Raw genomic sequence first — 72,089 nt, 5'->3', positions numbered from 1 at the left:
TTGAGAAATAACCTGCGCACCCTTCTGCTTTGTTGTATTGCTCTTTATAAGATGATACATAGTACACGTTATAATCAAACTCTTCAATGAAATAACAATAAGACTCCTGCTCTCTATCTAATTGCAGTCAGATATACGCCTATCCAAACCAAACTGTAATACATTAACACGCCCCCTCAAGCTGAACATGGATTAATAGAAATGTGAAGCTTGTCACGAAGAACTGAAAGGCGGTGAGAAGATAAACTTTTAGTGAGAATATCTACAAGCTGCATGTCAGTAGAGATGTAGCGAACCAAAATAGAACCAGTAGCAACACGTTCTCGAATAAAATAAAAATCAATCTCCAAATGCTTAGCACGAGATGGGATTGGTGCATAGTTATAAAGCACTAACATTGTCACATAGAACCAAAGGAGGATCAGAGAGCGGTATACCCAAGTCACGAAGCAGATGCTGGAGCCATGATAATTCAGTTACCGTGTGAACTAAGGTTAGATATTCAACTTCAATTCTAGAGCAAGAAATAATAGGTTGCTTCTTACAACTCCAAGAAAATAGATTTGGTCCAAGGAAAATAGCAAAGCCTGTAGTATATCTACGATTATCAGGACATCCAGCCCAACCAACATCTGAGTATGTCGTGAGAGAGAAGTTTGAGGATGACTTTAGGTGAAGGCCAAGAGATATTGTGCCAGTCAAACGAAGGATTCATTTAAGGGCAATAAGGTGAATGGTACGAGGAGTACTCATGAATTGAGAGACAATATTTACAACAAAAGAAATATAAGGCCTAGTTATAGTTAAATACTGCAAAGCACCCACAAGACTACGATATTCCGAAGGATCAGAAAGTAAATCACCCTCAGAGGCAGATGGTCGAGAACCAGATGTAGGGGAGCCGACAAGTTTGCAACCAAGCAAGGATGCTCGGGCAAGGAGGTCACGAGCATATTTGCTTTGAGATAAATGAAGTTCATTTGATGTTTTTGTAACATAGATACCCAATAAGTAATAAGCCCCAGATCATTCATAGAAAATTGAGACTTTAAGATATGAATAAAGCGGTTAAGAAGAGTTAGATTAGTGCCTGTAACAATAATATCATCTACATAAAGAAGAAGAATAATATAGTGAGAGTCACGATGAAATACAAATAAGGAAGTATCTGCACGACTATTATGAAAATTATAAGATAGAAGAAAGGAGCTAAATCAAGAAAACCATGTAAGTGGAGCTTGTTTAAGTATATAAAGAGCTTTTTGAACTTTACAAATATGATTAGGAAAATTAGGATCCGCAAAACCTTGAGGTTGAGACATATAAACCTCTTCATTGAGAAAATCATGTAAAACGACATTTTTAACATCTAACCGCCTAAGATCCCAACCGCGAGATATTGCTAAAGAAATCACTAAATGGATAGTAGAGGGACGAACAACTAGACTAAAAGTTTCACTAAAGTCAATGTTCAAGATACCCATCAGCCTTTTGTTTGACTCGATAAACCCATTTATTTCCAATTACATTCATACGTGGATGGTAGGTACAAGAATCGAGGTTTGATTTTTAACAAGGGCATTGAATTTTTTTACCATTGCATCACGCCATTTTGGATCTTTAATTGCAGAGGAAAAACAAGTGGGCTCAATGGGAAAAAAACTCTATGTAAGAGGTGTCACGACCCAAAATCCAACTAGCCGTGATGACAGCTAACTCAACCCTCTAGGTAAGCCAGTTAACAATAAACCAGTTCAAATGATATTTATTAAGAGAAGAAATGATAATACAACTGAACTGTTATACAAGAATTCTCAAGGACTGGTAGTACAAATCATGAGCTTCTAAGATTTAGAGTTTACAAAGTTAGTATGAAATAAATACATCATCTATCCGAATGTACATAAACAGATTTTCATAAGTCTAGGGCTACCATGAACAAGAGGCAACTGTAACTGGAATGCATGTACATCTTTAATGCTAGCTTTTGTCATACACAGCAATATTAACGTTCAAAATCTGCACGCAAGGTGCAGAAGTGTAGCATGAGTACAACCGATCCCATATACTCAATAAGTAACAAACCTAACCTTAGGTTGAAAGTAGTGACGAGCTGGACAAAGGTCAGAGTCCGACACCAATAACCAGTAACAGTTCATAACAATATAATGAAAGTAACAAAAGTAATAACTCCACGATAAAAATGCTCAGCTCGTTCACAGTTTCGGAAAAAATAGTCATTTGCTTTTCAAGTATTACAATAAAACTCAAATGTTTTGCCGAAATCATCAAAAATATGAGTAAGTCTGAAAACTGTGATTTTTCTTCCCAAAACTTTTTCACATGTAAATGTTTCATTATCAAATGGCACGAGTAAATTACATCTTTATGCCTACATGTCAATGTGTATGAGAAGTCATGAATGACGTGATACCGTACAACATGAGAAAAATGCATCTCTATGCCTATATGAAAAATGCGCATGTCGAATGCGATACAACATAGTGAACAACCATATGCATACTCTCAAAGTATCAATCCACTCATTCCTCCCAGTCACTCAGTTCTTCCAATTACTCAGCCCTCACAGTCACTCAACACTCTCTCTCGGCACTCACACTCGTATTCAGTAGGTACCTGCGCTCACTGTGGGTGTGCAGACTCCGGAGGGGCTCCATCAGTCCAAGTGCTATAATAAGCCAATCATGGCATAAATCAACAGTAACTGCTATGACGTGCAACCCGATCCCATCAATATCCTCACAATCAGGCCCTCGACCTCACTCAGTCATCAATCTCTCCAGTCTTTCGGGCTCACAATATTATGAAAGATCAGTCCAAAAATAATGATGTGATGTATAGATAAATGGTGACAGAGACTTAGGATATGATATGTAGATGAATGCGTATGATTGAGTATGTAATCTCAATATAAACAGATAACTCAGACCCCAGTGGGTCCCAACAGGATAAGCATATAGCCTAGATATGGTTTCTAACATGGATCACAACTCCATCACTCTAGCACGTAGAGATTTCATGGATACAAATAGGATTAGGTGACTACACAGTACCACAAAAATAACCGAGTCACAATTCATACGGTGCACGCCCACACGCCCACACACCCATCACCTAGCATGTGCGTCACCTCAACACCAAACACATATCACGTATATTCGGGGTTCATACCCTCACCACCAAGTTTAGAAGCGTTACTTACCTCGAACAAGCCAAATCCAATACCGAGCAAGCCAAACGATGCTCCAAAAATACCGTCCAGTGCGTACCGACACTGAAGGAATATCTTTCGAGACACAACCCAATTGAAAGACATGCTCTACAAATCTAACACTACGACTAATATAAACTCTTTTTGTAGTTAAATACATGCACCTGTAACCTTTGTGGTTAGGACTATAACTAAGAAAAATACACGCAACAGATGGATAAGCTAATTTATGACAACGATAAGCATGAAGATTAGGATAACATAAACAACCAAAAGGACCAAAAAAGAGTAGTTAGGAGGGGTATGAAAAACCAACTCATATGGTGACTTATTATGTAACGTAGGAGATGGTAATCGATTAATGAAAAACACAGCAGTAGAAAAAGCTTCAACCCAAAGACTATGAGGAGCTTTAGCATGAAAAAGCATCGTGCGTCCCATTTCACTAATATGTTTGTGTTTTCGTTCAGACACTCCAATTTGTTGGGGTGTATGAGGGCACGATGTCTGAAAATGAATACCATGAATAGAAAGAAGGTTAAAAAAATTGGTGTTAGTGTACTCACCGCCCATCAGAGCGAAAAGTTTTGATGGTAGTAGAAAATTATTTTTCAACTAAAGATTTGAATTTTTGAAAACAATCAAAAACTTAATGTTTAAAGCGCAATGGATAAAACCATACAAAACGTGAAAAATCATCCACAAAAATTACATAATAATGATAGCCATTAATAAAAACAAGGAGAGCTCCATACATCGTAATGAGTTAGATCTAAATAATAGTTTGATTTCTAGTGACTAATGGGAAATGACAAAGTATCATGTTTTGAAACTAGGCAAAAAGGACAATAAAATTGCCTTTAATTATTTCTACTAAAGGAAATAAATTTACTAGAAAGCAAGAAATTTAGAACAACAACTCCAGGATGACCAAGTCGGGCACGCCAAGTATCAATTGATTCACGATATGTGAAGAGGACGGATGAGGATGCGATACTGGAAATGGACGGACTGAACTTTGATGAAGAAGCCACCAAGGGATAAATAGGACTATCACTAGGGCATGTGAGAAGTAGTCTCCCGGTCTTCAAATCCTTAACAAAGAAACCCAAGAGTGAAGCTCAATAAAATAATAATTATCTTTAGTAAATTTTTTAACAGATAGATGGAACACGTAAAATAAAGTTTAAACGAAATGTCTGATTAAGAGAAACAATTGTTGAATAACCAGTAGAAGAGACAGGAACAGTACTACCATCACCAAGAAAAATAGAGTGAGAATTAGAAGGTATAGAGGGTGATTTTATCTTACCCTGATCATAAGTCATGTGGGAGCTAGCACCACTGTCCATATACCAAGCCCGGTCTGATGGATCTTGAAGGGAAAGGCCTGCAAATTGTCATGGAAAATCTGAAGATGTATATGAATAATTGTGACGATGAGGACTCCAACGCCACATGACCAAAATTTTGACAGATTTGACAATGTTTCTGGCTTATGTGGAATTAGGATGAACAAAGGAAGGGATAACTGAGGTTTGAGAGGGTGGAGGTCTAAGTAATCCACGACCTGGATAAGGCATGGAAGACTGAGAACTTATAGAATTACTAATCGGTGCACCATATCCTTGACCAAAATTAGAGAACCTACTATTAGAGCTGTCAAAACAGGCCGGCCCAGCCCAAGCCTTGCGGGCTTTTAAATTTAGTGGGCTAGAAAGGGCCGGTCCGCCATCTCAATTTTTTTAGAAAAATATTTCTTCATTTTTTACATATTTCTTCATGACATAGTCGCTTAATCATGTGAATAACTTCGGTTTGCTTAGAGCGTAGAAGAAGCTTGATATTTGACAAGGAAGATCATAATTGAAATGCAAATTCTCTATATCTCTGTCACGACCCAATTTCTCCTCCGTTTGGGTATCGTGATGACACTTAGTCTTAGGGACTAGGTAAGCCTAACATTAATTGAAACAACAACATTATTTAAATAACATCTGCCAATTTGAAATAGAATTCTCTTAAAATTTATAATTCCCAAAATCGGTAGTACAAGTCATAAGCTCTATAGAGTGTTTGCTAGAAAACTTCTAAATACAATTGTCTAGAAATAAGAATAAACAGTGCAAAACGAAAACTTGAAGGTGACTCCGAAGCCTGCGAACGCAGCAACAAGTTTACCTTGAGTCTCCACAGCAACGACCCGCACAACTGCTAACGAATAAATACCTGAATCTGCACAAAAATGTATAGAAGTGTACCCAGTAAGTATCAAGACTAACCTCGGTGGAGTAGTGACGAGGAACAGTCAAGATACCCACTAGTCTAATAAACCGAACAAGTATAAGTATATGAACAACAGAAATATGACATCTACATAAAGACTATACAATATGGCTCACCATACAGTAATGGCAATAAGAAAGGAAAAAATAAGTATCAACGGAATACCATAAAAATGACACAGAAAAGTGAATGAAATACAACCTAAATCCGAAATTACAAATACAACAGGGACAAGTAATAACTCAGCAACTACAACCGCTTTTACATCAGGTTTTAGTCAACAAACTCCACGAGGTACCGAACCTCGGACAAATCACAACCCACGGGTCTCAATACCTGAACCCTAACACTTGGCATCATGTGCCCTCATAACACCTCATAACCGTATTGATGACTCACGTGCCAATAGAGCCATTCTCATATAGAAGGCAAGTAAACAAGGGTGAGCATCTATGCTCAACAATATCAAGAATACCTCTTATCCGATAAGAGTGCTTAACTACATGTATGCTTGTGCAAGTGTCCTAACATAGTCCATACCAGCAAATAATCATAAGAAAAAAGAACGGACAACACGTAGAATATTTTCTCACAACTTTCACAAGATAAAGCTCACACATGTAAGTGTACCACTACACAATATCAACAACAAGAATGCCCCCAGGCCATCACGAATAATCACAAATCAATCCCTGATACAGCCCACCTTGTCTCGCCACGCGTGCAATAATAAAGTAAGTGCCAGCCTTGTCTCGCCACACGTGCATAACAATGTTCCCACCTTGTCTCGCCACATGCGCAACCCATATATATCTACCGTTTTGTCACGCCGCATGTGAAAATATCAATAGTAACAATGGCACGGCAAAAATCTCGTGCAACCCCATAACAACAACCGCACGACAGAAACCTCGTGCATCACAATAACCACAACTGCACGGCAAAAACCTCGTGCATCACAATAACAACAACCGCACGGCAGAAATCTCGTGCATCACCACAATAAGTACAACAATAACAATAACAATAATACAAGGATACGACAAATACGTCAACTCAAAAATTCCAGAACTCAAGGAAACGGAGGAACTAATTCACAAGGAGTAGCCACAATAGAGAACACTAGTCATAATAAGAACAACTCAACAAGAAAGGAAATATCATGTAACAACGGTCCACAATGTACTGTTCGGCAACGAGGGAGCTAACACAAGACGAATAATTCCAAATAAAGACAAGTCAACTAAAATATAGGATATCTAACTTCTTTTAAGGTTCGGCAATTAGGAGAGAGATATAACAACTCCAATTAAGGATAAGCAGTATAAGGATAATCATTTGCCTCAATTAAGGATGAACAATTACATAAGAGATAATTATAATTTCAGATAAAGATAAGCAGTTAAGGAAAAGACAACACGATAATAGAAGAGTTAACAATATCATTTAAGGCACATATGAAGCAAATGAACAACAAGAGTGGATTATGAAGCAATAAATTCCAATTAAAGCAGGTAGAAGTAAAGCTGGAAATTTAGAAACGTAATCATAACGAGAACAATTGCATATTCAGTGAATACAAGGACCTAAGAATCCCTAAAAGGCCAATTTTCTATAAAAAAGTACGGGTACGTACTCGTTACCTCACGTACACGGACTACAAATAGCATAGAAGACTCAAGTCCTAAGGGGTAGTTCCCCCACATGAAGTTAGGCAAGATACTTATCTCAAAGAAGACAGACCGAATACTCAAAAATGAACTTCTCGGGTGAAATGACCGCCGGACGGCTCAAATCTAATCAAAATAACTTCAAAGCACAAATAAAACTCATAAGAGACTATTCCGGATCATAAAGCCTCAATCTTTATAAAAATCTAAAATTTAGTCCAAAAGTCGACCCCCATATCCCCCGGGCCCACACCTCGGAACCCGACAAATTTTACAAAACCCAAACACCCATTCCGATACGAGTTCAACCATACTAAAATTATCAAATTCCGATACCAATTCGTCCCTCAAATCATGATTTTTCATTTTGAAACTTTTCTTCAAAAACCTCCATTTTCCTAAACTCAAAACACAAATTAAATGATAAAAATATAGATAAAATCATGGAATAAAATAAAATCTAGGTGAAGAACACTTACCCAATCGATTTCCTTGAAAAACCCACAAGGAATCGCTCAAAACCGAGCTCTACAAGTCAAGATATGATAAAAATGGCCTAACCCTCTATTTGAAGATCTTATATTCTGCCGAGGTGTTAAAGCATCGCGAAAGCGGAGAAAGGATCGCGTTCACGAAGAAGAAAAATGTAGGCTGCCAGGATAACCCTACGCGAACGCGAGCTAAGGGGCGCGAACGCGAAGGGTAAGAAACAGAACTTACGCGAACGTGGGAAGAATGACGCGAACGCGGAGAAGAAATAGCCAACAACCCCCAGCTCCCAATTTCTACTATGCGAACGCAAGGGAACAGATGCGAATGCGAAGAAGGAGAAAGCAGACTTTTGCGATCACGAACGTGATCATGCGAACGCGAAGAACAATGAATTCCTCCTCCAAAATTACTCTTCGCGAACGCGAAGGAAGGGACGCGAACGCGAACGCGATTAAGGAAACCAGATGACAGAAAATAGCAGTTCAAAAATAGAAGGAAATGACCCGTAGCCCATTCGAAACACACCCGAGGCCCCCGGGACCCCGACTAAACATACCAACAGGTTCCATAACCTAACACGAACTCGCTTGAGGTCTCAAATATACCTATTAATCGGGTCGGGCTGACCCGTTTACAATCCGGTTCAGCCCGGGTCTGCCCGGTACTGTAGCTTGGGGGGCGGGCTGGGACGAGTTGGGCGGGGAGCGGGTTTCAAACGAACAGTTTTTTTATACCGGTGCACCGGAACCCGCTAAGCCCGTTAACCCGTTAACGGGCTACAACCCGGTTCAGCCCGATTTTTAACGTTTTTTTTTTAATTTTTTTTTTTTGACCGTTGCCATCGGTCAAATTCAAATATGACCGTTGGCCAACGGCCTTTTTTGCAGAAATGGCCATTTCGGCCTACCCTCTTAAGAAAATAGTCCCCACACCCCTAGTATTTGATAAATTATAATTTTAACCTTTTAAAAACTATAAATAGCCCCCCCTTCTTCTTCATTTTTCCTCACAATTCACTCTCTTACTACTCTAATTCTCTCGTGATATTATTGATTATTGTTCTTAAATTCTCAATTACTTATTATTTCAAATTTCATCAAATATTTAGTTTAGCCATTACAAAATTATTATTATCAAATATCAAGTATTCAAGTGAAGTGTGGTATCAACTATCAAGTATCGATCTATCAATTGAAGTTTGGTTTTTGATATAAAATTTAGTGCGGCATCCGGAATCCCGGTACACTCGTTCTATATCTTTCTCTTCTTTGGTGTACATTTATTTTATTATTTATAATTATTAATTTAATTTACATAATTGATATATTTAGAGCAGCCAAAAAAGTGTGCACTAGTAGAGGTGGTAGTAAGAAAACTTCCAAAAGATCAAGAGGTGGTGCTTGTTCTTTTAGTAGCTTTACACATATTTCTGAAAGTTCACGTAAAAATTTAAATGTAGATTATGAGGGACTTCAAGAAAACTATGGTATAGATGATGATTTAGATGATATTTCATTTCCATCACCTGATAATCTTGAAACACCACCAGCTACACCTGGTAATGCTAGTCAAACTCAAAATATTAGGGGTGGAAGTCGTAGTAATACAAGTAGGCCTCCCCTCCCTATTAAGAAGAATCAAAGATTAAGAAGTAAGTGTTGGAATTTTTTTGACAGACTAGAAGAAGATAAAAATTATGTAAGATGTAGAATTTACAAGGATATTTATAAACATGAGACCGGTAAGGGGGAGGGGAACGGGTCAACTTCGTAGGCACATGGTAGACAACCACCCTCTTGATTGGGGAGTAGATGAGGAAGATGGGCAACAAAAACTTAACCCGGGTACTGGAGGGTTAATGGGTAAATACGATATTAAGAAAGATCGGGAAGAATTAGCTAAAATAATTATTTTAGGTTGTTTACTTTTTAGTTTTGCTGCTTCACCATATCTTGTTACTTATATTCAAAGAATTTATAACCCTTTGTTTAAAGGTATTCCTAGAAGTACTTGTAGAGCTGATATCTTTAGGCTTTTTGATACAATATCAGACATATATACGTTATTTGTTCGCGAGTCTTTCTTGTAGAATTTCTCTTACTTCTGATATTGGTCGTGCTGTAAATGGTAATGATTATTTGACTGTTACATGCCATTGGATAGATGGTAATTTTTGTATACAAAAACGTATTATTGCTTTTAAATATGATGAAGATCAAAGTCATACTGGTGCATTTATAAGTAATACTATCCATGAAGTTGCTATATTTTATAATATTGCAGAAAAAGTTTTGTGTGTGTCATTTGATAATGCTTCTAACAACAATGCTGCTATTACAATATTAAAATTGCATCTATACCCACCACTTCCTGAAATATTTCATGTTAGATGTGCATGTCATATTTATAATTTGATTGTAAAGAGTGGCCTTGAATTATTTAGAGATGATATCACTTTAGTTAGAAGAGATGTTGGTGTAATTCAAGGAAATAATAAAAGTGCTAGATTAAATACATTTAAAGAAAAATGTCTACACTATGGACTAAAACCAAGACTCATGCCTGAAGAAATAGTTACTAGGTGGAATTATATTTATTTATTCTTAAAATATTATTATAAAAATAGAATACCTATAACTGAAGTTGCTAATTCTCATTGTACCGATCCTAGCCGTTTGTTAACATCTAGAACTTGGGATGTCATTGAAGATGTTGTAAAGTTTTTACAAAAAATTTATGTGGCTACACTTAAGTTTTATGGAGCTTATTATCCTACTATTGCAAATGGTTTAGTTCATATTGCTGAAATTTTTCTTTTACTACATAATTTGAAGAAGAAAGAAGGATATACTTCTGTTGTTGAATCTATGCTAGATAAGTTTAAAAAATATTTTTACCCAATTCCCCCTATTTACCTAATTGGTGCTATTTTAAACCCTTCTATCAAAATGGCCACTTGTCGCCAATTAATCACTGCTTTATATTCTTATATGGATATTGGACCAACTGAAACTCCTGATATTGACACTTGTATTTCTGATCTACACAAATATTTAGAAACATTATATAATTATTATGCTAACATTGTTGATGCTTCTTCTGTTGTAGATGCAAATATTCCTTCAAGTTCAGTTTCAACATCTGGGACCAGTGCTTTGGATGATAATGATGGTGTTGAAGATTATTTGATTTGGTCTACAATAGGGGAGCATCAACAAACCAGTAGCAGGAATATTGATGAACTTCAATTCTACTTGCAAAAGTCAGCAGAGCCCCGCACAAAGGAATTTCTACCACTGGGTTGGTGGAGGAGCAACTCAAATCAATTTCCTGTTCTTTTGGCCATGGCTCGAGACGTGCTAAATGTGTCGATTTCAACAGTCGCATAAGAGAGCGCATTTAGCCAAGCAAGGCAGCAACTAGGAGATACCCGTCATTCATTGGGTAGCAACACTTTTAAAATTCTAGTGTGCTTCAGAGATTGGATAAGATCAAAACGACAAAATCAAGGGCGTGACGAGGTAAATGAAGCGGAGGACCAAGAAATTGGAGATATAATGGTTCTGATTCAACCAATGTCGGAAACCAAGAATCTCATGTTGACATGGATGAACTTACAAAAATGATGCAAAGCATGTAATGTACTATTTGTTTTTTATAATTGTTGTAAACTTTTAATTTGCAAGTTCAAAAATAACAAAATCAAAAAAGAACTTGCAACTTAATTTGAAGTATTATATATTATTCAATAAAAATATCAAATGAAAGTCTTCGGAGCTTGATCCTTACATATAGGTCTTATTAAATAATTTTTTATAGCCACTTACTTTCAAATTTTAATTTTAACATTATAAAATTCAAATTTCAAATTTTAAATTTTAAACTTCAAAGTTTAATTATAAGCCTTAAAAGTTTGCAAACACTTAAGTATCAATAACATTGAATAAGAAAAACAAAATTTACTTTAAAAAAAAAATCCGAAAAGTACAGCCCGCTAACAGCCCGCAACGTTAAACGGACGGGCTGATTGTTTTTGTGTCCAGCCCGTCCCAGCCCGCCCGTTAAACACCCGTAGTCTCAAATCACATCAAACAACGTCGAAACTACGAATTAGACCAAGAATCGAACTTAAGAACTTTCAAATCTTCCAACTTCTAAAACTCATGCCGAAACCTATCAAACCAATCTGGAATGACGTCAAATTTTGCAGGCAAGTCCCAAATGACATAATGGAGTTGTTCCAACTCTCGGAATCGCATTCCGACCTCGATATCAAAAAGTCCACTTCCGGTCCAAATCTCCAAGAATTCGACTTTTGCCATTTCAAGTCTAAATCAGCTACATACCTCAGATTCACAGTCCGGACACGCTCCTAAGTCCAAAGTTACCCAACGGAGCTAACGAACTGACAGAACTCCATTACGAAGTCGTCTTCACACAGTTCCGACTACGATCAAAATCCTAAGACTTAAGCTTCCGTTTTAGGGACCAAGTGTCCCAAATCACTCCGAATCATCCGGTAACTGAATCCAACTATGCACACAAGTTAATACACATAATACGAAGCTGCTCAGGGCCTTATACCGCCGAACGAGACTTAAATTCTTAAAACGACCGACCGAGTCGTTACAATCTCGAGCTTTTCTTTTTTAACGTTACATGAATATTTTTTAATACTTTTCTTTCAACTTTCTCAGGTACAAGGATTGCTTCAATAAGTTTATATGCTGAGATTTTTAATTTAGGTTTAACATTATTTGCTAATTTCGTTATTATAGTCCATAATATTTTTAAAATTCATGAAATTTGCTAGTGTTATCAATTTTTTTGGTATTAAAAATTGGTCTTTTTTATACTGAAGAGCAGTTTAATTATTAATAATATATTAAAGTAAATCAAACTGATCATTGGCCACTTAAAGTAAATTTTTTTTTGAAGAAAGTTTATTATTGGCCACTTAAAACGTTTCTAGTTCGTTATTAATTAAGCAAAAGAAAAACTAATCTTGTCATACTACATGCATATCAAAAATCTAAATTCTAGTTGATATAGAAGGGTAAATGAGTAATCTAGGGTTGAGAAATTGGGATTATAGTTAATAACTTTTTTAGTTTTTAGTTTTTTTTAAATATTAAATATTTAAATTTAAATCTAATTAATTTTGGCCCATGGGCCAATCCAGGCCCAGCCTCGATCAAGATTCAAGGGCCAGTGGGCTGACTTGGACCGGGCTTATAACCTCCGTTTTAAATAGGCTCAAAAAATCCGAACCCAACCTTACCCAAGTAGCAGGCTAGGTTGGGTTGACCTCATAAGCCAAGCCCATTTTGACAGCTCTACCTACCACCTCGACCTCGACCACGATTCTGCCAACGACCATCATTACATTCTCCGCGACTTGATCGTCCATTACCACAAGAAAAGGATGTAATGACTGGAGAAACATCAGCTTTGGGTATATTGGTTGCAATAAGAGTCGTTGATGATGAGGAAGCTGGGACACCATGAAGCTGTTCAAGACGTGTTTCTTTTGTTAGAAGTTGACTCCAAAGTTCTGTGAATGATGGAGGGGGTATTTGATTAGAAGCCATTGTCACGACCCAAACCTGGGGAGGCGAGACTGGCATCTGGTGCATCACTTGACCAAGCATACCAACCTGAGACTGAGAGACTCTGAACATACAATGTAATACTTTAGCCGTAGGGCCACATTGCAAGATAATTTATAAAATAAAATATAAAACTAAACGGAGACTAGCTCCAATTTAACATCACTATAAAGCTGGGCCAGCAAGGTCGTCATAACTATTACAGCCGACGAACCAAAAAAATATACATACACGGCCTACAAGGCCAACATACTGCACTGACTAACAGGATATGTCTACAAGCCTCTACTGATGGTTGTGTTGTGATCGGAACAGGGCCTCGACCTACCCATGTAATATATATATATATATATATATATATATATATATATATATATATATATACCACAATATATACTCAAAACCCTAGACCCGACAACTCCGAATGATGTGGAGCTTACTGATCAAGTTGAATTCAGACAACACCTACTGAGAAGGTCTATCCGTCTGTCTATCTGAACCTGCATTCATGAAATGTAGCCTCCCCGATAAAAGGTACGTTAGTACGAAATAATGTACTGAGTATGTAAGGCAACAGAATAAGTGAAAGCTGAAACTGAACTGATAATATAATAACTGAAAATAACTAGGAGTCAAAGATGATTTGAAGATATGCTTATCTGCTGATACTGACTTAACTCTCTCAATATAGTAAGTAAATAGTTGTCCGGCCCTATAAGACTCGGTACATGTAATTGCTCTGCCATAGTAGGCTCGCTCATAGGCGCTCGACCATACTAGGCTCGGTATCTCGACCATTCTGGACTCGCTCATAGAAGCTCGACCATGGTAGGCTCAGTATATAACTTACCATCTGATCAGAGGTTGTCCAATGGGGACCTGCCCACCGATTATAACTCGATGGTGGTGAAAATACAATACTATATATAGAGACCCTTTGCTCTCTTGACTGAGAAAAGACATTACTTAATAGAATATAAAGTCTAGATAAGGGAGAATACCATAACTTATGAGACTAGGATAATGTACATCTGATTTAAGTGGGTTTAAGTTGTCTTCCAATCTGCGACTCAATGTATTACTTATTACAACCTTTCATGGATGCTATGGAACATCCATGTTATAATCTTCTAATAATTCAAGCCTTTGTCTATGATGTTGACTCAATTATTTCTTTTAACTTATATTGGAGTCTCATATAACTGTAAGAATGCCAACATATATGATGCATGGATAATACTCTGAAATCATAAGTGCGGTCATAATATAACTAACTCTGGTTCATAAATCGAATAATTCCTTCTGTACCTTCCCATCTGTCTTTAAACGAAGGCAATTACTTTTCCTGGTCGTTCTGCCACTTGTTGCATAAATTATTGACTTATCTTAGTGGCCACGCATATTGAAATTTCGTTAAACTCATATGATCTTGAATATTACTTTTGATTTTTATTTCCCGTTCATTAGTCATGATAGGTGGCACTTTCTTATGGAGTGCATACAATGTTGTAGTGAGACTATTGTTACAAGATCATTTCGTTTTCAGGTTACTATACCTAGGTTGAAGCCTTCTTCCTTATTTCCTCAGCTAGTCTTTCATTGTAGTACTTAGGGGAGACCCTTTGACTCTTGTAAAGCTGCGAGCTTATTACATCATATACTTGAAAGAATTTTTGATGATCTCACTCACCTATATTTATCCTTAGTTGCTTACCTTCGCGTCCTTGTACTCGTAGGGTTGCTTCTGAACTGAAATTTTGATTGTCTGCCTAGTGGAACTCTCGTTTATTTCTGTAACACTTATACGATACCTTTAACTACCCCAACTCCTATATGCATATTTCTCCAATATTATGATCTCGTATCCGCGAGACTGAATTTCATATGCTGGATTTCACTACGTTTATCTTGCATGATCTGCTGATTTATCTAAGACCTCTTTTCTAGCCATAACTAGGCTCTTCCTGAATCAACTACTAACTACTCGTCAGTCCATGCTCATATCTATATTCTACATAACCTCTCTTGGGTTATGTCTTTTGTCTTAACTTACCTTTCGCACTGGCATTTAATGTATCAAGTGTCCATTCACACTTATTTACCAATTAACATACTGGCAGAGAACCCTTATTTCCTATTCTCGGTGTCGTGCTTACATAACTTTATAGAGTCGTAACATATTTGTAGCATCTGAATAAATGCAATCTCATCCCTTTCGCATTTTTTTACCGCGTTCTTCCTTTACCATTCCATAGTTACTTGAACCACTTAACTTCGACTTAATACCACATCACACCATCTTTCCTACTTTATGGAAGTACTAACATTTAATACTATGAAGATTTACATACATATGTTTTACCTCTTCATCTTCGACGCCTTTTCACATCTTCACTAACTCTTACTCGCCTTATGGTAACTCTTCTGTACCAGGGATAACTAAATTTCTTACGTACGAGGGTGACACCTAGTGTAACTGGCACACTTAGTCCCTTAAGCTTAACTCTGCTCACAGTTCTTTCTTTAGGGAAGTATCTTCCAGAATGACCTTTAAAGGTTATTCTTCCATTGTCCATTCTATTATTGCCGGAATGCGATCTATGAAATTCTTACGATGTCGACTATTATCAAGTCTTCTGATCCCTAATTCATGTTTAGTTTATCTTATTCACTAGCCCATAATGATTTCTATTACTCTAGAGGTCTAACTTTTCCTTCTGGTAATCACGTTGGAGTCACCAACTTATTTCTCGAAATGAGGATATGACTTTATGGCTTATACTCTTTTATTGTCTCAAGGCTTGTTACCTCTTGTCTTTTCTTTCACTTGACTATAGACTCTGTCATCTGACGTATTTTGATTTATCGTTATCACCCATTTATCACATCTTTCTCATAATGCTTCATTTACTCTCTTCTTATTCTCCTGCTAATATTTCTGTCTATTACCTTATTTTGAAAACTTCAACAAAATATTCTTTCGCTTTTAGCTCCCCTTGCTCGATCCACTGGCTCTTCGGGTCGCCTAATATTCTCTCTTTATTTGGTACGAGAGCCATACTAAGGTAAATATTTATCCCTTCTAGGATTCAGATGCTTATCTTCTGAAATTCCTAAACATTCCAATATTCATATCTAACTGTACTATTCTAGAGTGCACCCATTTGGGTGTCTCACAAGGAGAACTATTACCACGTTTGTTATATCCTTAGAAAATATCAGCTAATGCTAACAATCCATCCACCATTTTGGATTACTCTAACCCTTGTTGGATCCTGATATCCCATCCTTCTCTTAAACTGTATATGTTAACACCCATAGGGCATAACTGAGATGGGTTTGGCAAATTTTACATACCTCTGTTACCGTTGAAGGTAACTTGGAATGCTTATATTTCTCTACCTGAATTGTAAATACTGATAATTTTCACTAACTTGGTACTTCGTACCCTCATTCACCTTGCTTCTGTTACCTGTAGAAACTTATACTTTTACCTTCTGATACTCTCATGGCCTGCTATTCACGAGGTGTGTTTGATATTCCCATCTTAGGGTCTTAAGATGGAAATTTGCACATCTGGTATGTACGATCTAATAGGCCCCCAAACTGGGCCACGTTGTTAAGAACTCTCTCTCTATTAGAGCCCTTACCTGTTGTTGTATTAGACTTATAGCTAGCTGTAATCTTTCTAATTGTAAACATCTCCATTCCTAGCTCAAACGCTTATGACTCAGCTCTATAGCACGATTTGGATTTGAAAAAAGGGTAACAAACTCCTAAATGCCTTATAGCTTCCTGTTTATATAATGCGGTGCACAACAAATCTATAAACAAGGCTCTACTTGACACGACTTATAGACACTCGAGGATAGAACTGCTCTGATACCAAGTTTGTTACGCCCCAACATGGAGAAGCGAGACCCGCACCTGGTGCCTCACTTGACCGAGCGTACCAACCTGAGAATGAGGGATACTGAACATACAATGTGATACTTTGGCCGCAGGGCCACATTGCAGGACAATTTGTAAAATAAAATATAAAACTGAACATCAATATAAAGCTGGCCGGCAAGGCCGTCATAACTACTACAGTTGATAAACCAAAAAAATATATATACAAGGCTTACAAGGCTAACATACTGCACTGACTAACAGGATATATATACAAGCCTCTACTGATGGTTGTGTTGTGGTCGTAATAGGGTCCCGACCTACCTATGTAACCTGTATAATATATATATATATATATATATATATATATATATATATATATATATATATATATATATATGTATACACCACAATACATACTTAAAACCCTAGACCCGGCAACTCCGAATGATGTGGAGCTTACCGATCGAGCTGACACCTACTGAGGAGGTCTATCCGTCTGTCTATCTGAACCTGCAGGAATGAAATGCAGCGTCCCCGATAAAAGGAACGTTAGTACAAAATAATGTATACAGTATGTAAGGCAACAAAATAAGTGAAAGCTAAAACTGAACTGATAATATAATAACTAAAAATAACTAGGAGTCAAAGATGATCTGAAGATATGCTTATCTGTTGATACTGACTTAACTCTCTCAATATAGTAAGTAAATAGTTGTCTGGCCCTATAAGTCTCGGTACATGTAACTGCTCTGCCGTAGTAGGCTCGCTCATAGGCGCTCAGCCATACTAGACTCGGTATCTCGGCCATTCTGGGCTCGCTCGTAGGCGCTTGACCACGGTAAGCTCGGTATATAACTTACCATCTGATCAAAGGTTGTCCAATAGGGACTTACCCACCGATTATAGCTCGATGGTGGTAAAAATACTGTAATACTGTATATATATAGACTCTCTGTTCTCTTGACTGGAAGAAGACAATACTTAACTGAATATAAAGTCCCGATATGGGAGAATACCATAACTTATGAGACTAGGATAATGTACATAAATTCAAGAATATGAACTTTCCTTTATGTCTCGTTATCAAACGCATGTAGTTACGGGATCATGCCAAAATGAAGGAAAGGTTTAGCCTTAACATACCTTAACACAATCTGTCCAATAACTACGTTGAACTCGTCTCGTCTCACCTTAATATACAACAACGATAATAATACTATCGTTAAGCTATGATAGGTACAATTATCGCATAACAATAACAAGAACACAGTAATAACAACATATGTACATCATTTTCCAACCTTATATCCATCACAAAATACCACAAAATAGCCTAATACACCCCAATCATTTCATATGCAAAACGACAACCATAGTTGTGTCAAACAACCCGAAAATGTAACGTCGAATGACCAACCCACCACCCCACCATTATGTGGTGTTCATCCACATACTTTCTCCTCCCAAACTCCATAAAAATAGTAGAAAAACAGAAAACCCAACAGCAACACGAAACATCCCACAAAACAATCCACTACAAGTTGAGCAACTCGAACTCACAGCTTTCGATCACCGTCCTATGAGTTCTTACTATTACGGAATGAATTTATCTAACTTTCCAACATAAAAAAGGGATGAAAGAGAGAACTATACTTACCTTATTTGGTGAAGATCTCAGCTCCTAACTTGGTTCTTCAACTCTTAGGTTTTTCTCCAACTAGAACTTGAAAAGAAAAGAAAATCATTTAGGGTTTTGTGTTAAATTTTTGGGAAAAGTTTGCTGGAGTGTATCTCTGATTTTTGGCTCTATAATAAGTGGAATATATGAAGGAAATCAGCCCTTAAAAGGGCCCTTTGTCCGACCCCAAATAGCCCTTTTTGTGGACTTATTTGGTCCTTTCATTTAAGCAAGTAGGTGACACATCTACTTGTCACTTATGCAATTTGCGCAGTCTCGCGAAAACGCAAATATCTCTCTACCCCAATGTCGTATTAACAAACGGTTTAATGCGCTGAAAACTAGACTCGTAGATATTTAATTTTATGGGTGGATCACTCCGTATATCCAAGTATATTGAGATAAGAGATCAGTGATATTCGACCCAAATTTCAGTAAAACTTATGACTGTAACTTGTGACGACTTTTGTTCCAGAACTCGCTTGATTTCAAAACTTAACACACGACTATCATACGACTAGAGTAACTCATAATATAACCTTCTTATCATGTTAAGTACCACTGTCTTACCCTAAAGGTACGAGTTATAACATTCCCAACTTGTTGACTTTCGACGAAATTTATTTTCTTCAATTCGTTTAGCTTATAAACCTTCCAACCCTCTTGGTACTTGTTGTTCATGATCTTAAAATTTATAAACTCTAAGGTAATATGATTAACTTACTTTATATACTTTCAAAGATGATCTCATTTATGATCTTCCATCAGTTTACTTACAATGTACTTTTACGTACGAAAATATGGCGTTTAATAACCATGGTGACAAAGGATTCATATGATGGTGGCAACCCATTCAAGGCTTAAAGAGAAGCTCGAAATTAGTTAGAACACGATCAATAACTTTAAGAGAATCAACTAACTACTTTATTTTACCCATATAGGCATCAATAGATAGATTACCCTTTTTGAGAGATTGAAGTTGATACTTGATTTGCATCTCGCGTGCAGTAGTAATGTTAACAAGATGACTTTTCAGAATAGCCATGCCGTTTGAGCAGAAACTGCAGCATAGAGTATAGGAAGAAGATCATGTGATACTATTGCATTGATCCAAGTCATTATAAGATGATCTAGTTGACGCCATTTCAGATACTCTAGGTTGGTGATGTGCCGTAGAATTTCGGCACTTTTGATACTAATTACATAGATTTTAACTCGTCTTTTAAAGCATTTTTAATTATTTCTTATCACGTTTTGGTGTTTTGCAGTGTACCAGACTTGAAGAACCAAGAATACGGAAAAGAAGACAAAAACCCACAGAAGGGCAGAAATGCAGCAGGTCTGCGATCGCAGAAGTGTTGTGCGAACCGCAAACTAAAGCAGGTGGTCCAGCTCTTGAAGAGAGAAATATGCGGCCCATTATGCGGTCGCATAACGCTTCTGCGAACCGCATAATGACCGCATAAGTGCAAATGAGATCCTGCGAGAGCCCTGTTTGCAACGCAATCTGCGGTCGTATAATCAATATGTGGACCGCATAATGGATATGCGATGGGGAACTGGGCAACTGGGCATGCAATTATGCGGCGACCTTGTAATTCTGCGGACCGCATACACGATCTGCGATCCATTCTGCGTTCGCAGATGTGTTCTGCAGGGGCATTTTTGTCTAAATTTGGCCCCGACTTTTGGCCCATTATAAATAGATTTACTAGGGTTTTTGTGGGACATCTTATCTGAAAAAAGAGGCTACTTTAGAGCATTGAATACACCATTGTTTTGGAAGCTTTTGAAGAAAGAATCTTGTATCTTTGTAAGCTTTATGACTTCATTTATTGCTTTGTTTTTGGATTCTAGTATGAGTAGCTAGTCTTAAATACTAAGGTCGTGGACCCTAAATGGGTGTAATGTTAATGGGTGTTTACCATTGAATATATATATATATATATATATATATATATATATATATATATATATATATATATATATAAGGGTTGGTTGATATTTATTCATTTCTTATGCTTCATTTATTGTTAGTGGTTGCAAATATTAACTAATTTCATTTCACTCTATCTTTACTTGGAAAGGTGGGTTAGGGTTTGGTAAAATTGAATATCAAAAACTCAAGGCTTTAAACTTTGTTTAATAGAATCGCCTAGGAATAAATGAATTCTATTTGGCATAAATTGATTATTCTTAATTGTAACTCTTTTATATTTGGGAAAATCATAAAGAGAAAATACTACCCAACTATTGGAAAATATTGGGTAGTCACTTAGAAACCATTTGCATATCAAAGGACCTTCCATTAGAAATATATCATATTAACACCGATAGCATTCCATTTCATTGATGGGGACACAACCTTGGTTTCCTTAATCATATTAATTACATTCTCATAACAAAATAGTTTTCTCGATAGCTCATAATTATAACACTCTCTTTTAAGCTAAGGGAGTAGGATTACGACTTAAGTCAAGTTTCACACTATTCAAGTAACCTTTTCTCACCTATTACCTGTGGGATTCGATCCCAACTTAGTTGAGTTATTATATTTGACATCGACCGCCTTACACCATTTATTTATGTGTAATTTGAGCGTACCAGTTGGGAACGTTGTTTCCAGTTGAATCAATTATCATACACTGAGGGACAATGCCAGAACCATCAGTGTGATACTGAAGCTCATAGATATCAAGAACAAGAAGAAAAAGATGACTCCATTTCATGTAGTTGGAATTGTCGAGGCAAACAGGAACCAAGTCTTTGATGTGTACTGAGTAAGGTTTGTTGGGAGGTTGAGCAGCCATGAGTAAAAAAAACCAGAATAATTATTGAATTATACTTGGGGTAGATGGCGAAGCAAGAACGAATATGGAGAATAAAGAGACAACGGAAGTGGTCGACCAGATAAAATTCAGAGGGGATCTTGAAGGCTATCTGATATCATGTTGAGAAATAACCTACGCACCTTTGTGCTTGGTTGTATTGCTCTTTATAAGATGATACAGAGTAAAAGTTATAATCAAACTCTTCAATGAGATAACAATAAGACTCATGCTCTTTATAATTTTTTCAATGAGATAACAATAAGACTCATGCTCTCTATCTAATTGCAATCAAATATACTCCTATCCAAACCAAATTATAATACATTAACAAGAATTAAAAAATTATAAATTACCAATCGTACTATCAAAAGAGTAATTTTATTTAGGACCTTAAAGTATTTGAAACAACGATCTTATAGTTCGAATTGAGCATCTTTACTACAAGGAAAGAAGCACTTTAACATACAAAACCTTGCGAGGAAAGAACCAAAAGATATTCTTTGTTTGCAATGCATTATGTATCTTCCATAGTAAGGGTGGCAAGTGGGCCGGTCCAGGACCGGGACCGGCCCGGGACCGCGGACCAAACGGTCTTCTGGGTCTAAACGGGCCTGAACCGGTTAGAACCGTGTACGTGGGCCTGGTCTGGTCTTTCGGGCCGGTTCTTCACTCTAGGACCGCTAGGCCCGGGACCGGGACCGGATCGGTCCTTGGCGGGCTCCAACGGTCCCAACGGTCAAAATTCAAAAAAAAAACTTGCCCGTTGGGCTTTGAAAAATCTGGCCGTTGGCTATTTACAAAATAGTCATTTAACCCCCCAATTTTGTTTTAACCCCAAACTTTTTATAATTACACTTTTTTCTTATTTTCAACTATAAATACTCCCTCATTCTTTTATTTTTCTCACAAAATCATCAATCTCTCTCTAATTTTCTTCTATAGTTGCTACTATTGCTTACTTTATTGTTACAATTTGTAAAAAAATTGAGAAGTTGGTGAATTGAAATCTTCAACGATAATCAATTTTCAACAAGTTGTTCGTCAATTCGGTAAACTCGTTCCAACTCATAATTTTTAATATTATAGTTTTGTTTGTTTTATTTATTTTCTATTATTTGATTAATTAAGATGGCTTCCTTAAAAAAACTTTTTGGTAAAAATAAGGAAAAATCCAAGAGTGGCGAATCTAGTGGCTAATCTGTTCCTCCTCCACTGCCTCCGGCTCCCCGACCCAATCCCAATATCCGTCCTACACCTGCTATTCTTGATAGCGATAATAGTTTATTACAATTTACTGTGAGTCAATTTTGCCATAATGTTGGAGCTGGTGAACAATTAGACCATAAATTAATGAATGCTCTTTATTCTAATCCAACTATTGATGAAAATGATGAGGAGGAAATAGATTTTGATGAAACTCTACTGTGATTACCTTATTGTTACCAGTCATTGGATTGATGAGGATTGAATAATGCAAAAGCGCATTATTGCTTACAGAATAATTAATTCACGTCACACAGGGCAGTTTATTACTAGCACAATTACGGATATTTGTAGATATTTTTGCATTAGTGATAAAATAATGTCAGTTTCAATAGATTATGCTACTAGTAACACAAATGTTATAGCCTTGCTTACCACTACACTAAGTCCTGCATTTAGTAATATTTTTCATGTTAGATGTATTTGTCATATTTACCATTTAATTGTGGGTGATGTATGAGAATTTTAAATATTGAAATTAAAAAGGTTAAAATGGCTCTTAACTGGCCTTTTTATTCAAACCGTATAAGTAGACTTAGAGAATATTTTAAAAGATGCGATGAATTTGGCCTAAGAGAAAGAAAGGTTCCTAAACCTTGTCCAACTAGATGGAATTACATGTATGAAAGTTTCGTTGTTGCATATGAATATAGAAACTCATAAACTCAATATTTAATGCTCATGTAAGTGATGATGATGAGCACCTCACAAATGCGGATTGTGCTAATGTTAAAATGCTTGTAGATGTTTTAGAAAAATTTTAAATTATTACAAATAAATTTTCTGGGCAATATTATCCTACTATTTCTAACTGTTTAGTTTATATTGCAGAACTTGCAAATTTATTTGCTCATTTTTCAGAGGGTGGAAAAATTTATAAACTTGCTATTGATTCTATGAGAAAAAAGTTTAAAAAATATATTTTCCCTATTTCCCTTATTTATGGTGTTGCTGCTTTGTTAAATCCTTGTATGAAATTAGGAGGTCCTCAATTTTAGTATGAAACTGTTTATAAAGGTTTAGCACTTGAAGATGGGGAGTTGTCTAAACTTCCGGAAGCAATAGCCTCAATTAGAATAAATGCTCAAACTATTTATAATGCTTATCAAGTTGCATTAGATCATGCTAGACCAAATGTTCCAACTCCTTCTTTTTCTGATTCTCAATCATCTAAAAGAACTGCGGGAGTAAGAGCACTTAGTGCTTGGGCAGGGTTTAGGGATTCTCAAGGTTTTAGTAGTAGTGATTTTTCACAACTAAATGAGCTTGAAGTTTATTTGTCACAGAAAATTGAGGAAGTGAATCCCGACGACTCCTTTAATCTTTTGGAATGGTGGAAGGACAAAGAAAAATACTTTCCGGTTCTTTCAAGGATGGCCCGAGATATTTTAACTAGTCAAGCTTCAACAATGGCATCGGAGAGCGCTTTCAATCAAGCAAGACTTCAACTCGGTGATTATAGAGCGTCTATGAGGGAGAGCTTGGAAAAATCAGTACTTTTCAGAGATTGGATCCGTTCGTAAAGAAGAAATTTTGGACTTGCTGAATCACAACCAGAGGTAGACGAAGCTTACGAAGGAATGCTAGCTGAACTTGCGGAGGATGCTGCTTCGCCCGGAAGTGGTGATGACCAAGCTTCTTTTCCACCACCACCAACGAAAATTCCTCCGGACCTTGATGGATTTATGAAGCTTGTAAGAAATACCAGGGGAGGAAGACTAAGAAAGATATTGCCATATTTTTTTAATGCTATAATAAAATTATAATGCATTGCTTTGAATATCTCTTTACAATATTTTATCTTTAAATTTGAATTAAAAAATTTAGGTCACAATTCTATAATAAAATTTATAAGGAATTGCCTTAGATATTTTTATTAACATCTTTTTTTCTCTAATTTCTATAAAAAAAATTAAAAAAAAATATCTGTTGGGCCCACTTAGCCCGCGGGCCGGGACCGTTTAACCCGGGACCATTAGTTCTTGGGCCCGGTCCCGGGCCGATTCCTACAAAAAGACCACCAGGACCGGGACCGTTTGGACCGGCCCATTTAGCCCACTTAGGCCCGGGACCGGCTCACTTGCCACCCATGTTCCACAACAACAAAAAAACGCATGAATTTTATGTGATATTAATATTTATGTAACTTTTTTTATGCGCTTGTTTTCGTTATAGATAATGTTTTTTGTCATTTTGGTTACGTACTCGAGTTTAACCGCTATCCAACATAGAATAATTGAAGTATCTCATTTGTCCGAAAATCAGAACCAAAGGTACGTCATTATCAAAAGAACAAATGTTAAAATTTTAAATAGCAAAAACTGGACTAAAAAGAAAGAGCAGCTACTTTGATACCGTGATGAATTACAACTTAGTTAATATGTTGAAATCTATAGTTTCTTTTTTGTAAAAATAATTCTAGTTTATTCATGCGCTTGGGCAAGTGGTAAGAACGGGGCTAAACTGCACCTAGTGGAACAATAAGAGGGGAGTGACTATAAACAAATGATTGCCAATATCCTTTAACAAAATTGAATTCTTAGATGATTGAACTCGGATCTTCAACCTATTACCTTTTTAAATGCTTTTTAAGAAGGTAAACCAATCCAAATTGGAGCAATAGAGTATTTCATCTTTGGATTGAAATATTCTATACCACTGATTGCTCATAAATCATATGAAAAAAAATTATGTTAAACTCTTCCTCAATCTTTAATCTAATCAAGAACGCATGAGAAATCTAACCTGTCAAATGAAAAGTGAATGTCCAAGGTGAGTTTCAACAAATCATTGTAGAACTCTTCTTTCTTTTTTGGTACTGCAAACTGTATTACAATAGTTAAAGTATCTTAGGTAACATGTACGTACCCAAGTAGTCTTTTTCAAAAGTAACAGAAAATTATAGTGCAGTGCCGTAGCTCATTTGCCCATTTTCACATTGTCACTAAAGAAACAAAAGTGACATTTTGGGTCAAAAAGTGAAGAAGGTAAGGCAAAGCTCATATGCTCGCAGATGATGAAGACAAGCTAACTGTCAATCTATGGTATCAAACTTGGAAAATTGAGGCAATAAAATTTATAATCCCTGCCAATGCCGGGTGTATAATCGCGGTCAACAAGATTGGAAGTTAGTGTCATGTCGCGAAGAGAATAAAGTAAAATATATTAGAAGTCAAAGTATGGGATTGGCTTTAGATGTTACAAGCACACTAGGTGTGTACTGCAGTACATAAAACTTCTTTGTGTACCTGTTGCAGAATGGCTTTTCATACAACCCAACCTCAAGCTTTGTTCCGAGGTGACTTGTTATAATGGGTGATTAATGGAACTGCAAATGACTCGATATAGAGCACGTTATGAATTACTACTATTTGATAGTTCTACCGGTGAGTACTCTGGCTCACACCAGGTCGATATTCTCCAATTCCAAGCAGGTCCTGCAAATGTTTAAACTCATTGAGTTGCTTAACAAACCTAGTTTACAGTAGTACAGAATGATAGATTATTAAAAGTAATAAATAGTCAAAACAGCAGAAAGTGAATAATACAAATAGGGTTGATTGCAATTACAGAACGAGGATAAGGGGAAGTAAACCACGCATCATGCACTTTCAATATGCACAATGCCTGTATAATTGTGGAAAAGAACACTGATAAAAAGCTTATATATTCTTCTTCTTATGTTTGGCAATAGATGACTGTTCCACTTCCGTATAGTGAATGAAAAGGTGTGATCCCTAGGGATTGTAAATTTGATATTCTTTTGTCATACTCATGAGGCATGTTTAGTTCTACAAAAATTTGACAATGAAAATATGCTTGTACAGAATAATGGTGTTGCAAGGAATTCATATTTGTTATATGAACTATAGCAGAAAAGAGCCCGACAGTCGATCTGACTCTAGAAAGAGTGCTCCAGTTAGCAAATGAAAATCCATCTGCATTTTTAACAAAGGCAGGATGGAAGCTAGGAAAGACACAACCAGCAGTAAGTATTAGGCCCTGTGCATATCCACTAAGCTATGGCTAGATCAGGACTCAAAGTGACAAACTTAGACCTTAAGGGGTCGTTTGGTTGGAAAAAAGTTATCCCAGGATTAATTATGCTGGGATTAGTTATCCCACCATGGGGATAAAAAAACACTACAATCCCGGGATAACTAATCCCGGGATTAATTATACCGCAATTTTCTACCCAACCAAACATGGGATAAACTCTTCTTAAATTTAGTCCCGGGATTAATTATTCCTTATCCCTCATACCAAACGAGCCCTAAAAGCATCACGAGGGCCCAAAAGACTGAAATAAGCTTCAAAGTAGTTTTACTATTCTAGTTTATCTATGCACCTTATATGGACGAAACAATACTAGAGAGAGACCCTACTCACAAAGTACAATGAATTCATCAAAAAAGAAAATGCAGTATGCATTTGCAGGCGATTGACAACGATAAAGCTTAAATCATTATAGTAATTGCTCCACCAACACAAGAAGCAGTGAGCAAGAGTTAGAAGTAATAAAAATGAACTAAACGTGGGGGAAGCTACTTCATCTTTTATAGGGATCCTAAGGAAGGAGATTTATATATATTGACCTGGCATGCTTTATTTTTGGCTCTGGTTTCTGCCGTGCTGGGAATGTCATGATTTGGTTTTAGAAATTTCTTCTCCCGCCGCTCACAAGAACCCCATCCATCTGAGAACCTTGAACCCCTAGGAGGAACAAAACAAAGAAGGGGAAAAATGGAACAAAATAAATAGAAAATCTAGCAAAGCTGACATGTTTGAATAGGAATAGTGGGTGAACCAAAAGAACGTACTGCATGTGCGCCCGAACTATAAATTCAGCACGTAGGACATTACGGTTCTCATCAAATTCGATGTTCTTCTCTTTAATTTCATATGATAGATTGAAGTAAAAGGATATCTTCCTCCAACCTGCACAAATACGATCATGTTTATGCAGCAAAAATTTAGTTGTGAGTAGAAGAAACCAATTACCCAAGCATGTTATATTACCAGCTTTTTTGATGAAGGGACTTCCAGAAATCATAGTGTAGTCACTTTTCTCCAGAATCTGTGAAATGTTTAATTGATTATTAAGCCCTGATGAAATCAAACTTATGTATACAAAAAAGGAAAAAAATCATAACAAAACAATAGCAGTAATTGCTGATTATGGATGTTAACAGAAACTAACAGGCAGTGTGTTAACAGAAACTAACAGGCAGTGTAATTGTATTTATCTTTAAGGTGACTTTTATTTAACAATAAAATTTTAGTAAAGATGCAGACATTGCCCAGATTTTAGGAGATAGCCAGGTTTTGCCTAGAAATATCAAAGATTTTATTGTAAATGATTTGCTGATTCAATTCAAGTACAACGATGCTGATTCATTATCAGTGATTTTTAACTAATTCTCTACATACTATCTTATTCTCCATAGTTTAAGCTTCCTGTCCTTAAATTACTATCAAATATCTATGTTGTTTAATAGGCTGAAGTACTTCCAATATTACCATTTGATACAGAGGACGAGATACTAGATAGATACATTTCTTCTGATGCCAAAAGGAAATAAGACGGAGTCTACAAATAGCATACACCTAATTAAAACATAAATGTGCTGGCATTAACAACAGGTAATATATGCCATAAGTACTTTCAAACTTTATATGCAATTTATTACTTACGGCCATAGCGGCATTCTGATACTGCTTGAAGAGAGAAACAGTTGGGAAAGGAGCAGCCAAGCAATGCCTCAATGTAGTCGCCGGAGAACATTCCGAACCAATCGGACTGTTGTTATTGCTACGATCCAACTCCGGCGAGGAATAATTCGTCACATGAGCAGGCGAGCGCTGCACGTTCTGCTTTACCATAACCATAGAAGAATTCGGAGTCATCTTGGAGATTTTCTGCGGCCGGCAATTTGAAATCTCTCCGCCATTTCTAGGGTTTTTGGGCAGCCTATTACTAGAATGGGGAGAAGGATTTGGGATAGCTGGAAGAGGCCTAATCGGAGTCTGTTTGTGAGCTACATATATATTATTGCGGTGCTTGGAAACAGTGGTGGAAGCGGCGGCGGCGGCAGAATCTATCACCGCCCAGAATGCGGCGTCGTCTAGGTCCTTATCATCCACACCGTAATTGATCCCAGAATTCATTTTCTTTTTTTCTTTTTAGCTAAGCTAGCTTCTGTTGCGGAACCATATCGCGCCTGTGCTACAATTCGAATTTCAAATAGCTCATACGCCGTCGTTACATTTTCCAATGCAAGTATTTATTAGAGAAAAAACTCAACTCACTTATTACATATTTTAAAACTCGTTTACTTCTTTTTCCATCTTTTTAAACTCGTTGACCCATTTTAATTACCAAACCCAATAAAACAATTTAAAATGAATGTGACAACTTAGGCCCTCTTTGTCCATAAATAAGATTCTGTGTTCGTCCGTGAAACTTTGCAAGTTTTTGGATTTTTTTGAAAATGAGTTTTTCAAAAATCAAAAAGTGATTTTGACCATTTTTTCAAAACTTTTTTAAAAAAACTTTTTTCTCCACTCGCAATAATGCAATATTTTTTTAAATGAAATGCATGTCCAACCATAATTTTAAATTTCAAATACTATTTTTCAACCTAACTCAAAATATTACTTTTTTCCAAAAATTATAATTTTTATGTCCAAACGCCTACTTAGTTGGATTTACATCAAATGTTGTGTTGTTATTAGATTGTTTGTGTTATTTTTTTCTTTCAGAAATTCATTTTTTGAAATTAATAAAATTGATAATTTGTTACTTTTGGTTCATAAAAATCAATTATTAGAATGGCGATTGCGTACTTTGCTTCTCTGCTTCATTTTTTATTTTATTTTTATATTTTTATTATTTTAGAGAACTGATACTGATTTTCCCGCCTAATGCACCAGAATTTGATTCAAACTTATAAGCCCCCACCACAACAGGTCTGCCATGGCAAGGAAGGTAATGGTTCTACTTCAGGCCGTTTAGACGTGCGAGTGGATCTCACCGAGGCTGGTTTAGCTACTTTAAACCGGCGTATAGAAGTTATTGAAAGCAACTTCTGCTCACTTGAGTATGCTGCTCTAGAAGAGTTGGGAGACGTCAAGGAGGCTTTAGATAGCTTGATTGACGAGCACAAAGAAGGACTGACCAATTTTTGAGCTCAAGCTGACCGAGGTTGTGTTTGCGTTACATGGGGAAGTTGACTCCCTAAAGCAACAACTGGAGGCAGCAAGGCTCGCTAGTGGCACTGGTCCAGTGACGGTGCGTGAGACCAAGGTTGAGGTTCCTAAACCCAAAGAGTTCAAGGGTGGAAGGAACACTCAAGATGTTGAGAACTTCATTTGGAAAATGGAAGACTACTTTGAGCACCTCAACATTCTTGATGAGGCTGCTAAGATCTGGGCAGCAACTATGTATTTGGCTGACACCATCATGCTGTAGTGGCGGAGGAAGAAAGCAGAGATGGAGAAGGGCAGTTGCTCCATCAAAGACTAGGAGCAGTTCAAGTCCGAACTAAAGCGCCAGTTTTATCCTCAAAATGTTGTGAATGAGGCTCATCGGAAGTTGAGAGAGCTCAAACAAATAACTTCCATTCATGAGTACGTGAAGGAGTTCACCAAACTCATTCTCCAAATTCCCAGCTTGACAAGTAATGACTAGTTATTTTATTTCATGGACGGCCTCCAAAATTGGGCCAACCAAGAGTTGTAGCGGTGTAAAGTCAAAGACATGATGAGGCCATTGATGCCGAATCCTTGAATGATTTTAGGCCAGAAGCCACAAAGGCAAAGGACACCAAGAGCAAGCCTACTAGAGCTGGTGGAGATCATGGATATCGTGACAAAGTCAAGCAAGTTGCTGCCATAGGTCATGATTTCAAAGGTGAAGGCAATCGATCTTCTCATTGGCGTGACATGTATAATGAAAGAAAGAAGGAAGTTGGTCCTCGCAATGGTTGTTATTTTTGCAAGGATTCTAGTCATAGTTATAAAGATTTTTCTTCTTTGAGAAAACTTGGTGCCTTGTTTGGAGCTGAAAGGAGGCAAGCACAAGGTGGTGCACAAGCTGGTGAAGTTGCTCAAGAGAGGCAAGACGTGGCTCATCTTGGCCACATGATGCTTGGTGCTTTGCTGACCAAGGAACTTGTTTTGAGGCAGGATACTCAAGAAAAGCATGACCTTGCTCAAATGAGTCACATGTTACTTGGTGTTGTGATAAGCAAGGAGCCTAGATTAAGGGAGAAATGATCACTGTTTATGGATGCAAAACTGAATGGACAGCATGTCTATATCATGGTGGACACCGGTGCGACACACAACTTCGTGACTAAAGCCAAGGCTAAGTCACTTGGCCTTGTGTTTAGTCCCAGTAGTTCTTTGTTGAGGACAACCAATACCGACCTTACCAACATAAATGGAGTTGCCGGTGATGTACAACTCAACTTAGGAGCTTGGCAGGTAAATATGAATTTATTTGTCGCTCCCATGGACGTGTTTGATCTTGTGTAGGGTTTGGACTACTGGGATGAAGTCATGGCCTTCCTTTCCCATAGTATCAACCAAATTTATATTTGGGATCCGAGGGATCCTTGTGTTGTGCCAACAGTTTATGTGCCACAAGTTATTGGCCAATTATCCGCGATACAAATTGTGAAATGCTTCAAGAGAGGAGAAGCCACATTTTTAGCAGTTGTGATAGAGCTTGAGAAGGACAAGGCCATCCATGAGGGGGAAGCCTTGACCCTATGTGTTCAACATGTCCTTGATGAGAACAAAGACGTAATTCCCGAAGACATTCCCAAACATTTTCACCACATAGGGAATTAGACCATCACATTGAGATGATTCTGGGAGGAAAGCCACCTTCCATGGGGCCGTATTGTATGGCACCTATGGAGTTGAAGGAATTGAGGAAGTAAATAAAGGATTTGCTTGAAGCGAGACATGTCCGACCGTCGAAGGCACCATTTGGATCTCTGGTCTTGTTCCAAAAGAAGCAAGATGGGACTTTGCGGCTGTGCATGGACTATCGTGCTCTCAACAAGTTCACGGTAAAGAACAAATACCATATCACTTTGATTGCAGATTTATTCGATCATCTTGGCCATGCCAAGGTGTTTAGCAAGATGGATATGAGGAAAGGATATTATTAGGTTTGCATAGTCGAAGGTGACAAACCAAAGATGACTTGTTTGACTCGTTATGGGGCTTTTGAATAGTTGGTGATGCCGTTCGGCTTAACCAACGCCCCAACTATGTTATGTACTTTAATGAACAAGTTGTTCCATCCATTTTTAGATCAGTTTGTGGTCATCTATCTTGATGGCATTGTGATTTACAGCACCTGTATGGAGGATTATCTTGATCACTTTCGCAAAGTTTTCTAAGTGCTAAGGGAAAATGACATGTTTGTGAAGAAGGAGAAGTGTTCTTTTGCTCAGCCACAAGTTCAATTCTTGGGGCATACAATCAGTCAAGGACATATTCGAATGGATAGCAACAAGGTCGCGATGATTAAAGATTGGGAGGCCTCAACAAAGGTAACCGAGTTGTTGTTCTTTCTTGGCCTCGCCAATTATTATCGGCGATTCATTCTTGGCTATTATATAATAGCGGCTCCTCTCACTGATTTGCTGAAGAAGGATCACTCATGGGTGTGGATTGAGTTGTGCCAAGAGGCATTTGAGGGTCTCAAATCAGCAATTACAGAGGAGCATGTCTTGGCTCTACCCGACTTTTCTAAAGTCGTTGGTCCACACGAATGATTTTGATTTTGCTATTGGTGGCGTCCTAATGCAAGAGGGCCATTCAATAGTCTTTGAGAGCAGAAAGTTGAATGATGCGTAGCCTCGCTATATTGTCCAAGAGAAGGAGATGACAGTTATGGTTCGTTGTCTAAGAACCTGGCACCATTATTTGTTGGGGCTTCATTTCGTTGTCAAAACGGATAACGTGGCAACAAGTTATTTCCAGTCCCAAAAGAAGTTGTCACCTAAGCAAGCACGGTGGCAGGACTTCTTGGCAGAGTTTGATTATTCCTTGGAATACAAACCAGGGAAAGCCAATATTATCGCCGACGTGCTTAGTCGGAAGGCCGTGCTAGAACCCATTGTTAGCACAACAAGCAATGACATTCTTGATACCATCAAGCAAGGGATGCAGCATGATCCGGTTGCGAAGCAGCTTCTTGACTTGGCCAACCAAGGAGAGACAAAGAAGTTTTGGGTGGAAGATGGGCTTGTTTATACCACTAGCAGGCGTATCTTTGTGCATAAGTGGGGAAATCTTAGGTGCACTTTGATCAAAGAAGGGCATGACACAATATGGGCAGGACATCCGGGTCAAAAGCGCACCATGGCATTATTAGAGTCATCCTATTATTGGCCGCATATGAGGGATGGCATTGAAGTCTACGTCCGAACGTGTCTTGTTTGCCAACAAGTCAAGGTTGAGCACAGAGTACCGGGGCTTGCTTGAGCCCTTACCGGTGGCGGAAAGGCCATGGGATAGCGTCATAATGGACTTCATTACATGTTTGCCAAATTCAGAAGGCTTTGGCACGGTCATGGTGGTGTCGATTGGTTTTCAAAATATGCCACCTTCACTGCCACTACTGCCAATTGCAAAGCCAAGGAGGCAGCCCGCTTGTTCCTACGGGATGTGGTAAAGCATTGAGGCATCCCAAAGCACATCATAGGCGATCGTGATCCACGTTTCACCGGTGCTTTTTGGAGGGAATTGTTCAACCTGTTGGGGTCAGAGTTGCACTTTTCAACCAATTTTCATCCCCAAACGGATGGCCTAATAGAGAGAGTCAATGCGATCTTGGAGCTGTATTTAAGGCACTTTGTTAGCGCTATTCAGAAGGACTGGGCAAAGCTGCTTGACACTGCTTATTTCTCATATAATTTGCAGCATAGTTAATCAACCGGGAGGAGTCCTTTTGAGCTTGCAATGGGGCAGCAACCCAATACACCACAGTATTTGCCCGTGAGTGCAGAATTAAAGAACCCAAGAACATTTCCTTTGGATAAAGCATGGGAGGAGCAAGTTGATATGGCAAGGTCTTATCTAGACAAAGCTGCTTGAAAGATAAAAAAGTTTGCTGATCGAAAGCAGTGCCCGAGTCACTACAGAATTAGGAATAAAGTGATGGTAAAGCTTAATCCCTGACAATTCAAGTCGTTGAGAGACACCAACCAAAGTCTGATTCGGTGTTACGAGGGGCCATTTGAAATCATTGCCAAGGTTCGCAAAATTTTTTATAGGCTAGACATGCCTCATCATCTGAATATTTACCCCGTCTTCCATGCTAGCCAATTAAACCATATAGTAAAGATAAGGTTGATGTGGAGCGTGGACATTCTAGCCGCGCTCAAATTTTCATAACACCTTCATCTATTAACAAGAAAGTTGAGGCCATTATTGATCATCAATTGGTCTGAGGCAAAGGTTGGGAAAATTCAAGTGCTCAATTTCTTGTCCATTGGAAGGGCAGTCACTCGAGGAGGCGTCGTGGGAGAAATACGAAGATCTATAGCAGTTCAAGGATCAAGTGCATGATTACTTGAAACTTTGTGGCACCGCGGTCGTCACCATTTCAGGTGGGGGAGAGTGTGCCGCCCCGCCAACTTCCCTCCTAATTTTCCCGCTTAATGCACCAAAATTTGATTCAAACTTAGCTGCCACAAGCTATGGAGTCTTTCCACACAATATGTCAATGTCTTGGAGGGACAAATACAAGCATGGAGGCCAATTAATGCAACCTGGTACTTGTTCCCAACATCTGGGTGCGGTCCATGGTGCAAAGCCTGCCAGTGAAAGGGGCAGCCCTGAAAGTTAAGGCAAAACATGCATGTTTTAGGCAATGGTAGACTGGCACCCCAAACAACTATTTCCTCTTCTAGTTATGCACCTTTAGGGTATATTCCTTTGTAATTCATACCAAGTAGTGGCTTGTTCAATTATATATACATGTATAGGCCTTAAGAGAAGGCATCTCACACTTTGTAATTTTCCTCTTATCAAGTAAATCTGAAAATTGGCCTTGGCCTCCCAACTTTTGTGTGCCTTTTCTTTCATTGTCTTTACTGCCTTTGTGTGTGTGTGTTTGTCTTAGCTTAAGCACGACTTGGTGCTTGGTTTCTTGATAGGACTGAAACTTTGGAGAGCAAATAAGTTCCTGGTCATGGACCTTAAGATCACGAGGAAGAAGAGGAAGAGCGGGGTGTATAGCCAACCTAGGATCAAGTAGGGAGCCTTGACTAAAGACAAAACACAGTAGTTGGGGTTAAGTTGTTAACTATAGGGACTTGGAGGAGTAGTGAGTATGCGAGCATTAGGTAGACTACGATGACACATTGCATTAAGGAAGCTGTCAGTGAGGTTTTAAGGGTCTCGAAGGGTTACTCTAGTGGTTACAACGGAGACTGGTGGTGGAGTAGAGACGTCCAAAGGAAGTTGAACACCAAGAAAGTGGTGTTTTTGAAGCTAGTGGAAAGCATTAACGAGGAGGAGAAGAGGTCGAATAGGGAGTGGTATAAGTTGGCTAGGAAGGAGGCGAAGTTAGCAGTTACGGCGGTTAATACTGCATCGTTTGGTCGTTTATATGAAGAACTTGAAGGTAAATGAGAGGATAAGAGGCTATTTAGGCTAGCGAAGGTGAGAAAGAGAAAGGCTCATGACTTGGACCGAGTGAAGTGCATCAAAGACGAAGAAAGTAGAGTTTTGTTGGATGAGGCACATATCCGTTGGAGATGGCAGACTTACTTCCATAGTCTCTTAAACGAGGAGGGGATATAAACATTGTTCTGAATGATTTGGGATCCTCCGAGAGCCGTTGTGATTTTGGGTATTGTAGGTGGATTAGAGTTGAGGAGGTTATGGGGGCTATGCATAAAATAAGTAGGGGCAGAGCAACCGGGCCAGGTGAAATCCTAGTGGAGTTTTGGAAAAGTATGGGCAGAGCGGGCTTGGAGTGGCTCACTAGGTTATTTAATGTCATTTTAGGTCAAAAAATATGCTCGAAGAGTGAAGATGGAGCACGATGGTTCCATTGTACACGAATAAGGGTGATAGCCAAAATTACAACAGCATCGGGTATTAAGCTGCTTAGTCATACTATGAAGGTGTGGGCGGGGGTGGTGGAGCTAAGGGTGAGGAGAAGTGTGTCTATTTTTGAGAACTAGTTTGGGTTTATGCCGGGGCGTTCGACTACGGAAGCCATTCACCTTGTTAGGAGATTGATGGAACAGTATAGGGAGAAGAAGAGGGACTTGCATATGGTGTTCATCAATTTAAAAAAGACTTACGATAAAGTCCCGAGAGAGGTTGTATGGAGATGTTTAGAGGCTAGAGGTGTACTTGTGGCCTACATTAGGGTGATTAAAGATGTTTGATAGAGCGAAGACCTGGGTGAGGACAGGGAGGGGTCTCAGACCATTTCCCCGCCGTGATGGAGTTGCACTAAGGGTCGACACTCAGCCCTTTTTTGTTTGCCCTAGTGATGAGCGTACTGACTCGCCATATTTAGGGGAGGTTCCATGGTGCATGTTATTTGTAGAAGATATTATTTTGATTGACTAGATGCAAGACTATGTTAACGCGATGTTAGAGGTGTGGAGACAGACCCTGGAGTCTAAAGGTTTCAAGTTGAGCAGGACTAAGATAGAATACTTGAAGTGTACGTTTAGTGGTGCAACTCAGGGAGTGGATGGGGAGGTGTGGCTGGATTTACAAGTCATCCCTAGGAGGGGAATTTTTTAGTACCTTGGGCCTATTAGGGATGGGGAGATTGAAGAAGATGCCAAACATCGTATTGTGGCAGGATGGATGAAATGGAGACTTGCTTTCGGTATTTTATGTGACAAGAAGGTGCCACCAAAACTTAAAAATATATTTTATAAAGAGGTGTTCAGACCGACTATATTGTATGGGGCTGAGTGTTGGCCAGTCAAGAGCTCCCATGTCCAGAAGATGAAGGTAGCAGAGATGATAATGTGCAGGTACACCAGATTAGATAGGATTGGGAATGAAGTTATTCGGGACAAGGTGGGTGTGGCCCCTATTGAGGATAAGATGCGAGAAGAAAGGCTTATATGGTTTGGACATGTGAGGAGGAGAAGCACAGATACCCCAGTAAGGAGGTGTGAGGGTTTGAAATTGGAGGGCCTTAGGAGAGGTAGAGGTAGGCCGAAGAAGAGCTGGGGTGAGGTGATTAGGCATAACATGGCGCAGCTACAACTGACTGAGGACATGACCCTTGATAGGAAGGTGTAGAGGTTGAGAATTATGGTAGGAGGTTAGGTAATATAGATTATTCATACTGGTAGTATTAGTACGTACTCTCGTATTTGGTTGGTATTAGATTTCTTTGACTACCTGTCGTTTTTTGCATTTTGATAATATTACTATCTTGTTATTTATAATACTTTTACATGGCTTCTTGGTGTTGTCCCATCTTGTTTTTATTATTATTATTATTATTATTATTATTATTGTGGTGCTTATACTTTCTTCAACAAAGGGTCTATTGGAAACATTCTCTCTACCTCCACAAGGTAGGGGTAAGATCTGCGTACACACTATCCTCCCCAGACCCCACTATGTGGGATTATACTGGGTATGTTGTTGTTGTTATTTTAAAATTAAAATTTAGATATTAAAAAATTATACGCAAATTAATATAAGTTGCAATTCTTCTCAAATCAATATAATGAAAAAATATAATTTAAATTTTGGTTTCTGTTTAATTTTTATTTTCACAAAATAATGCATGTGTTTGGATTTAGTTACATAGAAATAATTAGTTTTTTAGTTGTTGGAAGCGTTTACAGTTTTCCTCCCTAAAATTAGAATCATTGTGTGTAGAGAATGTATAATTTATCAAAATAAAAATTCGTACCTCTACCTCTCTACGTACATGAATGTGGTTATTTTATAGGGAAAAGAAGACTTCACATGACATGCAGATAAGTACTTGAGATTCTTGAGTCCTTCCAAGAGCAGATTGATCATGCTGATCAACAAAATAATGAGTAAATCTATTTTTAAAAAGGGTAATAGGTGAATTGGGTTTTTAAAATAATATATTTATATATTTTGTATTGAATATGTTTTGTTAGAAGCCAAAAATGTAAGTTTTACTTTTTTCATATATAGATATTGCTCATGTGATGGCCTGTCGACGGACTCTTCTATTCTACTCTCTCTGGGAATCCGAAGCTATGAGGGCGACCTAGAGGGAGGGTTAATGAGAATGGGTCAAACAGCAGGACTGATCGACTTCTAAGCAGTGGCAAAGCCAGGAATTTCCCTAAGAGTGTTCAAACTTAAAAGAAGTGAAAAAAGTTTCCCGATAAAGGGTGTTCAATATATGTTATATACCTCTAAACCCTAATATTTTACCTATATACACAATATAATATTTTGACGAAGAGTGATCAATTAACCACTCTTAATAAGATGTTGCTTCTCCCTTACTTCTAAGTTGACAGGCTTCGAAAGAATCCACATAAAAAATGGGAGGAAATTGAAATATTTTATAAGAAAGAGCACCAATTCACATAGTACGCGAGCTTTTGAGCTTGATGGCATAATCCAAGAGAGAATTTTGTGAGGCCTGTATTAGAACAAAGGATAACATGTGCCATAACTATGAGGTAGATTCATGATTTAAATTCGATGGGTTCAACTTTTTAGGATTTTAGCATTGAACCCATTATATTTTTAAAAATATGGATTCATATCTATTATTTTTAGAATTTAAATAGATTTTCACTTCGCGTCGAAAGTTATGAGTTCATTTAAACCCATTGGTAACACACTACATCCGCCTCTGGTCATGACTTAGTTGGTAAATATGATATGATAGCCGGACTCTCACAGTACGATGGTGGGCAAAACTGGGAGAGGTCATTGAAAAATATTGTAATAACCCGACCGGTCATTTTGAGCTTTAGCACTCCGTTCGATGGTTTGAGACTTGAGTGGCTTCATATTATGTGATGTGACTTGCGTGTATGGTCGATTTCAGTTTTCGAGCAGTTCAGGATTTGATTTGGAAGAATGATTCCCATTTTAGAAGCTTTGAGTTGGAAGAGTTGACTAAGTTTGACTTTTGCGTATTTGATCTCAGATTGGAGATTTGATGGTTTCGTTAGGCCCGGATGGTGATATTGGACATAGGCGTATGTCCGAAATTGGATTCGGAGGTTCCTAGGTTGGTTTGTCACTTTTTGGCGAAAATTGGCAATTTAAAGGTTTAGAATTTTCTTAGGTTTAGAAAATTGGCAAAAATTTGTTAGGCTTACCTAGTCCTAGGGATTAGGTGACATCATGATCCTTAAGATGGGATTTTGGGCTGTGACAAGTTGGTATCAGAGCTCTAGGTTCATAGGTGCTACGGATCAAAAGCTAGTTTAGTAGAGTCTCCCGGATAGGTACGGAGATGTCTATACTTATCTTCGAGAGGCTACAAAACTATTAGGAAATTCCACTTCTTTCATTCCTTATCGTGGTGCATTGATTCAGCTTGAAGCGTATATCTTACATTCCTTTACATCAACTCGTATATGATATTGCGTACTCGGTATCAGTTATACACCGACGGTTTGTGATGCTGCAGATGGGCTACGGGGGGGATATAGATGATCGATCATTGCCTCGAGGTGTTGTCCAGACTGAGGACGCAAATGTATTGGTAGATCTTTCAGTTGTTCACGTGTGGGATGCAACGGGTTCTAGTATCTAGTTGGTGAGTACGAGCTTGCGAGGATTTAATTGATTGCCTAATTGTTGTGATCGTGGTAGGGTTATGTGAGAATGTTGATTTGAGGCTAGTCGGTGGTACTAGAAGTTATGTGTTTTATATGTGACTTCTATTTAGTGGACGTTACATATTATCATTCAAGGCACTTGAGGAAGCGGGCTTGACTGTCACGAGGATGGATATGCGCTTAATAGTTGATTTGAGGTATCTTATGATTGGTGTTATACAAGCTTATGAAGGCTGGTATTGTGGATCATCGGATGTTGTATCCTACTCCTTTGTGTCAAGTGGGGGAGTCTGTTATCGACAATCAAATTGCATAGTCATATGTTATAGTAGTTTTGGTTAGAGTTATATATGTGGTATTGGAGGGTTCCCCAAAATTGTATATGGCTAAGATCTGAGGTTCGCATGGGATAGTGCTGTGCCATTATTAATTCTACATTTCATTATCAGAGAGGTTAGAGAAAAAGCTCCAGTTTCAAAGAGAGTCTTTTCAGAGTGGGTATCTCGGTTGCAATATTATTGGGTTTTTCAGAGGAAATACAGTGGTTTGTGGGCTTTCAGAGGTTATCTACCTATTTAAGAAAGATCAGAATTGATTTGGAGGCCACTGATAGGCCTAACGAGAATGTGTGTTCTACATCGGGTCAGATTTATCTACTCAACACAGTTATTGTGGAGGGGTGTGATATCGATTGTGGATCTTACTTGTGTTCTTATGTGTTATGTGTATTACTCTTCTATGCCATCATGAATTGTGAGATTGTTGACTATCTACACGCATGATGCGGTTATGTTTGGTCTTTGTGGTGAAATTCGAGCGGGATAGCTCCTGGGGTATTAAATGGTTGATTGTGCCTTGGTTATTGTCTTGCTATTTGTGGTATATAGTGATGTCCGTATCTCCATGGTTGTGGTCATAAGCTTCGCGTGTTTGTTGTTGATATGCATATGGTTGTTGATTGTGAGCACCATAGCTCGACGCATTCCATGTAGACTGTGTTTGGATTGGGTCATGCATCGCAGCAGAGTTATGTTGGGATATGATGCTTTGCGCTTATATTGTGTGTTTTGTTTCTACTTTGTGTGATGGGTTCATAGCATTGCGCTTCATGGTAGTATCTGTTGAGCTTGCGGAGCGGTTCTCTCATTTGATTCTTTTTCCATCATTGGGTACATCCAAGTTAATGCTTCTTTGGTGCACAAATTGCATGGTATGTGGCTCTAGGTAGAATTGGTGTGGCATATTGGTATATCGACTTGTATTGGATGAGGTGAAGTTATTGAGCATGAAATGAGTGCCATCAGATTTGATTATTGTATGTTCGGAAGAATAGTGTCACTGGTCAGCTTAGATTTTGGCTATGGTTCTTGTCGGGCAAGAGAGCTCCAAGACTTGTTGATGTGATGTATGGTTATGAGTTTCTGCATGTTTCTTTCATCATTGGCAGTATACAAAGATTCGGAACAAGGTTTTTATTGATAAAAGGTTAGATATCGGTACCAGGCTTGCTATTTGAGCAGCTATTATGGTCAGAAGCTATTATTATGAGTATATGGGTTAAATAAAATATCATGTGATTATACTTGGGATATGGTTATGCTTAATGCAACTTGATTCAGACTTATATAGCGTATAGATACAAGAATCGGGTCTTATTATGAATTTCAGAAGTTGAAGATTGGATTCTAAGGGTTGCTAATGTTAAGGTAAAAATCTTTGGTTAGATTGTGTTGTCAGACTTATATGGATGGGGATGACGTAAGATCACCCATCTGTATGGGCATGACTGTCACGACCCAAAATCCCGCCTTAGGCGTCATGATGACACCTAGTCTCTAAGACTAGGTAAGCGCAATTACTTACAATAATTAAGCCAATTTAACAATGATATTTTAAAAAAGAGTTTAATATAAATACCGAAATAAAGGTGAAACAATCCTACGCAGCAATAATCACAACAACCTCCCAAGACTAAGTAATACAAAGTCACGAACTCCAGCTGAATACATAGAAAGATCTCAACAATTGAAATACAATATTGTTCGGATAACAAACTGACAGTACAATAAAAAGGTAAAGGACTCCAAGGGACTACGACGACCAACCAGCTCTACCTTGAATCTTCGCGATCAAGAAGCTAACTCTACCTAAGTCCGATATCTCCAATACCTGGATCTGCACAAAAATATATAGAAGTGTAGTATGAGTACACCACAGTCGATACCCAGTAAGTATCAAGACTAACTTCGGTGGAGTAGTGACGAGGTACAAGTCAAGACACCTACTAGTCAAAATAACCTGTGCAGTATAGAAGTATAAAGCTAATAATAAAAGCAGAAATCAATAAATGGCAACAAGAATCAGCACTGATATAAATAGTAAAGTAATAATAACACTGTTAAAGTACCATTGGAACCAAATAAAGAAAAACAATTAACAACCAATTAATCAAGTCGTTCTAACATAAGTCTCACAACAAAATTACTCCGAGATACCTCATCTCATAATCATAAGTCACGAGTCCCATATCACGACTCTTATACTCATAGCACCTCGTGCCCACAATATTAATCACAATCGCATAGACAACTCACGTGTCAATATCTCAATCCACCTGGCATGGTCACATGCTCACAATCACCATCTGCTCGACGTGTTCACATGCTCAATATCACAATCCGACCGGCATGGTCACAGGCTCACTATCATAATGGTGGCAGATAATACAAGAATGCATGGGCATGATCAATGAATGTCAAGTTTCATACTCCTGAACTGGGCATGCTACGGTGTATGCTTGTGCGAGTGTACTATCACAATCCAAGTCAACAAGTAATATCAAAGACATCGAGTAGCTCATTGAAAGTAACACAGTAAGGTGCATGACATACACAAGGAAAATCACACCATCACACGAATATCATCAACATAATACACCCATGTCATCACATATCATAGTCACGCTTATCTCTCCTATTAATAACATCATAATAGCCACCCTTATCGCTCCACCTAGACATTAAAACAATAGTCGCCCTTATCACTCCGATAGCGGCCCATATCACTCCACCGTGTCAATATCATTAGCCATCTGTATCACTCCGATAGCCTCCCGTATCACTCCGCATAATAGCCACCCTTATTGCTTCGCCCGGATAATAATATAATAGCAACTCGTATCACCTCGCACAATCAACCACAATGAGATGCCACCTTTATGCGCCGCATAACAACAATCAACCCACATAACAATCCACATGTGCTAACATCACAACAACACGATGTATCAACTCATACCACAAGTGCTCATAATCCACAACCATTCCAAAACAACAATACAAATATCACCACAACACATAGCCTACGGCTCAAACACGATGTATACAAAATCTCAATAGCAACAAAACGAACTGGAAAAGTAACTCAATAATGAACAATACCCCATTAAACAACAACTTCAACTACAACGGGTTAATGGATTTTAATAACTTCAACTTCAATTATGTGCTTAAGAATAAACTCAATAATGAAGGTATTTCCATGAAATGACAAACTTCGAATTCTAGTGTACGACATAAGCTAACAATGAAAGAAATGGCATGAACTAGAAACTACGTCTAAATGCATGAGAATAACTCGGCAACGAGAGGATATCATGTAACAACAATTTCAATTAAGAATAACTCAATAATAAAGGAAGTTACATAAAAATAAAAGAGGTAACAACTTCAAATAAAGCACAAGCAAAGGATATAACATATGCTAACAACTTCAAATAAATACATGAAAGAACAAACTTGACAAAATAAAAGATATAACATGTGACAACATCAACTAAATATATGAAAGAAGCCTAAAAGTCTAAACCGGTCAATTTTCACATATAAGTCTGAGTACGCACTCGTCACCTCGCGTACACATCTTTCACACAATTCAAATAATACAATAAATCCTAAGGGGTAGTTTCCCCACACAAAGTTAGGCAAGATACTTACCTCAAAAAAGCTAAATCAATACTCTAAAATGACCTTCTCGTGCGAAACAACCTCTGGACGGCTCGAATCTAGCCAAAATAACTTAATATCATAAATAAAAGCCATAGGAAACAATTCCGGATAATAAAGTTTTGATCTTTAATGAATACCAAAAAGTCAACCCCGGTATCGCACCTCGGAACCCAACCAAACTTACAAAATCTGAACATTCATTCCGATACGAGTCCAATCATACCAAAATTATCCAATTTCGACATCAAATCAGCCTTTAAATCATCATTTTATATTTTAGAAAGTTTTTACAAAAATCCTTATTTTCTCCAATTCAAATCACTAATTTAATGATAAAAATAAAGATGGAATCATGAAATATAATCAAATCCGGGTCGAGAACACTTACCCCAATCCAACACGTGAAAATCCGCTCCAAAATCGCCCAAATCCGAGCTCTCTAACTCAAAAGGTGATAAAATAACAAAAGCCCTCGAAATGGAGTACTTATAATTCTTCACATGGAATTATACATCGTGATCGCGGAACTTCCCCGCGGTCGTGAAGAACAAAACCTTCAGCTACCAAATCGTGCTTCGCGAATGCGACCTACCGGTCACAAATGCGGTGACCAAGACTCTAGCCCCTATGCGAACACATTTGCATACTCGCGAATGCGAAGGGAGATTGCCAGATGCCCTTCCTGCCTTACCTTCAGTGCGATCGCATAACATAGCATGCGAACGCGAAGGCAAAAGTCTTCCAAGGTACGCGAACATGGTCACATACTCACGAACGTGAAGTACAATATTGTTTGCCTCCAAATTACCTTACGCGAACGCAACATTCCACTCCCGAACATGAATAAAAAGGCACGAGATATCAGAACAGCAATCCAAAATAGGAGGAAATGGCCCGTAGACCATCCGAAACACAACCGAGGCCCTCGGGACCCCGTCTGAACATAACAACAAGTTCCATAAGATAACGTAGACCCGCTCGAGGACTCAAATCACATCAAACAATATCAAAACTATGAATCACAACTCAATTCAACCCTAATGAAATAATAAACTTTCAACTTCTACATCTCACGCCGAATCATATCAATTCAACTCAAAATGACGTCAAATTTTGCATGCAAGTCCCAAATGATAGAACGAAGCTATACCAACTCCCAGAGTCACAATCCAAACTCGATATCAACTAAGTCAACTCCCGATCAAACCTTTTAACCTTCCAAACCTTCAACTTTCCAACTTTCACCTAAATGTATCAAATCAACCTACAGACCTCCAAATCTAGACATATGCCTAAGTCTAAAATCACCATACGAAGCTATTGAAATCATCAAAATACCATTCCGGAGTCGTCTATGCAAAAGTCAAATTTCGGTCAATTTTGTCACTTAAGCTTCTAAAACAAGAATCATTCTTCCAAATTAATCTCGAATTATCCGATAACTGAACCCGACCATACACACAAGTTATAATATACAATACGAAGCTACTCGAGACCTTAAGCCACCAAACGGGATGATCGTTACAATGACGAGTTTATACAATGATTTGATGGCCTTGGGATAATTCTTGGCACGTTCGAGGATGAACGTATGTTTAAGTGGGGGAGAATATAACGACATGACCAGTCGTTTTAAGCTTTAGTGTTCCATTTGGTGGTTTAGGATCTTGAGTGGATTCATATTATGTGATGCTACTTGCAATTATGGTCGGTTTTTATTTTTGGGTGGTTCGGGATTTGATTTGGAAGAATGATTTCCATTTTAGAAGCTTTAAGTTGGAAGAGTTGACCAAGTTTGACATTTGTGTATTTGATCTCGGATCGGAGTTTTGATGGTTTTGTTAGGGTTGAATGTGTATTTTAAACTTTTTTGTTTGCCGAGAATTGGATTCGGAGGTTCCTAGGTTGGTTGACACTTTTTGGCGGAAATTGGCAATTTCAAGGTATAAAATTTTCTTAAGTTTGACCATGGTTTGACTTTATTGATATTAGGTTGGTATTTTAGTTTCGAGACTTGAAATAAGTCCATTTTGTCATTTATGACTTGTCTAAGAAATTTGGTGCCATTCCAAGTTGGTTTGAAAGGAATCGGATGCTTGGTTGTGTTTCTAGCGATTTTTGAGTTCATTGTGAAATTTCATGTGTTTTGATGTCTGATTCGTGGTTACGAATGTTATTTCGGTATTTTTATCGCGCGAGCAAGTTCATATGATATGTTTAGACTTGTGTAGATGTTTGTGTGGAGCCCCGAGGGCTCAGGTGAGTTTTGGACGCGTTTCAGATTGTGTTGGTCATGTTTCATATTGATGGTGATGGGCAAGTGTTGCAGGTCTCGCAAATGCGAGACACTGTTCATATTTGCAACCTTGCATGTGCGAGGGGGGAGCCGCATTTGCGAGGTGGGATGGGAGGCTGCCAGGTTCGCTTTTGTGAACCATGGATCACATTTGCGATCAGGCACCTAGGCAAATGAGATCAGGCACCAGGGCTTTTGTGAACCATGGATCACATTTGCGAACCCCAAATCGCATTTGCGACTTCTGCAGCTAAACAAAAGGGTGAAAATACGGGACTTAGCTTCATTTATCACGTTTTAAAATTCTAGACTCGGTGGGAGGCATTTTTGAGGAGGAATTTTCATAACAACTATTGGATAAGTAATTTTGATCCAATTTCAATTATATTACATGATTATTTATGAGATTTAACATCTAATCTATGGAATTTGAAGATAAGTTTTGGGGATTTTTGACGATATTTTAAAAAATAAAAATTTGAGATTTGAGAGTCAAATTAGACTCGGACTTGAAAACCAAACACATATTTGGACTCGTGAGACTATGGGTAGTAAAGATCTACCCTTCGACTCGGGATTTGACCGGGCGAGTACGTGTTGACTTTTGGAAAATTATGTAAAGATCTTAACTTTGTTTATTGAAATTGGTTTCTCTTGCATTATTTGATGCTATTAAGTCGATTTTGGTTTCTCTTGCATTATTTACTTCTATTTCATTGTGTTTATATTGAGACTCTTGTATACATTGTTGTTGAGCCGTGGGCTATACGTTGTTGTGATATTGGTATTGTTATTTCGGGAAAGTTGTGGCATATGGGCACATGTGGTGCAAGTTGATACGTTGTGTTGTTGCAATTTTGGCATATGTGGACTTGTTGAGAGGATTTTCGGAGTGTTTGCACGAAGTTCTGTCGTGCTATTGATATTATTGATATTGCACATGCGGCAAGACTCTCGAGGCTATATATATATATCTCAGGTTTGCGCATGTGGCGAGACAATGTGGGATAATTGTTGATGCGAGTGTGGCGAGACAAGGCGGGTATTTACTTTATTGTTGCGCACGTGGAGAGACAAGGGGGGCTATGTGGAGATAATATGTGTTGGTCTGGGGGGCATATTATTGATGATATTTGTATGGTGGTGTGACTTCCTTGTGTATGTCATGCATATTACGTGATTTGTTGCATTGTATTCAATGTGTTGCTACTCGGTGTCTCTGACATTACTTGTTGATTTGAGCTATGATAGTACACTTGCACACGAATACCCCGTAACATGTGATTTATACCAGTCCAAGAGTATGAAACTTGATATTCATTGATCATGTACATGTATTTTTGTATATTTGCTTTCTTTGCAATATTGTCACGACCCCAATTTTCCTCTGTATGATGTCGTGATGGAACCTAGTCTTTAAGACTAAGTAAGCTTAGTATACATGCAGAATTTAACTGAAATAACAATAAAAGTTTCAATTTAACCAATACCTATCATAGAAGGACTCCGCAACTCAACTGAACATAACTCCCAAAAGTCGGTGATACCGAGTCACAATCTCTACATGAGTATACTGAGCATCCCTATACAACAGTATATATAGAAAAAGAATAGAATGAAACAGAACAAGATAGAGGGTGACTCTGAGGCGTGCGAGCACCGATAGGTATAACTTGAAGTCTCTGATCCAAGATCGACTCACTGGTGCCTAAGCTGGTATGAAGCACCTGGATCTGCACAAAATGTGTAGAAGTATAGTATGAGTACACCACAACGGTACCCAGTAAGTATCAAGCATAACCTTGGTAGAGTAGTGACGAGGTCAGGTCAAGACACCTACTGGAATAAATAAGAAAACTGAACAGGTATATGACAGTATGATAATGAAAAATAATGGAAATGATAAAATGAAGAAATATGACAAGAATAGCTACACTGAACTAAGGCAATTAAGACATCATAGAAGAAAACATATAATAAGAATGCCAAGAAAATAATGCAAACAAAACACAAGTGATGTAAGGGGAAGGTATCAACAAGAATCATTACCAAGGTACCGCCTCGTAGTCTCATTTCACAAATCAAATCACAGTCTTTCCTTATATCACCGCGGGAGCCTTACATTTAGTTTTGAAAAATCATTTCCCCGAAATATCACACCGCGTGGCTTCAAGTAGTTTTCCTACTAGCAACACGCGTATCAGCCCACCTTATCTCAGCACATGCGTATCAACCCCCAAATCCTTATATCACTTCATGCTTATCAATATCACAACATATCACAATTCACACCTTAAGTGCCCAAAACTACAACTTGCCAAAGAAGGCCAACAAGAATAATGTTTCCACAATAAATAGCCCATGGATCAACCACAATATTTACAAGAGTCTCAACAATAGCAACCGAAAGTGAATAACTCAACAAGAATGGTATTTCAACAAATTTACAACTTTGACTCAATGTGAATCACGACCTTTATAACTTCAACGCCATAATTCAATCAATAAGATACTCCAAGAAATAACAATTTCAGGTAAAGGAACTCAACAGTTAAATAATGAATAAGGATTTGAGAGAACAATAACTTTAACTAAGCATGTAAAGGCAATTAGCAAGTAAGAGATAAGACAAGTATTAACAATGTCAAGTAAAGCATGTGAAGATAGACTAATGATGATGAATATAACATGTTATGGAAACTCAATTAAAGGCATGAAAAGAATCTACATAGCTAAAATCGATCAATTACCACATTTAATCAGTGTACACACTCGTCACCTTGCGTACACAGCTTCCACATACCACAATTAACACAAAACAACACCAATCCTAAGGGGTAATTCCCCCTCCCCCTCCCCCCACAAAGTTAGGCAAGACACTTACCTCAAAACACGCTAACTCAATCCACTAGTAAGCCTTTTCCGCGATTATCCAACTCCAAACGACTCGAATCTAGCCAAAATAACTTTATACCATAAATACAAATCATATGAAGCTATTCCGAACAATAAAGTTACAATCTTTAAACAAAAACAAAAGGTAAACTAAAAATGTCAACCCTATGCACGTGCCTTGGAACCCGACCAAACATACAAAATCCGAACACTCATTCAATAATGAGTCCAACCATACAAATATTACTCAAATCTGACCTCAAATCGCCTTTCAAATCCCCAAAATTTGGTTAATGAAGTTTCACAATTTTCCCCTAAATTTTCCAACTCAAATCACTAATTAAATGACAAAAATAAAGATGAATTCATGTATAATAACCAAATCCGAGTTAGAATCACTTACCCCAATAATTTCCTTAAAAATCCCTCGAAATATCGCCACAAACTGAGCTCTCCAAGTCCAAAAGATGAAAAATGAGACAAAACCCCCATTTTGGAAATTTAACACTGCTGCCCAGTTACCCTCTTTCGCGACCGCAGACAAACACTCTCGATCGCAGAGAATAAATCTCCCCAGCTCATAAAACCTTCTTCGCGATCACATGAAGCTAGTCGCGAACACGATGACCAGCTTCCTCAACTTATGCGATTTCATCCAAGGCTACGCGAACGAGAAGAACACCACGTGCCTCAGGCCCAGTCTCACTTTCCTTATACGCGAACGCGGTCTACCTCACGCGTTCGTGATTCACAATCTCCTCAAACACTGGGATCGTGACCTGTACTTTGCAAACGCGAAGATAAAAATCCCACCAGTTCCTAAAGGTCTACACGATCGTGGGAGAACCTTCGCGAACGCGTAGAAGGAAACCTGAACAGAAAATCAAGAGCTAATGGTCCGAACTCAACCCGAAACACGCCCGGGGCTCCCGGGACCCCGTCCGAACATACCAACAAGCCCTAAAACATAATACGAACTTGCTCGAAGCATCAAATCACATCAGACAACACTAAAACCATGAATCGCGCATCGATTCAAGCCTAAGGAACTTATGAACTTCTAACTTCTAAAACTAATGCCGTAACATACCAAACCAACTCCGATTGACCTAAAATTTTGCACACAAGACATAAATAACATGACTGACATATTCTAACTCCCGAAATCGGAATCCGACCCCGGTATCAATAAAGTCAACTCCCGGTCAAACTTCTCAACCTTTCAAACCTTCAACTTTCTAACTTTTGCTAATTCATGTTGAAACAACCTACGGACCTCCAAATCAATATCCGGATACGCTCCTAAGTCCAAAATCACCATACGAAGCTATTGGAATAGTCAAAACTCTATTTCGGAGTCATCTACATAAAAGTCAAACTCCGATCAACTATCTCAACTTAAGCTTCCAACTTTGGGACTAAGTGTTCCATTTCACTCTGAAACTCACCCGAAACCAAAGCCAAACACCCCGGTAAGTCACATAACCACAATATAACATATAGGAGGCAATAAATAGAGAAACGAGGCTAAAATACTCAAAAAGACCAGCCTGGTCGTTACATCCCCCGCCTCTTAAAACAAACAATTATCCTCGAATGAGTATAAAGACATACCTAAAATGGTAAAAAGATAAGGATAACGGCTACGCATATCATGTTCGGTATCCCAAGTTGCCTCCTCGACTGGTTGACCCCTCCATTGAACCTTTACTGATGCAAGGCTCTTTGACCAACTTCCGGACCTACCTGTCAAAGATGGCCACCGGCTCCTCAACATAAGACAAATCCTTGTCCAATTGGACTGAGATAAAATCTAACGCATGGGACGGATCATCGTGATACTTCCGGAGCATAGAAATATAGAATACCGAATGAACTGCGGTTAGACTAGGTGGCAATGCAAGCTTGTAAGCCACCTCACCAATCCTTTCAAGAATCTAAAAAGGTCCAATATACCTAGGGCTCAACTTGCCCTTCTTCCTGAACCTTATAACACCCTTCATGGGAGAAACATGGAGCAAGACCCGCTCTCTAACCATGAATGCAACATCACAAACCTTTCGATCCGCATAACTCTTCTATCTAGATTGGGATGTACGAAGCCGATCCTTGATCAACTTGACCTTCTCCAAGGCATCTCGAACCAGATCTGTGCCTAATAACTTAGCCTCTCCCAGCTCAAACAAACTAATGGCGGAACGACACCATATCCTATATAAGGCCTCATAAAGAGCCATATGAATGCTCGATTGGTAACTGTTGTTGTAGGCAAACTTTGCAAGCGGCAAAAACTTCTCCTAATAACCCCCAAACTCCATAACCCAGGCATGAAACATATCTTCCAATACCTGAATGGTGTACTGGGGATGTCCGTCCGTCTGGAGATGGAATGATGTACTCAACTCAACCCGTGTGCCTAACTCACGTTGTATGGCTCTCCAGAAGCGCGATGTAAACTACGTGCCCAGGTCAGAGATGATGGATACCGGCACGCCATGAAATGAGCCAACTTGGTCAACCTATCCACAATGACCCACTACGTCAAATTTTTTCTATGTCCGCGGGAGCCGGGAGCCCAACAACGAAATCCATGGTAACTCGCTCCCATTTGCACTTGGGAATCTCAAGCCTCTAAAGCAACCTACCTGGTCTCTGGTGCTTATACTTCACCTGCTGACAATTAAGGCGCCGAGCTACAAATTCCACTATGTCTTTTTTCATTCTCCTCCACCAACAGTGCTGCCTCAAAATCCTGCTACATCTTAGTGGCACCCGGATGAATGGAGTACCGCAAACTGTGGGCCTCCTAAAGAATCAACTCACGTAATCCATCCACATTGGGCACACATAATTGGCCCTGCATCCGCAACACACCATCATTTTTGGTAGACACCTCCTTGGCATCGTCGTGCTGTACCGTGTCTTTAAGGATAATCAAATGGGGGGTCATTAAACTGACGCTCTCTGATACGATCATATAGAGAAGACCGAGAAACCACGCAAGTCAGAACTTGACTCAACTCTGAAACATCCAGTCTAACAAACTAGTTGGACAAGGCCTGAACATTCAATGCTAATGGCCTCTCTGCTGCCGGTAGATATGCTAAACTACCCAAGCTCTCCATTTTTTAACTCAAGGCATCGGCCACCACATTGGCCTTCCCGGGATGATATAGAATGGTGATATCATAGTCCTTAAGCAACTCTAACCATCTCCACTACCGCAAGTTAAGATCCTTCTGTTTGAACATATATTGTAGGCTACGGTGGTCGGTATAGACTTCACAAGGGACACCGTATAAATAGTGCCGCTAAATCTTCATGGCATTAATAATGGCTGCTAACTCCAGGTCGTGGACAGGATAATTTTTCTCATTAACCTTCAGCTGTCGAGACGTGTAGACAATCACCCTACCGTCTTGCATCAACACCTTGCCAAGGCTAACACGTGACGCATCACAGTACACTATGTAAGACCCCAAACCCGTAGGTAACACCAATACTGGGGCTGTAGTCAAGGCAGTCTTGAGCTTTTGAAAACTCTCCTCGCACTCCTCGATCCATCTGAAGGGAACACCCTTCTGGGTAAATCTAGTCATAGGTGCAGCAATAGGTGAGAAACCCTCTACGAAACGACGATAATACCCTGCCAAACAAAGAAAACTCTGGATCTCAGTAGTTGATGACGGTCTGGGCCAACTCTGCACTGCTTTAATCTTTTTCGGATCTACCTTGATCCACTCACATGACACTACGTGACCCAAAAATGCCACCGCCATAATTCACACTTAGAAAATTTTGCATACAACTTCTTTTCTCTCAAGGTTTGGAGAACGATCCTCAGGTTTTGCTCGTGATCCTCCCGGCTCTGGAAGTACACCAAGATGTCATCAATAAACACAATGATTAATGAATCAAGATAGGGCTAGAATACATTGTTCATCAGGTGCATGAATGTTGCTGGGGCGTTGGTCAGCCCAAATAACATCACAAGGAACTCGTAGTGACCATACCGAGTCCTGAAAGCAGTCTTTGGAATATTTAAATCCCGAATCTTCGGCTGATGATACCCCGACCACAAATCAATCTTTGAGAACACTCTAGCACCCTGTAGCTGATCAAATAGATCATCAATGCGTGGCAATGGATATCGGTTCTTCATTGTAACTTTGTTCAATTGCCAATAGTCAATACACAAGGACATGGAACCATCCCTCTTCTTCATAAACAAAACCGGAGCACCCCAGGGTGACACACTATCGATATCCCTGTCGAGCAGCTTGGCTAGAAGATCTGTTGAAATTATATCTTGATAGGCTCTCACTACCGGAACTGACTCAACGGTAAGAGTATCAACACTGACATCTCTCACAAAGGCTAATCCAAATTACCTCTCCACTCCAACTGCGGTAAACCTAGCATAGCTAACGTGACCGTATTGGCGTGACAATTAAGAATAGCATGATAGGGTGACAACCAGTCCATGCCCAAAATAACATCAAAGTCTACCATACTGAGCAACAATAGATCAACTTTGGTCTCAAAACCACCAATAATAACTAAACACGGCCGATACACGCGGTGAAGAATAATAGAATCTCCCACAAGCGTGGACACATAAACAGGAGAACTCAAAGAATAAAGAGATATACCTAAATACGGGGCAAAGTAAGATGATACATATGAATAAGTGGAGCCTGGATCAAATAAGACTGATGCATCTCAATGACAAACCGGAACAATACCTGTGATAACTGTGTCTGATGCAACCACCTCCATCCTACTTAGAAGAGCATAACATCTGGCATGGCTTCCCCATCTAGGGCGACCCCTACTTGCCTGACCCCCACCCCTAGCTGGTTGTGCAGGTGGAGTGGAAACTGGTGCGGTAACCACGGCCTGAGAAGTCTATGGAATACGTGGAGCCCGAGTAGTCTGTGGAGGTGCACCCCTCCTGAGTCTAGGGCAGTCCCACACCATATAATGAGTATCACCACATTCAAAACAAGCTCTCGGAGGACGTGGCTACTGAAACTAGCTCGGGTCTGGTCAGCTGGACTGACCGCTAAAAGCACCCCGTACAGGAGGTGCACTAGATAGTGGCGGTGCATAATGGGCAACTTGAGACCTGGAAGTAGCCGGAATACCACTAGAAGCTGGAAGTGCTGAATAAACTGGACGACTCACATAGCCTCTACCATAACAGGCTGCAACTTAGGCATGGGCACCACTATATCCGCCAGAATCTCGAGGCCTCTTAGCCTCCCTATCCTCTATCTCCCAGCCCCGCATACCCTCCAATATCCATGCGATCTCTACCACCTACTGATATGGGGTATCAATCTCCAAATCTCGAGCCATTCTGAATCTAATACCATAGTTCAGCCCTTCGATAAATCGACGGACTCGCTCTCTAACTGTGAAAACTAAGGCAGGTGCATGTCTGGACAACTCGCTGCACCTGATAGCATACTCTGACATGGTCATAGCTCCCTGGAGCAACTACTCAAACTCCATGCTCCATGCATCCCAAAGGCTCTGGGGAACAAACTCTCTCAGGAATATCTCTGAAAACTGAGCCTATGTGAGTGGAGGTGCCTCGGCTGGGCTACCCTCCTCATAAGCCCGCCACCACTGGTACACTGGCCCCGACATCTAGAAGGTAGAGAAAGCAACCCCGCTCGTCACCACTATACCCATGGTACAGAGATTACGATGGCACTTCTCTAGATAGCCATGTGCGTCCTCTGTAGCTAGGCCGCTAAAAGTAGGAGGGTGGTACTTCTTGTACCTCTCGAGTCTGAGCTCCTCTTCCTCAGATGTTGCTGCCCTAACCTCGGGCTGAACTGGGACATCCGGCTGCACTGGTATAACCTCTAGGGCCTGGTCAACATGGAGTCGTTGCTCTGGGTATGAGCCGCGGGAGTAAGTGGTCGGTGCAAGTGGAATCAACCTCGCCTGAACTAGAATACCAAACATGTTCAAGAACTGGGCGAGGATCTCCTGAAGTGCAGGGGTAGCAACATGTGCCTCAGGTGCCTGGCCCCTAACTGGGGCTACTAGTGGATCTTCTGTCACACCTCGGGCAGGTACTCTGGCTGTAGCACGTGCCCCTCCTCGGCCTCTTCCCCGGCCCCAGCCTCTCTCTTCTCTAGTAAGGGGAGCGGGTGTATGATCGTAGGATCCAGTAGTGCGTGTCCTCACCATCTGTGAGAGAATAGAAAGACAAAGTTTCAGAATTCAAAATCAACAAATTCGCATGATAAGGAATCAAATAGGTGAAGTTTCCTAACAGTTCCATAGCTTCTCGAAGATAAGTACAAATAGAAATTTCCCTCCTTAGGATGTCGTGATGGCACCTAGTCTCTAAGACTAGGTAAGCCTAACATACATGCAGAATTTAACTGAAATAGCAATAAAACTTTCAATCTAACCAATAGCTTTCATAAAAGGACTCCGCAACTCAACTGAACATAACTCCCAAAATCCAGTGATACCGAGTCACAAGCTCTACATGAGTATACTGAGCATCCCTATACAACAATATTTTTAAAAAAAGAGGAGAATGAAATAGAACAAGATAGAGGGTGACTTTGAGGCCAGCAAGCACCGGCAAGTATACCTTGAAGTCTCTGATCCAAGCTCGACTCACTGGTGACTAGGCTGTATGAAGTACCTGGATCTGTACAAAAATGTGCAGAAGCATAGTATGAATATACCACAATGGTACCCAGTAAGTATCAAGTTTAACCTCGATAGAGTAATGACGAAGTCAGTGACACCTACTAGAATAAATAAGAAAACTGAAGAGGTATATGACAGTATGATAATGAAAAATAATGGGAATGATAAAACAAAGAAATATGACAAGAATAGCTACACTGAACTAAGGCAATAAAGACATCATAGAAGAAAATACATAATAAGAATGCCAAGGAAATAATGCAAACAAAACACAAGTGGTGCAAAGGAAAGGTATCAACAAGAATCACTACCGAGGTACCGCCTCGTAGTCTCGTTTCACAAACTAAATCACAGTCTTTCCTTATATCACCGCGGGAGCCTTATCACATTTTTGAAAATCATTTTCTCGGAATAGCTACCCATATTTTAGCCCACCTTATCACACTGCATGGCTTCAAGTAGTTTCCCTACTAGCAACATGCGTATCAAGCCCACCTTATCTCACCGCATGCGTATCAACCCCTAAATCCTTATATCACCGCATGTGTGTAATATCACAGCATATCACAATTCGTACCTCAAGTGCCTAAAACCACAACTTACCAAAGAAGGCCAATAACAATAATGTTTCCACAATAAATAGCTCATGGCTCAACCACAACATGTACAAGAATCTCAACAATAGCAACCGAAAGTGAATAACTCAACAAGAATGGTATTTCAACAAATTTACAACTTTGCCTCAATGTAAATCACAGCCTTTATAACTTCAACACCATAATTCAATCAATAAGATACTCCAAGAAATAAAAACTTTAGGTAAATGAAATAAACAGTTAAATATTGAATAAGGAAATGAGAGAACAATAACTTCAACTAAGCATGTAAAGGCAATTAGCAAGTAAGAGATAAGACAAGTATTACTAATGTCAAGTAAAACATGTGAAGATAGATTAATTATGATGAATATAACATGTTATAGAAACTCAATTAAAGGCATGAGAGAATCTACATAGCTAAAATCGGTCAATTACCACATTTAGCCTGTGTACACACTCGTCACCTTGCGTACACGGCTTTCACATACCACAATTAACAAAAATATACCAATCCTAAGGGGTAATTCCCCCACACAAAGTTAGGCAAGCCACTTACCTCAAAACACGCTAACCCAATCCACTAGTAAGTCTTTTCCGCGATTATACAACTCCGAATGGCTCGAATCTAGCCAAAATAACTTTATACCATAAATACAAACCATAAGAATCTACTTTAAACAATAAAGTTGCAATATTTAAAGAAAAACAAAAGTTCAACTCAAAAGGTGAACCCCAGGCCCGCATCTCGAAACCCGATCAAACTTACCAAATCCGAATACCCATTCGATAACGAGTACAACCATACAAAATTACTCAAATCCGACCTCAAACCACCTTTCAAATCCCCAAAATTTGGTCTATGAAGTTTCACAATTGTCTCCCAAATTTTCCAACTTAAATCACTAATTAAATGACAAAAATAAAGATGGATTCATGTATAATATCCAAATCTAAGTTAGAAGCACTTACCTCGATAATTTCCTTGGAAGTCCCTAGAAATATCACCACAAACCGAGCTCTCTAGGTCCAAAACATGAAAAATGAGATAAAATCCTCGTTTTGGAAATTTAACACTGCTGCTCAGTTACCCTCTTTCGCGTTCTCAGACAAACTTTCATGATCACTGATCCACATCCAATCCGCACTCAATAGTGAGTGGAAACAACCGATGGAAGCATAGAACCCAACAAGAGTCGGGGTCAATTTCCAGAGGGAGTTACTAGGGGTGTTAGGAGTATACACTTGACGAACGCGAAAGTAATAGCTAAGTTGCACTTCCTAAACATGTTTTGATTTCTAATTCTAATTTTACTCTAGCAATTATAAGCTAAGAAAAGAAACTAGAAGCGAATAAGTGTTTTTGGTATTTTTCCAAATAGTTTAAAAGCCTAGGGATGTGAGCATAACCTAGGTGTTTACCTAATGGGATAAAGACGTTAATGCTTGTTTTGTTGATTGGGGTGTGTTATAGCTCTCAACTCCACGTTACCCACTCAATACCTCTCGGTCAGAGAGTGATTTTGCCTAATTTGGCTTTCTCAAGTCCAAATGGGTATCAACCAAAACAGTCGATAAGAGCTCAAGTCGGGTTATTACTATCTCTAGGTTGAACCCTTTAATTGGGTTAATTAATCTCTCAATTGACCCAATTCCTTGTTAGCTAAGTTATCCTAGACTAGGTCCCTCTTTTTCAAGTAGAGACTAAGTCAAATAGGCATGAATCAATGTTTGCAACCATTAATTCTAAAATTGAAGCATGAACTAAGCTAAATAATCAACACTCAATCATTAACAAGCGCTAAATTAGATACCCATAAGGTTTACACACAAGGGTTGGGTCACAATCCTAGTAAAAGTCTAACTACTCATAACGGGGTTTGAAGAAAATAAAGAAGAAAAGCTAATTAAACTCATAATAAAAGATTAAAATGATAAAATTTAATTTAATTACACCAAAATAATGTAAAACTTCTTAAAGTAGTAAAGAAAAATGGCTGCAACAACTTCAGATGTTCAAACTTGACCTAATTTTATGAAACTCGTCTATTTATACAGGGCCAAAAATCTCGTACAAAAATTCCCCTCGGGAGGTTCTGCAGCCCACAATTCTATGTGCGGTCCGCAGATTTCTTCAGTTGGCAGGAAGTGGAGTTCTGTGACCGTACATTACTGAACTGCGGCCGCGAGGCTATCTTTTACGGCCACACATTTCTGGACTGTGGTAGCGAGGCAATGTTCTATGGCTGCACAATTCTTGTGTGGTCCGTAATTCACAAAGGTTCATGGCCTTTGTCTTTTTGCATACTCTATGATGTTCGACTCTTAGCCCAGTTCTGCGACCGCACATTGCTGAAAGGTCTGCTAGATTTTTCTTTTTGTTTTGCGGCTGCAGATGGAATTCTGTGGTCTGCAATTTCTTCTGTGGCTGCAGAATTCCTTCTGCGAACCGCACATTTGTGCTTCTACGCCCTTTATTGCCTTGTGCTTCGGGACACTTCTTTTTTAGTCGGATTTCATCTCGGGAGACCAAACTTCTAGCATTCCTACAATTTTGCATAATTTCATGAGTTCCGGGAACACGATTCAATACTTTTGAACTAAAACAAAAGCTAAAAGGTGATAATAAGCAGTCAAAATCCCCACTTAACAACTCCACCAAACTTAAGTCTTTGCTTGTCCTCAAGCAAATAAATTAGTTCCCACCTCCAAAAGTTAAGGTTCATTTCAGCGATTCAAAGGTGAGCCATCCACACATCAGTTGGGACCAACAATTACCCACATTACTCATATATTATCAACAAGGCGACAAGTTAAACATTCATACACATATAGTTCTAATGTGACATTTGAGCTTTAAGAATTGACTTTACTCATCAAGGACTCTTGCTCTATCATGTAGGTTATGGTGGACTCCAAACTCTTCCTTCTCTACTTTCCATTTGCCAGGCTCACTTAAGACATTTAGCACTCAATCCAAAAATTTATGAAAGGTTCACTCATCTCTCTCAAGAGAATGCCACAAGTACGGCTTCAAGTACCATAGGCTTGCCACTAATGTAAGCTCACTCAGCTTGAAATCAAGTAGGGCTTCTTTTGGGATGTAATGAGACTTTTGGATTAGGGTCGGATACAGTATGGGTGAGTGGTTACACATTTCTTTAAGCACTACATCTTTCATTTCTTGGCTCATAGTTTGCCAATTCTTAGAGGCACTTTCTTTTCATTGGGGACTAGAGAGACTTAACGTCACTCTTTCTTGATCATTTCATTCTTTTTCTTCCTTTCTGATTTCTCCATGTTTGGGATCATTACCTCTTTTTGGATCCATTCAACCATTCCACTTATTCACTTTTTGTATTTTTCTTTTCTTGCCTTCTCTTCTCATAGAGATCATGTCTTTTCTCTTTTTGTGCAATGATACCTTTTTCAAGTTCCTCATCTCCCCCCCAATCTTACTTTTAAGCCATTTGTTTCACGAGAGTGTTAAGGAAAGCTCGGGTGCCGAGAGAGGGTCACGACCAAACGGGTAAAGGCTTGTAACATGGTTATCAAATGAGAAAGGCTAGAGGCTCAAAGGGGTTGACTAGGGATAATGACATTAGTTGCCAATAAAAAACTCAAACGGGCCAAGGAGTGCCTAGAATCACTTCTCAAACCAAGCAAAACTTAGGATTTTGCCTTGAAACACATTCGGGACAAGTTCTAGACCCTTCGCACGGATACTTGGATTAGCAACAATTCATCTCACCCCTCACGCAACCGGATTGTTAAAGAGGAAAGAGTCGAGGGCCCACAACGACCACATTCAAGTTTAAAGATCACTATTGTCCAATTAAACCACTCGATGATTGCCAAAGTCAACACAAGAGTCACAAAGTCACTAACTGGAGCTATTTCTTTTAAAAACCTTGTAACTAACCATAAGCACGTAGTTAAGTGTGTTGGTACCAACTGAAGCATGGTTGACTCTTCGAGCATGACTTAATTAGGTCTTTTTTTATTCATTACTACTACATTACCTAAACAAAAAAAATGGACTCATTCCCTTAAGAAGGTTGTCACGCCATCCATCGTTGGGACGAGTCACCTGGTTCGCACAACAACTACCTTTGGAAAGAAACGTGGCATTAATAAAACTAAAGGCTTATTATTTACTAAAACATAAAAAGAAGCTACTAAATCAAACAAAGAAGCTACTAAATCAAAGAAAGAACTAATAAAGAAACAAAAATAAAGAAGCTAATAAGCAAAAACTACTGAAGATAGCATGAATATACATAATGGGAGAAAGAGAGAGTAATAAAAAAAGAGAAAATAATATCAAGTTATTACAGTCCAATTGTCTCAGAATGTATCAAATATAATCAATAAACTCCACCTCCGAATAAAGATAAGCATTGTCCTCAATGCTTAACAAAATAAGAGTAAAAGAGGGGAAAGAGTGAAGAAAACTCCCTATGGCTCCTTGGGCATCTCTGTGTCCCCAGCAATGTCACCGCCCGTAGGATCATCCAACTGAATCTCATCATCCTTAACTCTAGGTTTGGCTGGGTTGGTGAATATCTGACGCACTGCCTCAGCAGTATTGGCAGTAAGGTTTGGCTCCTCAGACTGGCTAGTTGGTGCCACCGGTGTTGTTGGTGCTGTAGGATCTGGACCTAAATGGTATGGGTCAATCATCATCTCAAATGGGAGATCTCCGGCTGTAGCAAGCCTGGTCACTTGTCTCCGGATCTTGTCCACTGACTTCTTGCTGGCCTGGGACTTTCTCATCCTCTTTACTTCTTTTCCCAGCTCTTCGATCACAGACCCGTGTTGTACCAAGGTAGCCATAATAGTGTTCTGGTTCTCAAGGATCTTTTTCAATGTCTCTTCAACTGTCGGGGGAAACTGAGGTGCCTGAACAGAAGATTGTGCTGCAATAGTACTGGATAAGTCAGACAGTTTTGCAGTGGCTGTCTGCATTCAGTTGTTGAGGCTCGCCAATGTCTGGGAGACTCGCAGCGCAGAGAGTGGGGCAGTAGGCATGGGCACCAGCTTCAAAGCAGAAGTGGGAGTTGTGGCAGGAGCTGTAGTAGGGGATGTGGATGATAGCGAAGGCATAGCTACAGCACTGGAGGAAGGCTCGGCTGAAGTGGATGGAACATCAACTATTTCAGCAGCTACCATAGCTGGCTCATCAGACTGGCCCGCGGTGGTAGGAGGCTGAACTTTCTTCTTTGGATTGTTTGTATCCATCAGTGAATACCAAGTAAAAGGCTTCTTCGGCCTCACCTTTGTTTCATAATCCCTCGGCTCTACATTTGCATTCGTTAGATATTCTATAATAGTGTTGGGATACGGGTAGGACGAGTCATCTTATCGAGCAATCACTGAGATGATGGAAGACATCACGACACCCACATTGATAGAGTACCCAGCCATGATAGAAGCAACTAGAACTGCCCGAGGAATCGGAAGGTAAGTCTCATTCTGACTTGGATCTAGTCTGTTGCAGACAAAGGTTTTCCACCCCTTCTCCTCGAAACTGAGAGTGTTCCGATTGATAGGAACCCCAGCGGGAATCCATGGAGGTGGTGGCCCCTGTGCTGCTAGAATCTCTGCTAACCAAGGACGGGCTGCGTCTCCCAATGCATACCTCTCCAAATATTCCTTTAGCTTAACATCTTCGAATCCTAAGTACGTGTTGAGTGTATGTTAATCAAATCTCACTTTTAAGTTCCGTACTTTAGTTGCTTTTCTCCCCTTTTTGATGTGAGCCACATTTGCATAGAATTCCCAGACCAGGTACTCTTTCGCGTCCACTACACTTTGAGTGAACCACATCCACCTCTTGCGTTCCCTGAACTATCTCAGCACTGCTGGGTTGTACCTCTCCAAATCTTTCAAAAGAAATTGTCGCTCGAGAGCTAGAGACCTCACTGGCCACCATGTACGAAAGCTAGTGAAGGCAGCCAAGCTAACAAATCGGTCCTCCCAAACCTTTTTCTTCTTCGACCTTTCAAGGTCGGCAACTGTAGAATCTCCCCCTCTGCCATCATCGGGGATATCCTAAACTGATGTAACCTGTGCCTCAGGGACATGTGTGACTGATGGCTCAAAAGCCTGACTAGTACTCTCCGAGTCCTTGGAAGTGCTATGAGATGAGGAAGGATCGTCCCTAAGTTGGTACCTCCCTTGCGATATTGACTGTACGGCTGGCTGCTCCTGAACAGAGGTTGGGTTGCCCTCTGATGCTTCCCTAGACGGGACATATGAGCTCGTGTCAGAAAGATCTATACCTCTCCCCCTGCCGACTGTAGCTTTATTTGCAATTGTCTTTTGTTGGCCAAGGGGTAGGGCACTCTTTCCTCGACCCCGAGAAGGTTCACCCCTCTCTTTAGAAGTGTCGCCTCTGCCTCTAGATCGAACCATTGTCTGTATCAAGCAAAGACGATTGTTAGTTGCAATTCAATATTCAAACATACACAAGAGATATTCTAGTATACACCAGAAAGCACAGTGAGGTTCACAATTAAAGCATGCTTGTAGGAGAAGGATTTGGGGTCCGCACAATTTTTTTGCGACCGTAGATGAGGCCTTGCGGATTGCACAATTTTGTTTTACGGCCGCAGAAGTGAAGTGCGGTCCGCACAATTTCACTTGCGGTTGCATCTCTGAAACCCAAATATGACAACTCTCTAATGACAGAGAATTGGATGATGTGCGACCGCAACATGATTTCTGCAGTCCGCACAATTAAACATGCGGCCACACATTGGAGTCCCAAAGTAGGGACTCTCTGATGACAGTAAAATTGTACTTCTTCGGCCACAATGGGAATTCTGCAGTCCGCACATTTTACCTTGAGGTCGTAGATCCCTTCTTCACTAATGATACCCAAGAATCAATTTCTGCGGACCATACAAATTCAGGTGCGGCCGCAAAATTCAAAAATTACGAAGAATTCAGTTATTTCATTCTAGGTTTTGCAATTTTGTGCTCAATTTGGCATGGTAACATCATAGAGATATGAAAATATTTTGACCCAGTCCCCATACATCATGTATTAGTTAATCCACTGCAGATATATCCCCACATGGATGCACAATTGAATTCTATTGACAAATGGCCTAAAAATGACTAAAAATCTACAAATTAAAAGAAACAAATTAACAAGAAATTGAAGCATACCAGATGAATGAGTGTGATGCGTGACTGATCAAAGATGTTGTGTGTGTGGACAGATAGATTTACTAAGAAATTGCAAGAGAGTACTATTTTTGTGCTCAGAGATGGAAAAACGTAACAAATGTCCTAATTCCTCTATTTATACGACTTGGGTAGCTGAGGGAAAGAAGGGTGAGTACGGCTGCACAATTTCATGTGCAGTCCACACTCTGTTACCTGGTGACTTTAAGTCAGCAGCTCGTCTGCAGTCCGCACAATTTTGTGTGCGGCCGCAGATTTCATGTTACGGCCGCAGATTGCCTTTTGTGGTCGCACATCGACCTTTTCTCTGACAGACTAAACTTTAGAGAGTTGACATTTTGCACCTTTCATTTCTGCGGTCCGAAAGCTAATTGTGCGGCTGCAGTACACTTTTGTTGCAGCAACCATAAATCTGCGGTTCACACAAATCAACTGCGATCCGCACTTCTTTCAACACTTAGCCACATTTTTGTCCACAATTCTTGTAAGTCACACTCAACCCTGTAGCACACTTCAAATCAAGTTAGAACAAAAATAACACCTATCTACCAAAGGAAAAAGAAAAGAAACATGGGATGCCTCCCAAGAAGAACCTGATTTAACGTTGCGGCACGACGCAGAATACCATCAATTGAAATTAATGACAGCCACGATGTGGCTATATCCAACCTTTCCCAAATAGTGCTTCACCCGATGACCATTGACTCGGAATACTTCATTATTTTTGTTCTTCAAGTCCAATGCACCAAAAGGTGTCACACCTAGAATTTCAAAAGGACCACTCTATTTAGACTTTAACTTCCCAGGAAATAACCTCAACCTTGAAATGAACAACAATACAAGATCGCCCACCTTGAACTCTTTGTTCCAAATGTATTTGTCATGAAGATATTTCATCTTTTATTTGTACAAGGACGAACTTGTGTAGGCATTGTACTGGAACTCATCCAATTCATTCAAATGTGCAACCCTCAAGTTAGCGGCTACATCCAAATCAAGATTCAACCTCTTTAGAGCCCATATGGCCTTGTGCTCAAGTTCCACCGGAAGGTGACAAGCTTTCCCGAACACCAACCGGTATGGTGACATTCTGATAGGTGTTTTGTATGCCGTCCGATAAGCCCATAATGCATCATCAACCTTCTTGGACCAATCCGTCCGGTTAGCATTCACTGTTTTGGACAAAATACTCTTTATCTCCCGATTAGAAACTTCCACTTGATGGCTAGCTTGTGGATGATAGGGAGTCGTGACTTTGTGAGTAACATCATACTTGCTAAGTAAACTATCGAAAGCCTTTTTGCAAAAATATGACCCCCTATCGCTTATAATTGCTCGCGGAGTACCAAACCTTGTGAAAATATTGTTCTTCAAGAACGCATCACACTTCTCACCTCATTGTTGGGTAGAGCAACAACCTCAACCCATTCGGACACATAATCCACCGCGACCAAGATGTAGGTGTTTCCATAAGAACTCACAAAAGGACCCATGAAGTCAATACCCCACACATCAAAAATATCAATCTCCAAAATGGCAGTGAGAGGCATTTCATTTTTCTTTGAGATTCCACCGGCCCGTTGACATTCATCACATCTTTTCACTAGATCACTAGCATCCTTGTAAAGAGTGGGCCAATAGAAACCACAACTCAGCACTTTGGACTCCGTTCTTGCTCCACCATGACGACCACCATATGGCAAAGAATGACAAGCCCCAAGAATTTCATCTTGCTCTTCTTCCGGTACACATCTTCTAATCACTCCATCTGTACAAATCCAGAAGAGGTATGGTTCATCCCAATAATAATCTTCACAATCCCGTTTGAGCTTCTTCCTTTGGTTTGAAGAGAACTCATCCGGGATGATTCCACACATAAGGAAATTTGTTAGATCCGTGAACCATGGCACCTCTTTCATTGAAATAGCCAAGATTTTCTCATCGGGGAAGGAGTCATTAATTTCAAGGCCATCATGCGGCCTCCCCTCCTCCTCCAAACGAGACAAGTGGTCTGCCACTTGGTTTTCACTCCCTTTTTCTATCTTGGATGTCAATATCAAACTCTTGTAACAGAAGCACCCATCTCATCAACCAAGCTTTGGAGTCCTTCTTGCTCATAAGATAACGAAGCGCCGCATGATCCGTGTGGAAAATGACCTTTGCACCCATCAAGTACGGGTGGAACTTCTAATTGCAAATACAATGGCAAGGAGCTCTTTCTCCGTACCGGTGTAGTTGACTTGGGCACTGTTCATGGTCTTACTAGCATAGTAGACTGGATGAAAAATCTTGTTGATGCGTTGCCCCAAAACATCCCTAACCGCTACGTCACTGGCATCACACATGAGTTGAAAAGGGACACTCTAATTTGGAGCGGTGATGATGGGAGTAGTTAACTTGAACTTCAACAATTAAAAAGCTCTCATGCAATCATCATTGAAGTTGAACTTTGCATTTTTTCTCAAGAAGCTTGCACAAGGGATTCACCACCTTAGAGAAATCTTTGATGAAGCGCCTGTAGAAACCCGTGTAGCCTAAGAAACTCTGCACACCATTTACCGAAGTTGGAGGTGGAAGTTTAGAAATCACCTCAATCTTTGCGTTGTCAACTTCAATTCCATTCTTTGAGATTTTGTGGCAAAGGACAATGCCTTCCTCGACCATGAAATGACACTTCTCCCAATTGAGTACCAAATTTGTTTATTCACATCTTGCCAACACTTTATCCAAATTTGCAAGACAATCATCAAAAGAATCTCCAACCACCGAGAAATCATCCATGAAAACTTCAAGGTAGTCCTCCACCATTCCGTGAAAATAGCCATCATACACCTTTGAAAAGTCGTCGGTGCATTGCACAAACCAAATGTCATCCGCTTGAAGGCGAAAGTACCATAAAGATATGTAAAGATTGTTTTCTCTTGATCTTTAGGAGCAATGAGAATTTGGTTATATCCCGAATACCCATCAATAAAGCAATAGAAAGCACAGTCGACAAATCTATCAAGCATTTGATCTAAGAAAGGAAATGGAAAATGATCCTTCCTTGTGACTTTTTTGAGCTTGTGATAGTCCATACACACTCTCCAACCGGTCACCGTTCTTGTAGGAATCAACTCATTCTCGTCATTGGTGACCACTATCATGCCCCCTTTATTTGAGACATATTGAACCATAGAAGTCCACGAACTATCGGAGATGGGGTAGATAACCCAGGCATCCAACCACTTGATAATCTCCTTCTTAACAACTTCTTGCATAGCCTCATTGAGTCTCCTTTGATGTTCAATAGATGTTTTGGTACCTTCCTCCAAGTTGATCTTATGCATGAAAAATGCGGGGCTTATCCCCCGAATATCCGCCAAAGTCCACCCAGCAGCCTTCTTCCTCTTTTGTAGCACCGCCGAAGTGGAGTCTACCTACACGTTAGTCAAACAAGAGAAAAGAATAACCGGTAAAGTAGAATAAGGACCAAGAAATTCATACCGAAGATGTTGAGGAAATGGATTCAACTCCAAGGTAGGAGGCTCTTTAATAGAAGGCTTTGTAGGAGGAGTTGTCCAATTTTCAAGATCCAAGGACAATTTTCGGGGTGCATAGCTGTACGACCCCATTTCTTGCAAAGAGTTCACACATTCCATGAAGCCATCCATCTCGTCATCGTCAAATTTGAGCAAGATGGCCTACAACATATCACCCACATTGATCATAGCAATTGTATCACCAACAATAACATCGGTCACCAAATCCACAAAATAGCACACCTCATTGCTATTAGGTTGCCGCATTGACTTACACACATGGAAAACCACTTTTTCATCACCAACCCGAAAGGTAAGTTCTTCGGCTTCAACATCACAATGAGCCTTCCCCGCAGCAAGGAAAGGTCTTCCAAGAATAATCGGCACTTGATAATCAACTTCACAATCTAGAATGTCAAAATCCTAAGGAAGAATGAATTTATCAAAATGAACCAATACATCTTCAATCACTCCCAAAGGTCTCTTCATAGTACGATCGGCCATTTGCAATCTCATAGAGGTGGGTCTTGGTTGCCCAATTCCCAAGGTCTTGAAAATCGAATAGGGCATCAAATTTATATTTGCCCCAAGATCATAAAGAGCTTTTGCAAACTCGGCACTTTCAATTGTACAAGGAATCGTGAAAGCACCGGGATCTTCCAACTTAGGAGCCATTAAGTGCACAATTTCACTCACTTGATGAGTGACTTTGATGGTCTCAAAATTCATTGACCGCTTCTTTGTCACGAGATCCTTCATAAAATTTGTATAGCCGGCATTTGTTCCAAAGATTCAACTAATGGCACATTGATTGAGAGATTCTTCATCATTTGAATGAACTTCTTGAATTTATTCTCGTCATTTTGCTTGGCAAGTCTTTGAGGGTATGAAGGTGGGGGCTTAAGCAATGGTGCCTTAGCCTTTTGCACTACCGGCTCCGGTATGTCAATAATGTGATCCCTAGACGGGTTCATCTCCTCTTGAGTCTATTCCACACTATCATCAATATCAATCCGAACTTTATCATTTGATTGCACCACATTGTTCGGGACCTCTTCTTCTTGTACCACTTGCTCATCATCCACAAGTTGCCTTTGACTTGAGGTGGGTGCATTCTTACCTCTTCCACTTCTTGTAGTAACGGCCATGGAATGCCCGATGTTGTTTCCACCCTTTGGGTTTACTACCGTGTCACTTGGTAGCGCCCCTTTAGGACGAGAATTTAGAGCTTGGGAGATTTACCCCATTTGCACTTCTAAGTTGCGGATGGATGTGTTGTGTGAGGCAAGTTGGGCATCCGAATAGGCATTCTTTACCATCATTTGCTTGAACATTTTCTCAATACGTCTCATCTCATTGTTTGAAGAACTTGGACCATGGGAAGGATAAGGAGGCGGGTTTCTCGGTTGTTGATACATCGGGGGCCTTTGAAAATCCGACCCCCGATTGCCTTGATTATTGTTCCATCCGCCTTGATTGTTACCCCCCCCAAATTTCCTTGATTATTGCCACTCCAATTTCCTTGATAGTTGTTGTTATGCCAATTCCCTTGATTGTTGCCACCACTCCAATTTCCTTGGTTGTTAGAATTTTAATTGCCTTGATTATTTTGAGGTCGCCATTGTTGTAGGTTAGGGTCTTGGAAGTTGTTTCTTTGCCCTTGAAAGTTGTTCACATATTATACCTCCTCTTCTTGTTCATTGTAAGAATCAACTTGATCAAAACCACTATCCTCTCGCACATAATTCTCCACTCGATTTTGCACTTGTGGACCTTTGATCCTTCTTTTGTTTACCATTATGTTCACCCCTTCCATAACATTGACATGCTTAGGATTTTGCACTTGTTGAAGTTGAGCATTTGCTAGTTGATTCATGGTGGTAGTCAATTCGGCAATGACTTGCCCATGGTCATGCAACTCTTTGTGAAGGTGGATCACGTTCGGATCACCATGTGGAACATTATCCCGGGATTGCCACGCCGATGATGTTTTCGCCATTTCATCCAAAATCTCACACGCCTCAGCATAAGGCGTAGTCATAAAGTTTCCACCGGCAAGTTGATTCACTACACATTAGTTGGTTGTGTTGATTCCACGATAGAAGGTTTGTTGAATCATGTTTTCCGTCATAACTTTGTTGGTACATTCCTTGACCATTGTTCTATACCGCTCCCATATCTCATGTAGTGGTTAATTGGGCTCTTGATTGAATGCCAAAATCTCATCTCGAAGTGTAGCCATATGCCCAGGAGAGAAGAACTTAGAGATAAACGTTTACGTCAACTCATCCCAAATGTGAATGGAATGGTTCGGCAAACATTCCAACCAATCTAAAGCTTCCCCCGTAGAGAGAAGGGAAAAAGCCTTAGCCTCAATGCATCCTCGGATACATTTGTTTGTTTGCTCCCCCAACAAGTGTCCACAAACCCCTTCAAATGTTTGTATGTATTTTGACTTGGAGCACCGGTGAAGAAACCTCGTTGCTCTAGCAAAGTGAGCATCACATTGGTGATTTGAAAGTTGCCCGCCCTAATACGGGGAGGGACTATTGCACTAGCATATACTTCATTGGATAACACCCAGTGTGGAGCCGCTCGTGGTGGAGGTGGGGGTGGAGCGGGAACATTGTCATGATGCACTCGGCCTCTTCTATTGGCTTGAGGTTCAAGAGGAACCTCATCAACTTGATCATCCTCGATGTCCACATCCCCCAAAGGTAAATAAACACACCCAAATATATAGCTAACACCATTTTAACTCCCCAGCAACGACGCCAAAAATTTATCCACGTCTAATCCATACTCAATAGTGAGTGAAAATGGTCGTTGGAAGAATAGTACCCAACAAGAGTCGGGGTCGATTTCTACAGGGAGTTACTAGGGGTGCTAGGAGTATACACTTGACAAAAGCAAAAGGAATAGATAAATTGCACTTCCACAATAAGTTTTGATTTCTAATTCTAATTTTACTCTAGCAATTATAAACTAAGAAAAGAAACTAGAAGCGAATCAGTGATTTTGGTATTTTTCCAAATAGTTTAAAGGCCTAGGGCTGTGACCATAACCCAAGTGTTTTCCTAATGGGATAAAGACGCTAATGCTTGTTTTGTTGATTGGGGTATATTATAGCTCTCAACTCTATGTTACCCACTCAATACCTCTCGGTCAAAGAGTGATTTTTCCCAATTTGGCTTTCTCTAGTCTAAATGGGTATCAACCAAAACAGTCGATAAGAGCTTAAGTCGGGTTATTACTAGATTTAGGTTGAACCCTTTAATTGGGTTAATCAATCTCTCAACTGACCCAATTCCTTTTTAGCTAAGTTATCCTAGACTAGGTCCCTCTTTCTCAAGAAGAGACTAAGTCAAATAGGCATGAATCAATATTTGCAACCATTAATTCTAAAATTGAAGAATGAACTAAGCTAAATAATCAACACTCAGTCATAAACAAGCACTAAATTATATACCCATAAGATTTACATACTAGGGTTAGGTCACAACCCTAGTAAAAGTCTAGCTACTCGCAATGGGGTTTGAAGAAAATAAAGAAGAAAAGCTAATTAAACTCATAATGGAAGATTAAAACGATGAAATCTAATGAAAATATACCAAAATAATGTAAAACTTCCTAAAGTAGTAAATAAAAACGGCTACAGCAACTTCAGATGTTCAAAGTTGACCTAATTTCGTAAAACTCGTCTATTTATACATGGTCGAAAATCTCGGACAAAAATGCCCCTCGGGAGGTTCTGCGGCCGCACAATTCCATGTGCGGTCCACAGATTTTTTCAGCTAGCAGGAAGTGGAGTTCTGCGGCCGCACATTTCTGGACGGCGACGGCGAGGCTATCTTCTGCAGCTGCACATTTCTGGACTGCGGCCGCACAATTCTTGTGCGGTCTGCAATTCACAAAGGTTCCTGGACTTGGTCTTTTTGCATACTCTATGATTTTCGACTCTTAGCCCAGTTCTGCGGCCGCACAATTCATATGCGGTCCGCACATTTCTTAAAGGTATGCTAGATTTTTCTTCTTGTTTTGCGACCGCTGATGGAATTCTACGGTCCACAATTTCTTCTGCGGACCGCACATTTGTGCTTCTGCGCCCTTTATTGCCTTGTGCTTCGGGACACTCCTTTTGTAGTCGGATTTCATCTCGAGAGACCAAACTTCCAGCATTCGTGCAATTTTGCATAATTTTATTAGTTCAGAGACCACAATTCAATACTTTCGGACTAAAACAAAAGCTAAAAGGTGCTAATAAGCAGTCAAAATCCCCACTTATCAATCGCGAAGAACAAATCTCCCTAGCTAATAAAACCTTCTTTGCGATCGCGTGAAGCCACTCGCGAATGCGATGACCAGCTTCCTCAACTTATGGGATCGCGTCCAAGGCCACGCGAATGCGAAGAACAACGCATGCCTCAGCCCCAACCTCATTTTTCTTATACGCGAACGCGGTCCACCTCACGCGTTCGTGATTCACAATCTCCTCAAACACTGCGACTGCGACATGTACTTCGCGAACACAAAGAGAAAAATCCCAGCAGTTTCTAAGGCCTCTATGCGACCGCGGGAGAACCTTTGCGAACGCGTAGAAGGAAACCAGAACAGAAAACCAGCAGTCCTAATTCAAGAGCAAATGGTTCGAACTCAACCCGAAATACACGGGGAGCCTCCGGGACCCCGTCCGAACATACCAACAAGTCCTAAAACATGATACGAACTCGCTCAAAGCCTCAAATCACATCAAACAACACTAAAATCATGAATCGTGCATCGATTCAAGGCTAATGAACTTATGAACTTCTAGCTTCTAAAACTAATGTCGAAGCATACCAAACCAACTCTGATTGACCTCAAATTTCGCACACAAGCCATACTGACATATTCGGTATCGGAATCGGAATCCGACCCCGATATCAAAAAAGTCAACTCCCGATCAAATTTCTCAACCTTCCAAACCTTCAACTTTCTAACTTTTGCCAAGTCAAGCCGGAATTTCCTACGGACCTCCAAATCAATATCTGAATACGCTCCTAAGTCCAAAATCACCATACAGAGCTATTGGAACAATCAACTCTATTTTGGAGTCATCTACACAAAAGTAAAGCTTCGGTCAACTCTCTCAACTTA

The 72,089-nt window shown here is 39.5% G+C and overlaps 3 protein-coding genes across 4 annotated transcripts; 2 read left to right on the top strand and 1 right to left on the bottom strand.

The window, feature by feature from the left end:
- Positions 1-26,006: 26,006 nt before the first annotated feature.
- Positions 26,007-29,221, bottom strand: LOC104091739 (uncharacterized). 2 transcript variants are annotated; one of them, XM_009597144.4, is made up of 5 exons: positions 28,650-29,221; positions 27,975-28,032; positions 27,776-27,893; positions 27,551-27,668; positions 26,007-26,392 (listed from the first exon to the last, which is right to left on the bottom strand). In XM_009597144.4, the coding sequence occupies exons 1-5, from the start codon at positions 29,121-29,123 to the stop codon at positions 26,336-26,338; spliced, it is 825 nt and encodes a 274-aa protein (XP_009595439.1). In that variant the 5' UTR covers positions 29,124-29,221; the 3' UTR covers positions 26,007-26,335. The 2 variants fall into 2 exon arrangements, with proteins under 2 accessions (XP_009595439.1, XP_070052609.1); XM_070196508.1 differs by having other exon boundaries at positions 27,975-28,061; positions 28,650-28,786.
- Positions 29,222-32,389: 3,168 nt separating this feature from the next.
- LOC108944338 (uncharacterized mitochondrial protein AtMg00860-like) lies at positions 32,390-32,749 on the top strand. The gene has a single exon (XM_018769270.1). The coding sequence runs from the start codon at positions 32,390-32,392 to the stop codon at positions 32,747-32,749; it is 360 nt and encodes a 119-aa protein (XP_018624786.1).
- A 2,587-nt stretch (positions 32,750-35,336) lies between these two features.
- LOC138906325 (uncharacterized) lies at positions 35,337-37,262 on the top strand. Its single transcript, XM_070194861.1, has 2 exons — positions 35,337-35,607; positions 36,937-37,262. The coding sequence occupies exons 1-2, from the start codon at positions 35,337-35,339 to the stop codon at positions 37,260-37,262; spliced, it is 597 nt and encodes a 198-aa protein (XP_070050962.1).
- Positions 37,263-72,089: the final 34,827 nt, after the last annotated feature.

Source organism: Nicotiana tomentosiformis, chromosome 2, assembly GCF_000390325.3.
Source record: "Nicotiana tomentosiformis chromosome 2, ASM39032v3, whole genome shotgun sequence".
Taxonomy (NCBI): Eukaryota; Viridiplantae; Streptophyta; class Magnoliopsida; order Solanales; family Solanaceae; genus Nicotiana; species Nicotiana tomentosiformis.
Note: the sequence above shows the minus strand (reverse complement) of the source record. Positions and strands in the feature narration are given on the sequence as shown.

Coding starts and splice junctions, on each gene's coding strand:
- LOC104091739 (XM_009597144.4), bottom strand. CDS start 29,123: ATGAATTCTGGGATCAATTACGGTGTGGATGATAAGGACCTAGACGAC. Junction 27,894..27,974: donor TCCCTTCATCAAAAAAGCTG/GTAATATAACAT, acceptor GTATTTGTGCAG/GTTGGAGGAAGATATCCTTT. Junction 26,393..27,550: donor CCAAAAATAAAGCATGCCAG/GTCAATATATAT, acceptor AAACATTTGCAG/GACCTGCTTGGAATTGGAGA.
- LOC108944338 (XM_018769270.1), top strand. CDS start 32,390: ATGTTTGTGAAGAAGGAGAAGTGTTCTTTTGCTCAGCCACAAGTTCAA.
- LOC138906325 (XM_070194861.1), top strand. CDS start 35,337: ATGACACATTGCATTAAGGAAGCTGTCAGTGAGGTTTTAAGGGTCTCG. Junction 35,608..36,936: donor TTTATATGAAGAACTTGAAG/GTAAATGAGAGG, acceptor AGTGTTGGCCAG/TCAAGAGCTCCCATGTCCAG.